This window comes from Lepus europaeus, chromosome 12 (assembly GCF_033115175.1).
Source record: "Lepus europaeus isolate LE1 chromosome 12, mLepTim1.pri, whole genome shotgun sequence".
In the NCBI taxonomy this organism is placed as follows: Eukaryota; Metazoa; Chordata; class Mammalia; order Lagomorpha; family Leporidae; genus Lepus; species Lepus europaeus.
Window position 1 is genome coordinate 72,374,261 of NC_084838.1, and position 60,948 is coordinate 72,435,208.

Genomic DNA, 60,948 nt, shown 5'->3' on the forward strand with positions numbered 1-60,948 from the left:
TAGAAGGCACCATGCAGCTGTAAGCGCTGACTCCCACACAATAGAGGTTCTTACATAAAAACACAGCAGCTCTCTGATTGTGCTAGAAGAAAAGATCTTTGAGACCTTGATTGACAGGTTCTACCAGTTGCAACAAAGACTTCCCATTGAGTCACGTGATCTTGACATTCTTAGCCATGAGCTGTCAGCTTTTTTGATCTTATAACCACTATTATTTCATTTCATTTATTTTCTCTTCCCCTACCATGTTTTGGACCCTGGCCATTTCCCCTCCCTTTTGCTTTCCTCTGGGTTTCAGGAATTGTAAATTTCATGTTGCACCAATATGAAAGTGGGCTTTCAGCTTTCTGCAAACACAAAGCCCTTCTCAATCGTAAAGGCACCAGTTGCAGATAGCGAGACATGCCAGATCCTATTCTGTTAAAGTCTAGAATTCTTCAGAGGCTGGCTTATTTCCATGTGAAGTTAATTGCATACTTCAAATCCATCACCGAAATTGGTTCCATTGATGGGAGAACCCTTTTGTGATGAAAAAAAGATTGAGGTTTAGAATCAAGCTGGCTCGAGTTCACAAAGTACCTCTGTCACTCTGTAATTGTGACTTTACCCAGATAATTGGTAAGTAAAAGATAAGCCTCAGTTTCTGCACTGTCAAATGGTGTATTAATGCCAGCCTGGTGATGATTAAATGAGAGACGATATGTGAGGCAGGTGAACACTCAGTCATTCTGCAAACAGTTATTGAGTATTGCTCTGTTCCAGGCATATGTCGAAACAGGAAATTATAAATCAAATATGGCACAGTGCCTGATCTCAAAGAGCTTGCAGTCCACAGTGGAGGGCAGATGTGTTCATCAAGTGCAGAGGAGGCTGGAGGTCGCGATGTAGCTGGTGGCACAGTGACAGAGGAGCCTGCCCTAGGATGATGGCCCCACCAGAGCACAGGCTGGACAAGAAGTGAGGGGAAGAGTGGATTAGGCTGAGGGGAAACCATGCACAAAGCCAACCAGGTAGCTAGAGCATGAACAGTTATCCTGGGGCCGCATGACTGGATGGAATGAAGTGATGGAGGTAGTGACAGGAGAATGCAAAGAAATGCTTAGGAATCCCATAATCAAGGGCCTCGTGCGCTGAGATGGTGAAGTCGGAACTTGATCAGGTCACTTGGCTACACAGCCTGAAAGTGGTAGGTAGACCTAGGGTGGGACCCAGTTATTGAAATCTCGGGGCTGGATGTTCTCCACTCTAGGCTCCTATCGCATGTGGGACTGTGACCAGTGACCTTAACCTCGCTGCCTGCTGCGGTCACCTCTAAAGGTGCAGTCCGGAGGAGAGAGTGTGACGACAAGTATAGTCTTAGTATGCCTTTGTGGGGGGAGGCACAGACAGATCCACTGAGGATGCTGGCCTGAGAATCAGTGGCTTGCCTGGGTAATGTAGTTAGCCCATGAGTTCTAGAGCAGAGAGAGTCTGGGATTAGGTACTGAAAAAAACCCAGGAGAAGGTGCAAAGCCCATCTAAAAGTGAGTGAGGGCTAGGAATGCAGGATGACACCCATGGGGCAAGCAACAGGTAAACAGGTGCAGAGAAGAAAGGCAGGAAGACACATTGCAAAGAGGGAGAGAACCAGGGCCTCCTAGCCAGGGCTGGGAAGCTCAGGGCTCCTTATATGTTTAGTGCTGGCTATGGAGGACACGCACGGGTGCCTTGCCCTCGTTAAAACGCATGAGGTCTGCCCGTGCAGTGTAATGGAAGTAGCTTTGCAGTACACCACACCCATACCCCGTTGAGGGAACATTGGCTTCCTTCTTAGCATGTGTTTTTCTTTCTTATGTCCTGAGGCCCTCCAATGGGACAGTGCCATTTGAACATTTACATTATAAAAATTCTCATGATTGTAATGCAGCCTTCAAATTAATTTGAATAGTCATTTGTTGAAACTGACTGCCCGAGGACATTATACTATCTTGGTTTTCTAAAGAACATCCTTGTCCCAGAAAAACTAGGTGAGATAGCATTTGCATTTAGGGAAATTAGATGGCAGAAGAGGAAAGACAAAGATCCAAGAAGACATCATTCCAGCTGCTTTCTGGGCTTGATGTCAAATCCACTGAAGGAGGTTTTCTGGGATAGGTGTTTGGCATAAGATTCGAGATGCCAGCTGGGATGCACCTGGATTCAAGTCCTGGCTTCACCCAATTCCAGCTTCTTGCAGATGTGCACTGTGGGAGGCAGCCGGTTATGGCCGAAGTCAAGTCCTTGCCACCCACTTGGGAGACCTGGATTGAATTCTTGACTTCTGGCTTTGGACTAGCTCAGCCCTCGCTATTGCAAGCCTATGGGGAGTGAACCAGCAGACAGATCTCTGTATGTCTGCCTCTCTCCACCTTCTGACTAAATAAATTAAATAAATGAAAAATAATGAAAACCCATAAAATGTTTGCAGGTAATGTCATAGTGATACCCCTGTTTCTGTTTGCTTTGCTGGGGTTAGTTTCCAGTCAAGATGTTTGGGTATTAGAACATGGTGTGCTGGCTCTGAACGTGACCAATTCTTCACTCATCTGGCCCCTTTTGCCCAAAGCAGAGAAAATACTTCTTCACTATCACTTTGCACTGTCAATTTGTAATCTTCATTTTGACCTGGAATACCTAATGTGCACCTGTTTGCTTCTCATGTAATTCTACTTAGTCTCCTGAAAACATCAAACCACCCAGAGCTGGCATTGTGGCATAGCAAATAAAGCCAGAGCCTGCAAAGCTAGCTTCCCAAATGAGTGCCAGTTCAAGTCCTGGCTGCTCCACTTCTGATCCAGTTCCCTGCTAATGGCCTGGGAAAGGCAGCAGAAGATGGCCCAAGTGTTTGGGTTCCTGCCACCCACATAAGAAACCTTTAAGAAACTTCTAGCTTCTGGCTTTGACATCACTCAGACCTGGCTGTCGTGACCATCTAAGGAGTGAACCAGCAGCTGGAAGATCTCTGTCTCCATTTCTACCTCTTTCTATTTCTCTCTCTCTCTCTCTGTAATTCTGACTTGCAAATATATAAAAATATCTTAAAAAAATAAGACCAAACAATCCCTGGGCTGAGGCACCTGCTGGGTAGCTGGGGCTGAACTCAACTGAGACGTACTTCTAAGTTGTTGCCAGTTATTGAGCCTCAGATCTGTGCTTTTTGGAGAAAACCTAATGCTCCCATCTGAAACAGCACTGAAGCTTTTCAGGAGCCTTCAGAGCCAAGAAAGGCATGGCTCGTTCTGAAACAATGCAGATTTCAGCAGTGTACTAGGGACTGTAGCACCAGAATTGTTTTAATCATTAAAAATGTAGGAAGCTGTGTTTTTATATGGAGCCAAGCTGCAAAAGTTCTTTTCCAACTTACTACAGAGTTTAAACTTCTTTTAGAATCCACAGTGGTCCTTGAATCCAGTAGAATACTGCCTGTTATCTACTAAGTCATCCTGGGAAACCACCTGGGACTCTAAGCTTCCAAATGGTGTGATGAGAGGGATGCAAACGCTTCTGCTCTTGGGAATGAGACTTACATAGTGAGTTAGGCTAATCCTGGAACCTCGCTCTTCTTCCACCCTCCTGCTTCCTCCTCCTCCTGCTGCTTGCCTGTGCTCAGCTCTTCCTCTGGATGGGGGGAGGGGCTCAGACCGCCTTTCTGAAGGACACTGCATCTTCATCAGGACCATGTCTTCCATCCTTTCACTCATGTGAAGAGCTGCGTCCTTCTTTTTTTTTTTTTTTTTTTTAGTTTAAGATTTATTTTACTTATTTGAAAGGCAGAGTGACAGAGAGAGGGAGAGACAGAGATCTTCCAACTGCTGTTTACTCCCCAAATGGCTGCAGTGGCCAGGGTTAGGCCAGGCTAAAGCCAGGAGCCAGGAACTCCATCCAGGTCCCTCCCTTGCATGGAAGGGGCCGAAGTATTTGGATCATCCTCTTGGAAGCAGAGCAGCTGGGGACTTGAACCCACACTCACACGTGGGATGCCAGCATCACAGGCAGCAACCATATAACCTGCCCCTAGCATTGCATTTTGGAAAAGCCATTCCAGTGTTTTGGAAATGTTCTGATAAGTGTGGAGCAGAAAAATCAGCAAGTGAAATGTACACTGAATGATGGCAGAAGCATCCCATTTTCTTGGCAGAGTATCAGGCATAGAAGTGCTCAAAATAGTTAATGAATGAATAAATGAAGATGAATTAATTAATTAAGCAGTCCCAGAGAGTCAAGGAATTATTGGAAAACCAACTTTCCTGTGGTCTTCCTCCATGGACTGGAGAGGTTTGAAGCACAGAGTGGAGATGGAAGAATGATTTAGGGACAGAGTGTGGAGAAAACTTGGAACATTCAGAAAACAATAAAGAGAAGACCGGGTTTTAAAATGACTTGCATGCTCCAAAGAATTAAAGCAGGTCCTTGAGTAGATGCATGTACAGTGATGTTCATAGCAGCGGTATTCACACAGCCAGAAGAAGGAAAGAACCCAAATGTGCAGCCACAGAGGAAGGGTAAATCACAAGTGTTCTGTGCATGCTATGGGATGTTATAGGCCCATAAAAGGAATGGAGTTCTGATGCAGGCCCATGAATGGGCCTTGAAAACATTACACTTAGTTAGTCAGGCAAGAGAGGACAGTGTGTGAGTCCGTATATCCTAAGTAAACAGAGTAGACAAATTCATGGAGATAGAAAGCAAAATAGAGGTTACTAGGGCTGGGGAGAGAGGCAATCAGGGATTATTATAGAATAGATATAATGTTTCTACTTGGAAGGATAAAAAAGTCTGGAAATGGATGGAAATGGCATTTGTACAACACTGGGAACGTACTTAATGTCACTGACTTGTGCACTTTGGAAGGGTAAATTTTGGAATGGCAAATTTTGTTTTGTATTTATATATTATCACAATTTTTAAAAATGTGGCATTTTGATATGCCCAGAAGGCAAAGGAAATGTCATCGTTTTTCTCTGACTCTTCTCTTTGTCTTGGCACAGAAGACTGGAATTAGACAGAGCTGGCTCAATTCCAGGCCCCACATCATTAGTGGTGTGGCTTTTGGTCAAGTGAGTTTACCTCTCAGAGTTGCAGCTTTCTCCGTCATGGAGTAGAGAGCAGGAAATACCTAACACTGTGATAGGAGGATAAACATTACTGTGTTAGTCACGCACTTAACGCAGGGCCTTGCCCATGCTGGGCATGGTCACTCATGATTCATTCATAAATGTTTCATTCATGATGTCTCTCTTCTCCTCATCCCTAACATCTTCCTGACTTTGTCTTTCTGCCATTCTCTTTTATCTTGGCCATATTTTTTCTTTGATTTTGCACAATGTATTCCTTTGGTCCAGGGCTTAGATATTTGACACATGGTGTTCAGCCTGACTGAACTCAGGCAAGAGCTCCCGTGGAGAAAGGAGTTCCTAGGACAGCTGTATGTTTTGAAGCATCTTTGCAGCCATTTGAACCAGAGCACAGCTTCCTTTTTTGAACCTCTGGCATTGCTGGAATTCAGCCTCCAGTGCGTTTCTTGGAGCATATTTTTATCTTCTTGTACCAACACATAAAGGAACTTCCTCAACCCTATGTGTTTTTGCCTCTGAATCTCTGGAAGCATACTCTCCCTTTTAAAGTTATTATTGTAAAACAAAAAAATCTATGTATGTGTAGTGTGAAAACTTACCAAGTTCTACAACGATTATAATGAAGATCAGTGGTCTCCTCTCTCACCACATTCCCACCCCTGATCCCGACAATCCAGGCACAAGTACTGTTAACTTTAAGGATTCGTATTGCTAATATTCCCTATCATTTTCTAAATGATAACATTTTTAGTCCAATATCTTGGTTTTTGGATCGTTGGACTTGTTGCTATAAAATAAGAAAAGTTTACTCAAAATTTCCCCTGGTGGTATTTAGTGCAATGGTTAAGGTGTTACTTGGGACAACCCATGCCACATCAGAGTGCTTGGGATCAAGCCCTAGCTCTGATTCCTATTCCAGCTTCGTGCCAGTGCACACTCTGGGAAGTAGCACATGGTGGCTGAAGTACCTGAGTCCCTTCCTCCCACACCAGACACCTGGAGTGAGTTCCAGGTTCCTGACTTTGGCCTGGCTCAGCCCTAGGTGTTGGTAGGTATTTGGAAAGCATACCAGTGGATGGACTATTTCTGTTAATGAGTCTCATTATCCTTGCCTTTTAAATACGTGCAATACATTTAAATTTTTACAAATTTCTCCTAGCACCCTGCCTCCATATTCCCCCTCCCTACATCCTTCCATTGCATAACTTTGGATTATATTAATAATTAGTATGTGCATTTTTATAACAATGAAAGTCTTATTCCCAGCTAACTCTAGTGTATTTTTCCTGTTCTTCTTGTACAAATATTTATTATTTCCTTGGAAATAATAATTACCTAACTTTGCATTTGTTTGATAAATCCTTTTAAAACCTTGCAGGTGTGAAAATGTTTATTTTACCTCCTCTCCTATTTGGTTGGTAGTTTGAATATAACATTCTAGATTTAACTAATCTTCATATTATTAAACCATTGTTCCATCTTTTTTTTGTAGTGTCTGGTGCTGTTGAGAAGTTTAACGATACACCGTTGTCTAACCTTTCTTTACTTGTGGTCAGTGTTTCTTTCTGGAAATATTGATGGTATCCACTGTATGCTCAGGGTCTGGATGTGCCGTGAAGCTGTTTATTATGATAGACAATCAGTGGATGCCTTTGTCTCACAGTAAATTCTCATTTCTTGGATAGTCTTCGCTTCATATTCTCTGAACTCTTTGGAACTCTCTGATGGTTGGCCTTCGGAATTAATCCTCTAGTTGTCATGTATTTTGTCTCCTATTTTCTCCCTCTTTGAATTTTGTTCTACTTTTTTTTTTTCAAAAACCCATTTTTATTGGATGCATGATATTCTACTGAATAAAAACCTATCATACTGCTCTTAACCTAGTGGTTCTAAACCCTGGCTGCACATGAGAATCACTTGGAGAGTTAAAAAAAAAAATATGCCTGGGTTCCACACCTAGATATTTGATTGGAAGGTCTGATAAGAGGATTGGGCATATGTTCTATTTTTTTGGATTTTTTTTCAGTTTTATCTTTGAATTATTTTGCCGAGCTTTGTATTTTTGGCAATAGTGTTTTTTTAACTTCCAAGAATTCTTCTTGTTCCTTTTTTTTTTTTTTTAAATAGTGTGCTGTTCTTGTTTTATACAGGCAATGTCTTGTGTCTTAAAACTATGAACTACAGAGATTTTCTTTGCACACTTCCTTCTGTCACTCCATTGGCATGATTTCTTCTGAAGTTGTTGCTTTTCTCTTGGTTCAGTTTAGTTCACTTTTCAGATTGGAAGACTTGTAAAAGTACTAGATGACCTTCTGGCTGTTCAGACTTCAAAGTGAGGGACTAAAATGCTGATGGAAACTCTGTTCTTGAGTAGGCTTGTTGACTGGTGGTTTGTGCTATGCATGCTTTTAGTTTGGGATCTGTTTCTAGAATTCCTAGCATGGTACTTGGTATCACAGATTCTTTTCCCTTGTCATATGAGAACCTCTAATCTCCTGGGGTGTGTATGCAGACAAGAGTGGAAATCTAATGAAAACATTCTGGGCTATAAGAGAATCAGAGCTATGAAACTGGACAATGTTGACCCCCAACTTGATCTTCCAATTCTTTGTCCAAAGTTCTTCTGATTTATTTAGTCTAGTATGTAAACTTGAAAGATTATATCAGGATTAGGGAGAGAGCAATCTGGGTTATAGGGAAAAATGTCAGGACTTTCCTATATGCTATGTGGGTGGGAGGAAGTAGGAATATTTGTTAAAATGGCAAGTTTGGGGAAACTGGAGACAACATGAATGCTCACCAACAGTACAAGGTTAAGGAGATCATGCTACAACGATATCATGACATATAGCTTGTAGAATAATGATTAAGACATACTTATTTTGTAGGAAAATAATCAAAGTATATGGCTAAGTGAAAAGTAAAGGTAATAAATTATGTGTAATATGATTAAATGTTAAAACCCAGCTAACAACCTCCTCACTGTAGAATTTCTATCTATATAATTCTTTCCAGTTGTATGACAAAGGGTGTGTTAATAAGATAAATTAGGGGCTAAAATTCTTTAAAAAATAAGATTAGAAAATTACCTTTTCAAAAAAGTTTTTCCCATTTCATGTGGCTATATGGAAATAGCTTTCCCAATCATTTTGGCTTTTTATTTTCTACTTTAATTAATTAATTAATTGACAGGTAGAGTTACAGAGAGACAGAGACAAAGGTCTTCCTTCCATTGGTTCACTCCCCGAATGGCCGCCATGGCTGGAACTATGCCAATCTGAAGCCAGGAGCCAGGTGCTTTTCCCTGGTCTCCCATGCAGGTGCAGAGGCCCAAGCACTTGGGCCATCCTCCACTGCCCTCCCAGGCCACAGCAGAGAGCTGGACTGGAAGAGGAGCAACCGGGACTAGAACCGGTGGCCATGTGGGATGCCAGCACCACAGGCGGAGGGTTAACCAAGTGAGCCATGGCACCGGCCCCCTTATTTTCTACTTTTAAAAATCAAGGTGGCTTTTGCCATGTCTTTGACCAAGGTTGGAAGTGAAATATAAACCTTGTGACAGGTCCAGTACCTTGCAGCTACTTTCTCTGGAGTGAACTGAGGAAGCACAAGAACCGTGGGGCTGGGAGGCAAATGCCATGGACAGTGAACGTGGACAAATTGTAAACCTCTGTGAGAGAAACAGAAATTTATTAATGGAGGTTCTCAGAAAGAATGCTTCTAGTGTATTTTTATCATTAAGCATAAAATTGGCTATTGATTAAAGATTGCAATAGATATTTATTCATGTAATGAATGTCCTTGTGAATCTGGTTTTTGAAGAGTTTTTATTTAAAATTGCATATTAAATTTTACTGAATGCCTTTTGGACTTTTTATCCTACGATTACTGTAACTTAATGTATTGATATGCCATATTAGATTACTTAATACTATATAACATAGCTTCAGAATTATGGCTTAGTCATGGTGGATTACGCCCTTTATTGTATCTTTGAATTTTACTTGCTAGGAGTTTGTCTGGGGCATTTTCATTTGCATTCATAAATGGCAGTGATCGGTAGGGATGTGTATGTGTGTGATTGTGTATCAATGCACACAAGTTATCATTATCAGATATGGAAGATGATTATCTTAGCTGAAAGCAGAGTATCAAACACATGGGTAAGACTTGATAGAAGTGCAAAAATCATCAGACAATCCACATTTATAATTAGAGATTTCAGCACCCTTCCCTTCCCAGTAACCAGTAGAACAAGCAGACCAAAAATCTGCAAGGATATAGAAAATTTGAAGAGCATCATCAACTATTTTGACCTAATTGGTATTTATGGAACACTCCACTCAGCAACATATACTTTTAAGGTTGTACATGTGACATTTATCAAATTAGACTGCATTCTTGTGTTTGGGTCTACATATCTTGTCAAATTCACCTCTAAGTATTTAGCATTTTTGATGAGGTAAGGTATTGTTAGTTTAAGTTTCAATTTCTAAACTTTGCTAGTTTATAGAAAGACAGTTGATATTTATAAATTGCAATTGCATCCTGTTCCTGCTAAATACTCTTATTAATCTTAGGATTTTCCTTTTCTCAGATTTCATAGGAAAGTTTACTTCTTCCTTTCTAATCTAGATGCATTTGATTTCTCCTTTCTTGCTTTACTATACTGGCTCGAATCCCTACCCCAGAAATGATTTGCGGTGGTAGGAGGAAAGATTCATGTCTTCTTATTGGTGATCTTACAAGGAAATCATTGAGTCCATCACCATTAAGTGTGATGTTTGCTGTAAACATTTGTAAATGCGCTTTGTGAGGTGAAAACAATTTCCTTCCATTTCTATTTTTTATCATGAATAGCTGTTGTATGTTGAATTTTTGTCAAATGTTGTTTCTGTATCTACTGAGAATATCCATTAATATCAGAAAGGCATCTGTTGACGTTCAAGTGATAAACCAACCCTGCATCTTTAGGTTAAACTCCATGTGTCCATGTGTATTATCCTTTTTATAATTTGTTGGATTTGATTTGCTAATTCTTTTTTTAATATTTATTTATTTGAAAGGCAGAGTTACAGAGAGGCAGAGGCAGAGAGAGAGGGAGGGGTCTTCCATCTGCTGGTTCACCCCCCCCCCCCCAATTGGCCACAATGGCCAGAACTGTGCCAATCCAAAGCCAGGAGCCAGGAGCTTCTTCTGAATCTCTCATGTGGGTGCAGGGGCCCAAGCACTTGGACCATCTTCTACTGCTTTCCCAGGCCATAGCAGAGAGCTGGATGGGAAGTGGAGCAGCTGAGACTTGAACCAGCGCCCATATGGGATGCTGGCACTGAAGGTGGTGGCTGTACCCACTATGGCTTTGCACCAGCCCATGATTTGCTAATTCTAAGACTTTTTATGTTTATGCCCATGAGCTATATTGAACAGTTTCCTTGTGATGTGTTTGGTCTTGGTATCACATGTTAGTATCTTGAAATGAGTTGAGAAAGACAATAGCCTCTTCAATTTTCTAGAAGAGATTGGGAAGAAATGATATTTTTGCTTTCTTTTTACTTTTTTGATTTTTAAAGATTTATTTATTTATTTGAGGGGCAGAGAAGGATACAGAGAGAGAGAGAGAGAGAGAGAGAGAGAGAAAGGGGTATTCCACCCAGAGCCCGTCGATCTGAAGCCAGGAGCCAGGAGCTTCTTCCTGGTCTCCCATGTGGGTGCAGGGCCCAAGCACTTGGGCCATCCTCCACTGCACTCCCAGGCCACAGCAGAGAGCTGGACTGGACGTGAAGCAGCTTGGACACGAACCGGCACCCATATGGATGGCATACCACAGTGCCAGCCCTGGTATTTTTGTTTTCCTAAATGTTGGACTGAATTGGCCTGCCAGGTCTTTGGAGAGCCTTGAAGGCCAGACTCAAGGGCTTGAACTTTGCTCAGCAACCCCCAAGGCGTTCCTCACAATCAAATGATGACGTCAGCAAAGTGTGTATTGGGAAGATGAATGTGGCAGCAGTGGCAGGAGACGTGGAGGCAGTGGGAGGAGGGGAACACTGAAGCAAACATTATATTCTCATTTCCCAGGTTCTGGAGATACAGCTTCAGTGTGGTTTCTCACAGGCTTGGGGTTGTTCCCTGCACAGAAGGGAGAGTGACCCGCTTTGATGAAAACCGTGAACAGTCCGCGAGCAGCTTTCCCCCTTGATGGAGAGGCTAGGAGGGGGCTGCACACATCATCCCTGAAAACCCTCCTGTTGCCTGGGGTTTCTGATTCAGCCAGACACATGCCGGCTGGCTTGCCACTTGCTGTTGAAGTGCCAGCACCAGGCAGATCGCAGCATTTTTAAGTGGCAGGATTTTTTTCAAAGACTATTTTAGATTTCTTTACAGGTTTAGAGTCATAAAGGAACACAAATCTGAGGGATGTGTTCATAGCACAGCTCTGGGAAACTGCTGCCACCCCGCAACATGGGAGATGTGTCATTTTGTACAAGGACAGCCTCCTGTTCTGGACATGGCCTCCAGCATACTTCATTCTGTACTGTTTATTATTTTTCAAGAACAATATTGCAATTTGATCCATCTGATTGCGAGGGCTACTAGCAGTGAGTTTCACTTCATTGCATCAGCTTTCGGGACAGGGTAGGTCAGTGCCAGCTCCAAAGCTTAGTAACTCCAACCATACAAGCAGTGACATAGATCTGTTTTCAGAGCGACACTGTACTGTATTGTACAAGTCTCTTCCAGCTTATGAAAGTATTTCCCAAAATAGAAGTCTTATGCGAGCATCCCTCACCATAGCCTTGTATACTGTGAGTCACTGTTAATCTATCAGTAAAGCGTGCACATCTTCTGCCTGTAATGAGGTGGTGTTGGGAGGGAAGCACAGTCGACATCTCTGGGAGATTTAGAGGATTAGAGAATGGCTGGCACTTGGCGTGAGCATGAATGACTTGGCATTGTCAATATGGGTGGTGTTATTTTAAACACAGAACATCCTGCACAGTGATTTCATTGTAAGGCAAAAGTCCGTGATGTCAGACTTGAATAAAATTTCTTCCCGGGAAGTGAACCTGCAAAATGTACACATGGCAAATGTCTTCCATTCAGACAACCCTGAACAACAACAAGAACCTCGCATTTGGATAGCACACATCTGTTACCCCATCTGGTCTTCTTAACAGCTCTGTGAAGTGACTAAGTCAAATTTTATCATTGGCTCATTTTACAGAGGAAGGAATGGAGGCTGGGAGATAGAAGAGAATTTACCAGGCTTATAACACCAGTGAGTGGCAAAACTGAGATTGGAATTGAAATCCTTTAACTGTGGCTCTGAGGCTTGACCACGCTGGCACACTGTCCCTTAGAGTAAAAGTCCATAGGGGTGATGAAGAGTCACTAGTTTGCAGAATGAAAGTACGCAAACCTGGTGTATGACACAAGGCAAGCCAGTATTACATCCCTGTAATACTTGCAAATGTGGCAACTCCTTAGAGAAAAGACTGTTTTGTTTTGCTTTTAAGTAAGATATTCTATAAATGGCATTTCAGAGAATTTATTAGTAGGTTCTTAGCCAAAAGGAAACAATTTTTAAAAATGAGAAGTTATTTAAATGAACAAATCAGAGATTTTTAACCTGAGAGGTGAACATCTTTAGAAGCCATAGGTAGACATCAGGAGATACGGGGACCTCTGAACTAAAATGTGCAATTTTTTCAGTACCGTCATCCCTTGGTGGATTGGTCCCAGGACTTCCTGTGGATTCCAAAATCTGCCTGTGCTCAATTCCTTTACATGAAATGGCTTCATATTCGCATGCAACCTATGTATAACATCTTGTATAATTTAAATCATCTCTAGAGTACAGGCTGAGCACCCCAACCCTAAAATCCAAGACCTGAAATGCTCCAAAATTGAAAACTTTCTCAGCACTGACCTCATACCACAAGTGGGAAATTCTATACCATGAAACGGTTTTGTGCACAAAATTATGAAAAATATCTTATAAAGTTAACTTTAGGTTAAGTGCATTAGGCTTTAGACACATGAAACTAAGTGAATTGCATGCTTAGGCTTGGTTCCGTCTCAAAGATATTTCATTTTGTACAAGCAAACATTCAAAAACCAAAAAACTCTGAAATCTGGAAACCTCTAGTCCCAAGCATTATAAGGGATACTCAGCCTGTACTTACAGCATCTAATATGATACAAACGCTACATAAATGGTTGTTGTACTGTATTGGTCTGGGAATCATGACAAGGAAAACAGTCTGCATATGTACTATAAAGATGCAATTAAATCAAAGTTAGCAAGCAGCTGTTGCCCTCGCGTCCTCAGCCGCAGAATCTTTGCACGTGAAGGGCTATTTTTCCTAGGAAGGTCCTTTGGTTTCATCAGACTTTTAAGGGAGGTCTGTTTCTCGAGGAACTGTCACTCTGGTGGGCACAAAAACAATTCATCCTGTCTGACAGAGGCAGCCCACGAAGATTTCTCTGCTTGTCACCTTCACTGGGTACCTCCTATGGTTTGCATGCTACTTGTCCCCAAGGGTTGTGTGCTGAAGGCTTAGTTCTCAGTGTGGTGGCCTGGACAGTGTTGGAATCGTGAAGAGGTGGGGCTGAGTAAGAGGACATTGGGCCAGTGGGGGTGCTGCTCTCCCAAGGGCTCGTCGCTGCTCTGCTGCAGTGCCTGGGGTTCTTGCAAGAGTGGATTCTTGCACTTTCTGGGCTGTGGTTGCGGGCATTCAGGCTGGTGCAGTATTTCACACACTGCTGGAGGCTTTCCTGTACCGCGGCCTCTAACAGAACTAGACGGTCCTGAAATCCTGGCCTTTCTGCCAACAAGCTTGCGAAGGCACTGGAATCTTCCTGTGGCAGGTGCCCCGCCAGACTTCGAGAACCTCGAGTTCTTACGAGGCTGGCTAACGTGAAAACTGTGCCGGCAGGGCCCGTGGTGGTTCCACGTGTGCGAAGTGTGTCTGTGACGGGATCAAGCATGCTTTCCTTGTCAAGGAGCAGAAAACTGGCGTGAGAGTCTTGATTGTACAAGCCTGGAGTCAGAAAGCTAAATGAAAAAAATCAAGTGTGTTTTTTAGGAATTAAAATAAAGTCAAAAGAATAAAACAACTTAGAAAAGAGCGGATGTGTGGCTCCTTCCGCAGGCAGCCTGTCCCTTTCTCCTTTTCCACTCCTTGGAGCTTCGAGGCTCCCAAACTGAGCTACAGTAACCTCTCCTCTTTATGAAGTACCCAGCCTCGGGTATTTTGCTACAGCAACAGAAAACGGACTAAACCAAAGGTACTTCCCAAAGTTGGTAGAAAAGTAGGTTTAAATGATGTATTAATTTTGATTTTTTTAAAATCCTTCTAGAAGCTTTTTGTAATACACATTTCTATGTACTGTCTGAAGCTGTCTTACAGGGTTCATCGAGCGCAGCTTTGCTTTGTTACTTAGCCATTAACCATAGCAGGGACTTCAACTCCCTCGTCTCTGTGTGCTTCAGAGTATTGCGATCCTGCTGTACAGGCAGCAGATACAGTAGCTCGGTACATCACAGGCTCCTCCAAGCTGCCTCCAGATCCTCTGATAGCAAGGCTGAGAACTCAGGAAGGGTTTTAGGGCCAGGCCCTATTGGAGCCAGGCTTGATGAGGGTACTTAGCCGCAAATCAATTCTAAACACAAAACAAGGACCAGGGATGGCCGTCCAGTTAAGGGTAACTCAAAGCAGTCCCCTCTCCCCACTGTGTAGCAACCCGGATGAGTGTTGGCCCATTTGCTGCTACCTCAGCTGCTTGTATGTTTGTTTATTCCAAAGACAGTTTTGTGGGCTGTAAGTGCATTCTGTCAGAGTTCCTCATTAGGATCACCAGGAAGGTTCTAAAAATGCCATTAAGCAGCATGAAAAGTTGCTGTGTTCCCTGATGGGAGAATCCAACAGCTTTTGCTGTTTTGAAAGATTAAATCTACTCTCACGGGTGTAAGACTTGCTGCAGTGCTCCGTGTGCAAAACCTGCAGGGTGCTCCCTGAACAGAAATCCACAGAAGGACCTGAGCCTTGGGTGAGGTGCGAGAACATCATTGGAATTAGCAAATAACCTTTTAGGGGAATTCTCTAGACCATGCTCACTTTGGAAGCATTAAGCATTTACAAAATAATCTATGGCTTGCACTTCTGGGATAAAGTTAGTTGAGCCTTCAGTATCTGGGTGTTTACAGTGAGTCCAGCTTCATGCTATGACTGGAAGCTTGTATTTCAATTCTTTCCGGAAGCTACATACATAAGTAGGGAATCTCAATATAACAAATATTGAACTGTAAAATTATATGCTGGGTTAGATAAGAGACATATGACCTAAATCAACACAATACGGAAGGCTTCCAGGAGGAGGTGACACCTGAGCCAAGACTTGGCAGACAACAAGAGGCAGGTGTGGGAAGATGAAAAGGGCGTTCCAAGCAGAAGGAAGAGCATGAGTACAGCACCCCATCGTGTAGGGAACAGTGGCATGGGGGATAGCAGGGAGAAGGGTCACAAACTGGGGTATCACCAAAGCAGCAGGTGTGGCCTACACAACTTCTGGGTGGAGGAGGACCAGGCAGCAGAGCTCAGACCTGCACCAAAGGACCTTGGTCTTCATTCTCTAGGCAACATAACGTCAGCTAAGATAGGGAATGGTACGATCACGCTTGGGCTTTGGAAAGGTGATTCCATAGTTTGGAACCTTCTGAGCTCTAACAGATCATTGCTGTCATCTGTGTACACTGGCTGGCAGCGTGCTAGGTGTGTATCATTTCAATGTCGTGTGAGCCCATCTAGTGTAATAACTCTGGGCATCCCCTGGAGTCACTCTGCCCCTCCAGCTGCAGCTAATCCGGGCTTGCACTTTCATTCCCCATCCTGCAGAAAGCCCACTGTCCCAGCCCAAGGGGTCTGACAACCCCGGGGTGCCTCTGCTCTTGGACCCCAAGTTCTTGCAGTGACTGAGTTCAGTTAAGGGGCTTCTCTTTGAGCCCCTTTCGCGTGCTGCTGGGCCAGTCCTGTCTAGGGCTCCTTTGGTTGATGTTCATTAAAGTTGGTAGCGTGTGCCACAGGCTGTTACAGAAAATTCCGGGAGGTTGAAGGGGTTTACAGTACAGGAAATGTAAGCCATCCACAGTTGCATATTAGCTGTTCCTGTTGTGGCCACCATGAGCCCCAAACTTGGACAGCACAGCGCAGAGCTCCGTTCACTTCTGTCCCTCACTGCTTCACTGAGACCCCCCTCCCCCACTGTGACCTGGTTGCTTTCCTCATAGATGTACACTCCGTCAGCCATCCGCAGCCCCTCCCCAAACTTGGCTCACCATCTCCTTTGCCACATCCAGAGATGTTCCTTCCTTCATCGCCAAACAGAAATCTTATTCCCTAGGGGACACTCCCAGCCCTGCTGCAGGGCAAAGGAAGCCACGGTTAGTTTTGGTTTTGAATAATTTTTTTTCACTGCCGGTTTCCTGGCTTGCTTGGAGAACGAGAGTGCATACAAGCTGGTATACTGCGTGCTGGTGAAGTGGCAATGTTAATGAGCCCCCTGGAATCTTATCAGTCTGGGAATGGAGACAGATCTCAGAGTGCTGGGAACACGGTGCCTGCTGCGTGGCACGTAGTCCCGACTCTCAGCATAGCTCTTCCTGGAGCTTATCGGATGCTGAGATACACGAGGTTGGCTTCCGTTTCTGAATGTGGGCCCACAGGCTGTGTGTTCCTGCGTGGGTTCTGGTCTATGACATGCATGGCTGTAGGTCAGGGGCTCACCTCATTTCTTAACACGTTGGACAAATGCTCTCCTCTCCTCCAGGTTTAGGTCTTGTTTTCCAAAACAGAATCCTGTCCTGATTGCTGAATGAAAGGTTCACAAGCTGTTGTTGAATTCCTACGGTGATTAGGGAAGCGCGGTTGCTGCGGGGACAACTGGAGGCACTGCCTGCTGCAAAGGCGCCCTTCCTGGGAAACTCTGCACAGTTATTTTCTGCGTTCTCCTCTGGGAACTGTCACCTCCTCTGTCAGACAAGTCTTCAACTCGCTAACCTTGGGTCTCTTTGAACTCAAATACCAGGATTTTAAAATTCTGTAGGCGAAGTAGTTTTGATCGTTGTCCAGTGCCTTTAGGGAGCAGGTGGGTGAAGGGAAATAGAAAGCATTTGGATTGAAAATACTAGATCCCCTGCAAAGCGATCACATTGAAAAAGATGGCCGTCCCTAGAAAATGCGGCTCCAGAGAGCATTCACGAAGAGCTGGTGCAGAACCCCATAGCAGCACGACCCTGCCAGGTGTGCTCCTACAGAGGCTCCACCAGCCATGGGAAGGGGAGGCTGCGAAAGATCTGCCTTTGAAAGGTTGAAGCCCTTGCACCCTTGTGCCCTGGGATTGATGCTGCAAGCTCTGCTTTTCCTTGTGTGGGGAGAAGCAAGGCTGTCCTCCTAGGTTCTGCACAAACAGGCTGAGTCTTGCCGCCCAGGGGTAGTGCTGTACCTATCATCATGGGAGCAGCCCAACTCGTAGCCAGCAGGTGGAGGGCACAGCGGACAAAGGAGTCTGCAAGACTCTGCTGGCAGGGGAGCAGGCCATCTGGCACGCCGAATTCTCTATTCCAGAGAGACGGCCTGTGCACATGCTCTCCTGTCAGATGTGCTGCAAGTGCCAGCCCGTCAGCCCAGCCCAAGCCACACTTCCACCTGGGGTGCTCCCATCATCTCCTAACTTATCGCCCTGTTTCACTCCTGCCTCCTTACAGTCTTCAAAACAGAGCAGCCAATGTGAATCTTTTATCTGTACACATATTTGTGTGTGTGTATGTATGTGTGTACATATATATATAAAATTTAAAGATTATATATAATTATATATATATATATATATATATATATATATAAAGACTTATTTATTTAGAGTTACGAAGAGAGAAATCTTTCATACACCTGATCACCCTCCAAATGGCCACAACAACCAGGGCTGAGCCAGGCCCAAGCCAGGAACCAGGAGCTTCATCTTGGTCTCCCACATGGATGCAGGGACCCAAGCACTTGGGCCATCTTCCACTACTTTCCCAGGCCATTAACAGGGAGCTGGATGGGAAGTGGAGCAGCAGGCACACGGACCAGCACCCATATGGGATGCTGGTGTTGCAGGCACCGGCTTTACCTGCTACACCAGAACGAACCTTTTAAAATTGGATGCCACTGTGCTTCCACAAGCCCTCTAGCACTGTCCAACCCACTCAAACTCCCGAGGCTCAGTCACAGCCCTGGAGAGTGGTATTGTTTAATACTTGCTGTCTCTCCCTCCCCACTCTGCCTGTGCCACCTCCAGCTACAAAGCCCCCTTGTTTTTTCCAAAGGAACCAAGCATGCTCTTCCGCCATGTTGTATTCCCTTGGCAGGCTCACCCTGTATTTCCTTGGGTTCTCTACTCAAGTCACCTCCTAGAGGTCTTCCCTGACCACTTCATCTGAAATAGCACACTCTACCATGCCTCGTCCCTTACTGCTTTGCTTTCCCTCATAGCCCTACCATTGCCTGGCATATTATACTGTTGAGTACCCGACTCCAAACTAGAATGAGCACCACAAAAGAAAAGGCTTTGGCCTCTCCTGTTCTCTCAGGTTCCCCAGGACCCAGAACAGTGATTGGAGCTGAGTAAATGAATGAGCGCAAGACAATGCAGATGGGGTGTGTGTGTGTATGGGTACAGGTAACTTAGGAAGCATCTGTCCGTGTGTCCTTGGTCAGGTTCACTAAAACTCAAGAAACTCGGCCGGCGCCGTGGCTCAACAGGCTAATCCTCCGCCTTGCGGCGCCGGCACACCGGGTTCTAGTCCCGGTCAGGGCACCGATCCTGTCCCGGTTGCCCCTCTTCCAGGCCAGCTCTCTGCTGTGGCCAGGGAGTGCAGTGGAGGATGGCCCCAAGTGCTTGGGGCCCTGCACCCCATGGGAGACCAGGAGAAGCACCTGGCTCCTGCCATCGGAACAGCGCGGTGCGCCGGCTGCAGCGCGCTACCGCGGCGGCCATTGGAGGGTGAACCAACGGCAAAGGAAGACCTTTCTCTCTGTCTCTCTCTCTCTCTCACTGTCCACTCTGCCTGTCAAAAAAAAAACAAAAAAAACAAAAAAAAAAAACTCAAGAAACTCTTGCATGTTCCCCAAACTGGTGTTCCACCTAGGACATGTCAATCAGAGACTCATCATAGAAGCTCTTAGGAAGGCGAAGTCTTCTGAGACCCACAGAGGAATGCCAACTGCTATCTAGTCGTCTACGCCATCCTCCAGCATGACCAAGTCCTTCCTAGGGAACCAGGCCAGAAGGGGAATCGGCACCCAGCTTTGGAGAACTAATCTGAGCCTGTCTCATATGTAAACGGGTGAATCTAAGAACATACAAACAGCAGCTAAGAGATGAAAACGCACCTCTGCCCTCTGAATCAGAGAATGCAGCACTCGGTAGACCTTCAGACCCACAATTTAGCATTCTTCAATGCTTCCTAGATGATGAGCCAATTACATTTGCTGAGCACAATAAACCCAAAGAGCTTGCTAAGTTCACCTTCTTGAGGGGTGCAGAGTCTAACCTGTCTTTCCCGCTGATTAAAAAGCCCTCTTTGGCTAATTGGTGACCGGAAGCCAATCACCTGTGCTGTTTAATCAGCAGAAGGTCACACACAGGAGGCTTCTACAAAGCTAATGGGTGCAGGACGATTAATCTCCTTGATGCTTTGGACTTTAAAAGATTACCAAATGCTAACATTTCAAGGGCAAATTTAACAAGGCGTACTTGCAAATGGGATTTTAATGCGTGGCTATAGACCAAAATCAGATCCCTAAATGAACAAAAGTCAAGGATTTTAACTTTTCTGAAAAAAGGAATCATGGTGATTGTTGGTGCTAGCAGAAAAACAGCAGTTGTTCCTCGAGTGAACCACTTTATTTTTCAGTTGTTATTTATTTTATTTGAATGGCAGAGAGACAGAAGGAGAGACACCTTCTCATCTGCTGGTTCACTGTCCAGATGCCCACCACAGCCAGGGCTAAGTTAGGAGCCCAGAACTCTGTGTCTCCCACATGTATGACAGAGGCCCAAGTACTTGACCCATCCTCTGCTGTGCCCAGGGTGCACATCAGTAGGAAGCTGGATTAGAAGCAGAGCAGAGCTCAGATACGGGATGTGGGTGTCCGAAGCGGTGACTGTGCCACCCTGTGGTGCCACATGCCCGCCCTGGGAGGTGCCTCCCTGTGGAGGTGACTGCTGAGATTTTCAGAAGAGGACAGAGACTTACAGGCTACGTGACTCAGCCGTGGCCACAGCTGGCTAAGTAGAACAGCAAAACTTACATCTGGGTCACTGCAAAGCCAGGAAGCTCAGCCTCTCCAACAAAACTCAACGGCCCAATCCATAAGGACCCAATTGCTAAACTTTGAGATTTTTCTCAATATATTTTCCTTCCTTGATTTTCTTAATACTCTTTTGGATCACCTGAATCAAACTCAACACTTAGCATCCAATGTAATCCAAATAATCAGAGACCATTGCTTAGGGAAGTTTCAGTTGGAGTATTCTGAAGGCTCACAAGGATGCAACCTTATATAAATGTATCTCAGCTCGGACCTTTTATGTGCTGATGAGGGGAAAGCATCAACAGGATTTGACAGGTCTGTCTAGGCCTGTCTTGTCCCGCAGCCTCCAGCACCCCGCCTTAGCCAGATACTGCCTGTTCTCAATTGTGCACAGGCTGGAAGACGTGCACAAACAGTCCTTGATAGCAGCAGCCTTCGGTTTTGTTTCCTTCCGAGGAGGGGTAGGGAAAGGGGAGTGGAGAGGGTCACACACTGCCGAGGGTGAGGCGTTGTCTTGCTATGGAAGGCAGAAGATGGGGGAGGTGCTCGTTCCTTTGGCCTGAGGAATCCAGAGCCCGGGGTCCTTATCATTTCCCAAAAAGGCGGTGACTGGGTCTCCCTTGACTCAGAGGAGGCGGCGGATTTGAGTGAAAAGATTCCATGAAAAGTTTCTAGAAGGAAAGGCTCACACCAGTAATTTCAAAAATAAACTTTTTATTTAAGTTACATGTACAGTTTGTTAATAAAAGGGAAAATGTTTATGTACAGGTCAGCAGGACTGAATGTATCCCCACGTGTGCCTTTTGAATCCCGAAGCCCCTGAGCCTGACCATTTGGTTGTATGCACCTGACTCCCGAGGCGTTACATGCTCCTAAATCACATTTTAGTTTTAAGTGACATTTAGAGAGGGCAAGATAGTTTTCTGAAAGCCAGTTATATTGTTCAAACAAGACTTCTTCCCTTGTGCGTGTGTGAAAATTGAAAAATACCCAGGGCTCAGGGTAGAGCCTAGAATACCTAAGTTCCAATCCCAGAGCAACAGCATCATAACTCAGTAGACAAGGCACAGTTCTTCCTGTCATCATGGCCATGTCCCTCCCTTTAGGAGAGCCTTAAAACTTAAGAATCACCGTGTTACAGCTTGTTTTCCCCAATATCTTATGAAGAGGAATGATGCTACCTGTCTACAAACTCCTCAAGGGAATCTTTGTTATTTGCAATCTAATAGTATAGTTTGACTTCACTTGGATGGCCAAGGAAAACCGGGACTACCTAGCGTCTTGAAAGTGTGGCAGGGAACTGAGTTGCTCTGTGCTGACCTGCTGTGGTGGTGCTAGCCTGAGATTCGCTTCCATACCTCCCTGTATAGGAAGGGGTGTCTCAGACACTGTGAAGTATCGCAGTCAGTGGTAGAAGGGCTCAGCGAACACAGGATGTGACACCCAGCCTAGCCTTCACACAGCACTGCCTCCTCTTCTGGGGGAGGGGAGGGCAGTACTAACACATGGGATTTGGAATCAGTTATTGTTTGCAGCCTCAGTTGTTACATCTGTAAAACGGAGATGATACTTACCTGTTAGGGTTCTCGTTAAGATCCACTACAGGACATGAGAGAATTTATCGGGCATGCCATTGAGTACATGGTAAGAAGATAAGGGAGATTTAAAGTGCTTTGCAACCCTCCAGAGACTCTGCAGTCCCCCAAATATCTGTCTCAAGGTGACACAGAGAGATGGCAAAAGCTGAGGCGCATCCCTACCACACCGGCTATACTTCTAAGGCGTCACCCATATCATGCTTAAGCCTTCTTCATTTCATAATCTGATGGCACTCCAGAAATTGCAGCTTTGATCTCCTTAGGGAGAGAGAACTCGGTGAGGCTCGAAGGCACCTTACACTCAACGGGAGGCGAGTTCCTGTAACTCACGGGGATGTCTCAGCCTGTCTCGCTCCGGCCTCAGTGTCCGTGGGTAGAATTGTCAGGCCTGGTTCCCTTGTTTCTTAGGAAGGCCAGGCCCCAAAATGCTACACCATGGAGAGATGGGCCACTACGTTAATGCGGGTCTCAGTAGTAGCTTGTCTAAGGACCCCTGAGTCTCTCATCCGGGCCTTCCTGCTAACTTGTGGTCGGCCTTTCACGTGTGAAGGGAGCTGTAAATGAGGTGTATGCAAAGGCGAGTGACGATCCTTCCCATGAAGTTATCTGACCTGGAAACTTCCAGGCTGACTTGGAGGGAAATCTAAAAATTGGTCCTTATTTCATTGTCACCCTCCTTGCACCTGCATGTGGAAATAATTACCCCAAAAGCTTTTCTATTTTTCTGTATTCCTGAACTCCTACAGTCCAGGTCTATGAGGTGACAGAAGCAGAGAGAGCAGCATGAAAAAAAAAATTCTCCTTTTTCCCAAAGACTCAGTGGGAAACACTTGGTGATGAAGCTGAAGGACTCAAGGTCAGGGTCAAAAATGGCAGCTTGCACTCTCTGCCCTTGAACCTGAGTCAGCAGAAGCATCTGTGCTTTCTGCAGGCTTCATCACCATGAGGAGGAAAGAGGATAGCTTTTGTTTGGGCTCCAAATTGTCTCACTGAATAACATCTTCGTGGGTAACAGTCCTGGGATAAAAGCTTCAGTTAGACCCCTTTTGCAAGAGGAAACCCCACCAGACTCTGGTGGCTTGCAGTAAGGATAGCTCAAAGGCAGGCTTTAGATAGGTCTCCCGTTTCCCCAGTGCCGGGAACCGAGGCGGCAGTGCTGGGTCTGCCCTGTGCTTTCAGGGTGAGAGCCTGCCTTCTCGTCTTTCACGAGGGCCGTCTGACAGCTAATGCCATCAGAAAAGCAACAGAAGCAGGTCCCCAAGTTAAAGGCTCACGCTTCTTGGTTGGGTGTTCATCAATACTCAAAGATTTAACATTGATACTAACCTTTCAAGCAGTTCTAAGAATGCTTTTAGGGAGCCAGTTGAACACCTGGGACTAACTTTTTGCCAAGCAGATAGCTTGCAGAACCCACCTACAAATGTACAACCCAGGAACGTGGCTGGATTTCTTTACCAGACTACCAGTCTGTTTATTCCTCTCTCATCAGTCCTCTGCAGCAATCCCTAATGCTCCTGGAGAGCCCACTTGCAGTCACTTTGTTAACAGGCTCATTCAGCTCTAAATATCCCCGTTAGTCCTTGCTGAGCTCTGTACTCTACCTCTTAACTCTCTCTGCAACATTAAACTCTCGGGACACAGCAGACTCACTCCAGCGCATTTCACCCAGCATTCTTTACGTTCTTGTTTGGGTAATAAAGCCCAGGCGGTGGTCCCTCGGGAACGATATTGCTGAGCCAAGCGGACAGCACTCTGGCTGGATAAATACTCTTATCTCAGTAGACGCATCGGGTTCGTTTGTTTCTCCGAGTGAGTTTGTAGCTCTTAAGGCAGGTGCAATGCATTCTACCTTGGCTTCTTACTGGGGAAAACAAGATTCCAAAAGGAGATGCTGTAGACTCTTTGGGGATTGGAAATTAGTACCCAGAATCTGTAAGAACACACTAGGGACTGGTACCCAGAATACAATGATGGCAAATATTGCTTTACTGGTAGACATGTGACTGTGGGCCAGATGGTTGATGGACACCGTATGATCCTTATCGTGGCGGCAAGTGCTGGTGTCTAACCTAACAGGGCATCTCGTATTATTTCAATTTAAAAAAGCCAACAGTGATTTTTGTACCACAGCAGGGCAACAAATGGCCTACAGAGTCTTAGATCTGGCGAATGCCGTGTCACTTACCAAGTGCACACTTGAGTCTCTGTGTGTTGGCAGACTGTACTGAGTGGGTTCACTGTTTAGTGTGACTGTTTGTAGCATAAGAGACAGGTGAAAGCAGGCAGTCCTACCTTGATGATTACAGCCTCTTCCTTCTCTACTCTCGACCTCCATACCTTCTGTGGACAAAGCAAACAAGGCCTAAAGTTTATCCTTTCTCTTTGACCCATTGTCCTCAATCACCAGGGGCATCCATCAGACAAGATGACAGAAACAACTTGCCCTTCATTTAGAGTTACTGGGCTCCTTCTCTTGGTCAGGAGCAAACTTTCAACTGCCTTACATTCCATACGCAAGTGAATTCTGAGTCATCCACCAACCCACTTAACTACTCAAAACATCTTTTTATTACCTGGCTACTGCATCAGTCCCAGGGGAATCACCAACCTTCCGTGGTGCATCCCACCTCCTTTGCTTCCAGGGATCCTGAGGTTTTACAGGAAGGGAGGGATGGTCCAGACAGATAGAAAACTCACTCAACTACCCACACCACTTTTTCTTCTATTCCAACTCCTTTTCTATTCTTCACATTCAAAGTTCCAGAAACTGTCCACAGAAGGAATCCATCATTTATCTCAGCCCAAAAATAGAGGAGCTCATACAGTGTTTCCCAAACCTTAGTTATTTAGAAACCTCAGTATGACCTGAAAATACAGATTCCTGGGTGCCACCCCCAGGGTTTCTGATTCGGGTCTGGGAAGAGGCCTGCACACTTAGGTTTTCCAACAAGCTCTCAGGTGATGCATGCTGCTGTGCCTTGGAGTACACTGAGAACCACTGCCTCAGATGGCACCAGAATGCTGCCACCTGCTATCCTCCCTAGCCACCTTCCTGGTAAGCTAGTCTAGACATTCCGAAGGACAAACCCTCTTCCCATGCCTCAGAAGGCACTTGTCCTTGACCTGCATGTAATGACAGAACATGGAACACACAGACTTAAGCACGAAGAAGTAGAATTCATAGAAATCAGAGCATATATTTCCACATTAGGAAACATGTTAATAAAGAAAGGAATTCTCTCCCACGCAAGAGGAATTCTAGATACAGACTAAACTAAACTTTCGCAAAATAAGACCCTGGAGCTTTTTTATCACAACCAAACGTCAACTGGTACCTCGTTCTTTTGTTAGTACTTGGTTGTAAGAGAAACTAGCCCAATGACGGGTTTATACAATGTCAGGAGTGACAGCTCATACATGGAGAGAGAACATTCCATACTATTCAGGCCGTTCGAGGACTTCACCCTATAGGAATAGGCACAAACCATGGTTACGCTGCTTGGTTTAATCTTTGAGCACTTGAAAAGAAGAAATATACAGTAGTTTGAACACTCAGTCTTTGTAAACCTCCTTTTGAGGTCAAAGAGTTCATTTATACGTACAAAATTAGTTTACAAATTTTTTTTGGCAATTTCATCTTAGTAACCCGTTTTATCCTATTGCCATTGTCCCAACCATTGAAAAAGTTTACAATAATTTACATAGAAATATTTTCAAAGTGCTTAAGAATAGTGATTGTTCTCTGGAGTATTTACAGGTGGCCTATACACTGTATGTACAGTGGTGTACACTATAGCACAAGTTTCATTGCTGGAATATGGCTTTCTAGGGAAAGTGCATATTTGGCCAGAGGCGGCAATACTGTCTAGAAATTCATAGATTACAGATACTTGGTAACCATATCCAAAGCTGAAGTAGCATGTGGGCAAGAATATTTACAAAAGTAATATAAAAACGGTCAAGTACACAAGCTTGATCCACGCAAAGATATCTTGACGTTCTTCCAGATGGCAGGAAGAGACTTCAGCTGCTGGCCCGGTTACCGTTCCGGAGGGGGGTGTTACTGGGTTAGACCTCAGAGGTCACGACTCGTCTCAGAAGTCAAGCTAGATCATCATCTGTGCTTACAACTGATATCTGCAGAAAAGAGAAAGTACGGGATGAGCCTAGTGACTACTAACTAGTGGCAGCCCCGGTCTCTGCAAGGGACTTTGCTTTTGAGTCGGTCATTCAACAATCCGGAGTACTTAGAAGGTGTGTCAGAAACAAAATAGTATTAATTGCATCGTTCAGGCATTTAAGTTGAATTCAGTCATAGAGGCTGAACAACTGCAGCCTAAAAATCTGAAATCCAAAAGGCTCCAAAATATGAAACATTTGAAACACTGACATGATACCACAAGTAGAAAATTCTACATCTGACTTCATGTGATGGTGCACAGTCCAAACACACTAAAAATATCAGATGAGATGATCTTCAGGCTGTGTGTATAAGACATATATATTATATATATAATATATATATATATATATAAAACATAGTGAATTTCATCTTAGACTTGGGTCCTATCCCTAAGCAATCTAATTTTTTGTATTTCTCTCTATATATGTCTGTATGACTGTATGTGTATATATACAAATATTCCCAAATAGAAAAAAAAAAAACAACATTCAAAATTTGGAACACCTTGGATAAGAGGTATTCAGCTCATACCTATTTAGTAGAGAAAAGAGCATGCCTGATTCTGACTGCTCTACTTAGGGATCGTAAGTCTTGGAGAAAAATGTGAAAACACACGTGTGCCATGAACTAACCACTGTCCCAGGTTTCAGAGGGTTTCAGAGATGAGGGCTTAGCACTTGTCTTGTCTGGCCTGTTTCCTAGCGATGGCCAAATACTCATTTGCTTTTCATCAGAAGAAGTGATTAACTGTGGCTGACACAAAGCTCTGCTCGGCGGGATGGGAGCTTTCTGAGTAAAGCATTGAGTAATTTTGGCTAAGTGAATGTTAGTACACTGCCTTTAATACAGCTCCCCTATATGTGATATGCTAATTTAATTAAAATTAAATTAGACAAGAGTAGGCAACAGATTTCCCAGTTCAAAAGGGAGCTTCTTGGTTCATGCTGATATTTACATGTCATTTCAATAACCACAAATATCTCAAATAGTATGTGAGCACCTGACCTATTTTTTTTTAAAGATTTATTTATTTGAAAGGCAAAGTGACAGGGACAGAGAGAGACAGAGAGACCTTCCATCTGCTGGTTCATGTCCCAAATGGCCACAACAGCTGGGGTTGGGCCAGGCCAAAGCTAGGTGCCAGGAACTCCATCCTGATCTTTCATATGAGTGGAAGGCATCCAAGCACTTAGGCCACCTTTCACTGCTTTCCCAGGCACGTTTACAGGGAGCCGGATTGGAAACAGAGCAGCTGGGACTCAAATGGGGATTCCCGATACGTGATGCCAGTGTCGCAGGCAGCAGCTCAACCCACTGCACCACACCACCAGCCCTGCCATGGCCTATCTGTCATTCTGTGTGGGCTGGATGCTTATCAGTGCGCTGACCTGTGTGGGCTAGACTGTCCACAATTCAGGAGGCAGATGAAGTGTGTGGTAATGCCGAGATCCCAAGGGCTCTTTCCAGCCTGGTTAGCCACAGCTCAGGTTAGTGGTTCCCTCTCCCACAGCTCTACTTCAAGCCAAGGCATGCAAAGACAGAAAGTGGACTTACTGCTGGGTACGTGTGTCCAACAGAAGCACTGTGTCTGCCGATGTCAATGGAGAGGTCCTCTTCCGTGGTCTTCAAGTACACAGGATTGTCAAAGTTCATGCTTTTCATGTTCTTGTGTTGCCAGTTCCGCCACATCAAGTAGCCACCCACTGCTGCCATCACTAAGAGCACTGAGAGAGGTCAGAGGTGACTGAGTGGGGTCTAGTTTGAGAACATGCAAAACAGGGCAATGTGCAGCAATCCACAATAACTGACATTAATAAGGCTCCATGTTTTATGATGTTAGGATAACGGGAAGTTGAAGTTGGGATATCAGTAGGTCAGGAGGTCGAACTAAGTGGTGCTGCCTGAATTAAAATGGCAGAAGCTTCTGGAGAATTATTCAGGTTTGGTGTGTAGCTGAGCGCCTGCAAATTTACAGGTCTGATAATAGCCTTAGAGGTCCTTAGCCCTGGGTTGGAAATTGGTGGTGGAGACCTAATATTTGACTGCCTTCCGGGGTACACAGGGAGGTCTCGCAGGGAGACAAGGACTTGCACCAAGCACTCTGACATGGGATGCAGGCATCCCCGGTGCACCAGACACCCACCACAGCATTATACATATCTTAAAGGGGACAGTACTCTGGTTAAACCGACTTACTATGAGAGGGGATAAGCCAGGCTAACAACTCTCAAGGAGAAAGCAGGAGGCACCATTCATGTGAACACTGATTCCTACCAGATACTGAGCTAAGGCCAGCACTGAAGAGGAAGGCATGGACCCTTGATGGAGTGTACCATATTGGGGAGGGAGGGAGTGTAACTGAGTGTCACAAGGGCTGCTGCAGTGTAGGGCATTGTGCAGAATTGGAAATATCCATCTAGCATCGAAGCAGCTGATCAGACAGGGATGTAGAGGGGATCTACTCACAGAGAGGAAGGATGGCCCAGGCAGCGGAAGTCCCTTTTGGGGGAACACTGACTTCAGAGACTGCCGTGGTCACATTGATCTCTACAGGGGAATATAAGGAATCGGTTTACAATGACCTAAATTCAGACTTAGTAATTTTACTCATCCTTAGAGAGCCTCACACCTTGTACCCAGTATCAATGTTCAGCATCTATTAAAATTGTATACCAGGACAAACTCTAGCACGGAAGCACTTTGGTCACATACTGGAATAGCCATTCACTAACAATCATCTCGCACAAACCTTAATAAGTCAGGTCAGGCTAAGATATGCAGGTTCTGAGTCTTCGGAGTTTAAATATAGGTTATCAGTCAGGGGCAGAACTAAGAGTTAAGGCCGCATTAATTTTAAGCTATAGATACAAAGAGTGTGGCTGTTAGTTGAGATTAACAGTTTGCAGTACTGAACCCAATACCTCCAGGAACTAGTCCACTAGTTGGTGAAATTTCTGTAGTGTTGGTATCTTTTGTTTCACTGTAAGTCACAGTAGTTGCAGTACCTGAATTACAAAAACCAAGAACCTGGTTAATGCCAAGGTTCCAGAGTGGCTAACTGTTCAGTTCAGACAAGCCATGCAAAAGGTTATTTTCAAACCAGGGGAAATACACAAACCACTGCTGAACTAAGTTACATGGTGGGTGTATCAAAACTGAGAGATACGGCAGTCTCATGCCAAAACAGAGATACATCAAACTTGGGGCAGAACAGTCAGCATTTGGAATTTGACAGTTCAAAAAGGTGCACAGCCACACTTAATGATCCCCCTAAATATCGAGGCTCCTGGGAGTTACTAGAAATGTTGTCAGGATGCCCTGGTAAACCAGGCATACCAGACTGTCTTGCAACTACTGTCTCTGTCAAGTGAACTAGTCCCTGCCATGGACCCAGAATGAAGCGAAAGAAAACCTGACCACGTGAGTTCCTTGATCAGAACAAGAAAACTTAATTCGCCATTGAATCAAAAGCTAAGAACATAAAACTCAAATAAGCTGGTGTCCTCCACTGAGGCCATGAAGTTTGTTGTCCCTATGTTCCTGAAGCATAATTCACTCTATCTTCTTTGCAGGAAAATCTGAACACTGTTTAATTATCTGTAAGTTGGCTAGCTAACTGCTTTTTCAGGACTAAATTGGTACCAATACATATGACGAATATTGACACTTTGGTCATCTATAAACTTATCTAATGTTGAAGTGGGATAAAAGTGAGTTCTGAAGTATTTGACATGAACAGATGACATGCAACAGTAACAGATACGTTCTCAAATCTATTTTAAATTTTAGTTAAAACAGAATTCTTAAATTTCATAGCTAGCGTCTTATCACATTGCCTGCTGTATGTCTTGCTTGTGATTAAAACAAAAAAGTCCTTACTTTGGCATTCTCGGCCATTTTCCTCTAGGTGGTACCCATTGGGACAGGAACAGGTATACTTTGGAGAGTGTTCATTAATCTGTGGAGCTGGCAGGCATAGGTATTCACACCCTCCATTCTCCATGTCTTCTTCACACCAGTTTTTACCTAGTCAAAAAAAGTCCTTAAGAATAGGTATCCAACAGCACTGTAGATAGAACCTTGCTCTAGGTGTAGCAAACTTGAATCTTTCCTTATGTCCCAAGGAATTCAGACCTGTCTATTCTGCCATAACGTCAATGCAGTTCTTGACTACTGAAGAGCAGGAAGCATGTGCTAGGGACACCAGGTTCAGAGACGGTGCTTAGAGGCAGACTACAACTTCTGCCTACAGCAAATGCATGCAGGGGAGTGTCATTATTGGTCAAGGCTTACAGGGAAGGTTCAAAAGAGAGAAACTCAGTTCCCTTGGCTTTGTCTCGCCTTGCTTCTATGAAGCAGAAGCAGACTCAGTTACAGAGAAATATAAGAAGACTGCTTGGACCAGTCAGGCAACTTGAGCGTGGCACAATATGACAAGGTGTTACCAAGAATCTGCGCAATCCTATATAAGCTGTGTCACAGGGAGAGGTAAACATTAGGGGTGAATGGTGTTCCACCCTAGTGTTCACATGCTAAAGTGCTATTACAAAGGAACTAAGAGTGTCACCTTATTTGGAGGCAGGGTAGTTACAGAGGAGATCAAGTTGAAATAAGCCCCTTAGGATGTGCCCTAATCCAAAATGACTTGCGTCCTCTCAAGAAGAGAACTGGACACAAGCAACTATAGAGGGAAGACGATGCAAGCAGACATAGGGAGCACCTGGCCACCTACAAACCCAATAAAAGCTGTGACACTCAGGGCTGGGAGGAAGATCACATCTGAAGTTGTAAAGCCCTTTGGGTTAAGACATAAGTGAAAGATGCCAGAGCCCAGGTGTGGCATGTCTGAGGAGGGGTACAGGAGGCAACGATTCCCTGTTGAAGTTGAGTTGCTACTTCTGAGTCATGCTGTGCCCTTACGGTGGTCATCCAGGACAGGGCTCCTGCAGGTTACCTGATGGCTGCACAAGTTCATGATACACAATGATGTCTTGGGCATCATTAAGGTTGTTGACTAGAGTGGCCAGTTCTGATCCAGTGAACTTATTGGCACCATAGACTGCTTCGTTTTCCCCATCTATCCAGTAGACACGATCCTAAAACAGAACCCCCCCAATTAGCACGTACACTTAAGATGAAGTCATTATCTAAGATGATTGCTATTCACTGGCCAGTAGAGGACTGTGTTTTTGGGTATGGATCTTGGACATTAGATGTAAAGCTGTAAGAGGAGTAAGTCCGGGCTCCTTGAAGTGCTTCAAGCAATTCATACGTCTAGTTTCTCCCAGGTTTTACGTGTAAACAGTTTTTCAGGTCATTTTCCCTTTCCCTAGCCTTCTTCCCCCACATCCATTCTTTCTCCTCAAAATGTGCAACATGTTGGCAAAGTCAAAGGTATACAGTTAGATGTGAGACACACATCTTACCTCGAAAATTGTTAGTGCCAGAGGATGAGCTAGGAACTCCAGAGACTTGAGTACTATCCTGCGGTCTTGGCCATTTAAGTCCACACTCGATAACATGTGCAACTTGGAGTCCAGCCAGTAGAGGCGGCTTTTGATGAGGTCTAGGTAGGAAAAGAATTGACACTGTATGATAAGCCATTATAGCTCTGACTTCCATTTAAAATACCTAAGGCAATAGAATATTCTACTTTCACGTTCATGGTTCCTTCTCTAGCAAAAGTTGTCAATGAGCCAGGGTAGGGAGGGGAGGGTCCCCATGAACCCTGGGAAGCAGTCTGAACTTACATTCAATTGGGGGGAACTGATGGTAAATAAGATTCGCAGAGTAACTGACTTTAGACATGTCAGCTGACAGGAAGTAGTAGAAGTGGGTTATTTGTTGTTCTCCCCAAATAAACCAGAAGAAAAGTGTTAGAGGAAATGCTAAGGCACCTGTGCCTAAGGTATTTAGTATGAGTCTCCTAAGACTGAATTTGAACACATATTAAGCCCCTATGGACAACAGGCCAGTAATGATGGAGCATGTAACTTGTTAACTGTTCTACTTGTGTTATTCACTTGCTCTCACTCACAGTTACCACTACACAGGGGTATATCCAAAAGTTCATGAAAAATGCATATTATGAAAGAAACCATGCAGGATTTCAATTTTCTTTGCACCAAAATACTTACCTTTTCATAGTTTTTTCCATGAACTTTTAGAATTACCCTTATGGAAGGAACCAGAAGAATTGTCTGTGGAGTCCAGAACTAACTCTGGAGATGAATGAAGATAGCGGAAGTGGCAAGAGAGAAGGAAGCACTTACGTACCCAGTGTTATTCCATTGGGCCATTGGATGTCCACTGTCACCAGTGGGCGTCTATCAAATCCATTCATTCCTGCTTTTTCTATTTTAGCTGGTTCACCCCAGTCTGACCAGTAAACAAATCTAGAAAGAATTCGATCAGAAATAATAAGCCTTAGTGGTTTAAAAGGAATAAAGTTGTAGCTCGCAAGAAAAGCCTAAAGAATGAGCAGAAAGTTCTAGGGACTGAATGTCTGTAGAGACAAATATGTAACACTAAAGGATCTAAGTTATGTTCTGGGTAAATAAAATTTAACACTAAGAATCTATAAGCTCACTAGTAACTGTATTCATCAGTATCAGTTTGACATAAAAATTTCAGCTCAAGGTCATAAGGCATTATGTTGTTTCCTTTTTTAAAGGCCAATTCTTTACAAGGCTTGAGAGATGACTACGCTCTAAGGAGTATAGTAAGGGCTGCCTGCCTGTACTCTACCGAGGCTTCATGGGGGCCACCTGGGATGACTGTAGCCTTGGTCAACTCCCTCACCTGCCTTTCCCTGTTACTTAGTAGCAATTTAGGGACACCCTTCAGTGAAATGTTTCTAGAAAGGTCTGTTGGTGTTAATGGGACTTTCAGACAATGTGTACTTTTAAGTGAAATTGTTGAATAGTTTTTTCAAAATCCCTACTCTTTATGCTGCGATTCAGGTTTGAATGTGCAGAGTTAACCCAGCCAGGTGTTCAGACAAAAATATCACTTGCATGGAAGCTGGGTGGGCATAAGGGTCCAGATATGGCTTTTGGTGCACATCAATCCAGAAATGTTGTTTCTTGAATGTCAACCAGCAGTCAGACATAAGGGAGTCAGACAAGCAGGACCTGTCATATAGATGAGGCTGTCCCAGGGTCACTCAACTGTGGCACTACTGCCTTTGTGGGGCAGGGACTGAGAAGTCTTGAGGTTTTAGGAATAATTCATATACGAGGAAAGCCCCTGACCTACACAGATAACATCCTAAGGGCTAAGGGACAGAAAACAAAAATACAAACCCAGACAGTGGGTCCACGGCTATGGAGGCGGGCTCTCGCAAGTCAGAGTTAAACAGGAACTTCCTCTTGGCTCCGTCTAGGGTGGCTACTGAAATAGTCCTAGAAGCCGCATCAGTCCAGTAGATGGTCTTGTACACCCAATCAACAGCAATGGCTGCAGGATTATAGACATTGTCGATCATTTTTACATGTCTACCAACCTTGTCATCAATTGAGGCACTGAAACAGAATAGGTCACAAAAAATTTAAGAGTGTGTCACCATTAGAGCCAAGAGAACGGACATTTTGCTTGCAAAATGGTCAATGACTTTGTGTAGAAAGGATATTAGAATACCATAGCTCATCACACATGTTTTTTAACCATGCTGCTTACTGATGCTAAGCTAGTAATATCACAGGGTATCTAGTCGCTGATAAATATTCTATACTCAGGCACAACAAAATTCTAAGTGAAGCTATTTGTTTCAGTAACAACACATCTGAGTCTCAATAGTTCCTATTAAGAAGAAGCATTCAACCCCATTTCTACTTGTAGTAACAGTGGAAAGTTCTCAACTAACTCTAGAGAAATGGGAGAAAATGAGGAATGACGATCTGTTAGGGCGTGATGGCTGTAGCCAGATTTTACTTCGTCAACAGTGGTTAGTTTCTAATTAGGAACTGAGAGAAATTTAAGATGGAAGAATCTGCATTAGATTTCATATTCCCAGGTACTTAGTTGCTAGCTTGGAGCCACAGCCAAGAGAGACTGCTCCAAACCTTCCCATAGGGCAAATGCCCAAGACTTATGCCAAGACAGCAAGAACGGAAGTGCAAGTTACCTGAAGATGGCCTTCTGGCTGACGTCCGCCCAGAACAGTTTCTGAGCAGCAATATCAGCATCAAGAGCCACGGTGTTTCGCAGCTGCTCAACCAGTTGGATGTATTCTTTTCTCTCTAAGCCAATCTTGCGGATGTCTCTTCTATTAGTGAAGATCAGACTTGGCTCTTTGCCTGCAAGACAGGAGTCAGGTTTACTTAGGTTGGCTGCAAGAAGGGAAGGTCCTTCTAAGTCACCTCCTCTCAGCAGAGGAGCACTTCAGAAATAAAGGCAGTGCTGAACACACAGCGCTACCCATCCTGGAGTTCCTGCCCTGGGACTTGCAAGGGCTTCCCACTCTTTGGGAATGCAGTCCCCAGGTTAGCGCGTTCCACAGCCAGGTGGCTGATGAGCAAGTTACGTAAATTGCACTCATGGAAACAGAAAGTCTGAAACTCTCCCAAGTATTCATATGCAAAAGGAAGGACCAAGACAGGCAAGTGTTTGGGGCTCAGTCTGCTTTATAACCTGTACTACTGCACCAGGAGGTCAGTAGCCCTGCTCTCAAATACTATTTGATTATTGTAGTCACTGGCTGTACCTTTTATAAGCACTTACTCATAAAGGTACCAGTGCAACACCAGTCCAAGTCCATTTACCTACTGCCTTGCACACGCCAGTGGCAAGATCCATTTGATAGCCACGACTACATTCACACTTGTAACCGCCTTTTAAGTTGATACAAATTTGACTGCAGATTCCCGGATTTTGGCATTCGTCAATATCTAGGAGGGAAATTACAATTAGTCTTGCTGTTCCTATACCTTACTAGATACAGACTGCCCTTTCCCAACACACTGCTGGGGTCAGCTTCTCTTCTTGCACTCACCTCCGCAGGTTTTCCTATCTATGAGTTCAAACCCAGCCGCACAGTCACATTCGTAGCCTATAATCTGGTCCTTGCAGATATGGGAACATCCGCCATTATTGACCAAGCATTCGTTTACATCTGGAACAAAAATGCAGTGAAGTCATGTGCCAAGGTATTCCCAGTCAACATCTGTCTTATTCACATTTCAAATCCATATTGTTTGGGATAACTTACCTAGCTGGTCTGATCAAACCCCCACGTTTTCTAAGACTTAACCATTTGTTCTACAGATAAGCATTTCAGGACTGGGGAAGGCATACACCCAATCTCTTTGGCAAATGAGCAGTTTGTAAAGCAGTGTTCAAGTTTCTCTGAGGTTGACTAGTTAGCTTTAAGGAAGGTCAGTAATGAACTAGTTTGCAACTCCCTGCGTTTTTAAGCCATAAAATCTTATTCTTAAACCTAATGATTGCAGGTTAATTCACTCAACATTTGACCAGGCATCCCACAGGCTCCCAACATGGGGTGCGCTGGATCACATCCAAGGGCCCAGCTCCCCGGCCTGGGCAGCCCTTCACTTACGGCATTCTTTCAGGGGCTCATCACTCCAGTCCCTGCAGTCCTGCTCCTGGTTACACACTTTGTTGATATCTATGCATTCCCCACTTCTGCACTTGAACTTGCCAGGGCCCAGGCACTGGTTGACTACAAAGAGAAACACAGAGGCAAACTGTCTTAGTGGGTCTGATGGGAGGAGCTGCCCCTTTCCTGAACGACGAGAAGAGACTCACCGTTCTTGCAGTTGACTTCATCTGAACCATCGACACAGTCTCGGATACCGTTACACTGCCTGCTGCCATGGATGCAGCTACCATCCTCACATTCAAATTGGTCAGGTCGGCAGGTTCGAGAAGCTACAACAGGAGGGAATACCACGGGGTGAAGCCAGCCACGCCATCTCCCGTTGACACGTGGAAGACAACCGAACGAGCCATGCTGATTAACAAAGCTACTTACGACAGTTGACCTCATCACTACCATCCTTGCAGTCTGGGTCGCCGTCGCATCTCCACTTCTTGTGGATGCATTCGCCAGAGCCACACTGGATCTCGCTGGCAGGGCACTTGGTGTGGATCACGGGCTGGCGGCCACACTGCTCCAGGGATTCATCGGACTGGTCGGAGCAGTCTGCGTCGTCGTCGCACACCCAGCTGATGGGGATGCATGAGGAGGTGCTGCACTGGAACTCGTGGGCGCCGCAGGTGGGCGGGGCACAGTCAAGCTCATCACTGCCATCACTGCAGTCGTCCTGCCCATTGCACACAAAGTTCCTGGAGATGCAGCGGCCACTGGAGCAAGTGAACTCGTCAGAGCTACACGTTACGTTGCCTAGCAAGAGAGAGGAGGTCCCATGGAAAACACATCAAGACTGGTCCCTGCAAGACTCTTAGCCCCAAATCCAATCTACCAATTTTTGATCATTACTCTTATCTTCCTAGTTTAACTTAAAAGCTAAAGTGGAGTGATATGAAGAACAAGTTCTTGGAATGTTAGCAAACAGCCTCACTGTATTTAAAAAAAAAAAAAAAAAGCAGGCACATTGTAAATAAGTTAAAACCGGAAATATTGAACCAAGAAAAGAGTTGAAGACTTGATGAGAACCACAATTGACTCATAAAGGGACAGTGATCCATAACAAATAATAACGAGAATTCATTTTGGAAGGCAGAGACTGTGCTATCCCTATTATTAGCATACTGCTGGTTAGGTCAGATTGGCCCACTAGCTGAGAGTATCATGTGCATTAGGTATACAGGTGAGATAATATGAAGGTACTTCAAAAAGTACATGGAAATGGAAGTAAGAAATGTTTACCATGGTGTGAATTGTTTGAAATCCATGCATAAGCTTTTCATAATATATACTGTCCATGAACTTTTGAAGATCCCTCAAAAACAAGCATTAGGACACTATCAACAAAAAGAAGCAAGCCACATGCCACCATACATGGCTCTTCCTTTTTGGTCCTTTAAACGAAGATCAGAAATAAACACTTAAACACTCAGCATTTTTCAAAAGTCACTCCTAGGGCTAAAATCACAATCCAGCAACCAGGTATGCTCATAACGATAAGCTAGTCATACTAGCCAGTTTGTACTCTAAGTCCTGCCATACTATTAAGGTCACAATATGGTGGCAATTAGGATGGAGACCAGGACTCTCTTGGGAAGCAAAGACTAGATTTACATGGGAAACACTTGGCAGCTCCAGGGCTTGCCAATCCATAAAGCTCAACTCTAGGACTGAACACTAAAACTCATTAGACTAGGTGCAGTGGTATTGACCTCAAAGGAGGTGACTTCTATGTCCAAGACTGGTGTTTCACCTGTAAAGTTCCTGAGCTCCCTCGTATCCTACTGTGTCAGGAGGCCCACGCTTGTCACACTTGGGAGCTGTAGATTTTAGAGGCCCTATAAAAAGGGCGGTAGCTTGAAAGAGCATTGAAAGCAATGTTTGTTCAACCTAGAGATTTTCCCAGGGCCTCACCTTTGACATGTAACACTTTATTATAGATTTTCCAGGAAGAGAAACATGAAAGAATAGGAAACAGAGTTAGCTTTCTGTGACAGGAGACAAAGGTTGGGTAGGCTTTTCTTGGGGGTAGTTCCCAGCAAGATGTTAATTCCTGCTTCTGTGCCAATTGAACTTTTGGAAATTTTACAACATTGGGGGATAAGAAAAGCTTGTTTGATACTCAAGTAATTTATTGCAATGTGCCAGTCTAGTTTGGATTATGAATACCTTCTAGTTTTATTGAGCCAACCTGAGGAAGGCCCATGAATTACTGTCCTAACAGAGATGAAAGCCTACACGAGTGCTGCTTCACTGGGCTACTTCTACATATAAATGCCTTGATGGACTTACCTTCTTCTTTTTATTTGCCTAAAAGAAACACCAAGCAATGGTCAGTCACTACGTGAGCATCTTTCAGAGTTTTTGAGCTGTTATGAGGACAGGTCATTGAGCAGATAGTGAAGGTACTGAAAAGTGAGTCAAGGCAACTGTGTCTTCATGCTGAAGTCGGCTTCCCCTGCCCGCCTTTCTGGGGGGAAAAGGGTCTTTGGGAAATGCCATTCAACACTGATCTTCTTACCACAGTTTTCTTCATCTTCTCCACTGTCACAATCACTTTCACCATCACATCTCCAGGACACTGGGATGCACTGAGTAGAACGGGCGCCACAGCTGATTTCATTTATGCGGCATGTTCTCATATCTGTTGATGATATACAGTCTCAAAAGAGCCTCAAAACTGGTGACTCCCTGTGCTGCCTGGAGGTGGTAACACCTGTAGCTCAGTGGCCTGGACCCTGATGAGATCTGCCTCGGTACTCCAGGCCTGGGGAGATCGCTCAGCAGCTCCACTCTTTAGAAGCCTTGCCAATCTATGCCACCTGGCAGTGCACCCAAGAGCCTTGAGCATGTCACCCCTTCAAGGTTCCATGGTGTGCTCAGTTCTGGCTTTTGTTTTACTTGGCACAGTAAAGTTTGCTGGCTGGCCTGCTCCTGGACCATTATTTATCTGTTGGATATCAAGTGGCCATATGCAGACATTATCACCTAACCCCAAATTCTTTAAAGGCCAGCTGATCTAACACTTATGAAATCTTCCACTGCCTGAATTCCTTTATAAGCCTCCCTCATCGTGTCCTAATGTTTACATCTTGCAGAGCAGGGACATGCCCTAATTCTCAACTTCACCAGATCATTCTCCACTAAAACTTGAGGCTGAATCTTTTATAGACTCTCTCTTGAATTCACAGGTCTTTAACTCACCTGACTTGACTAATGGTACAACTACACCCTGACTTCTTACCTAGAAAATCGAAAGTAACACCCTTGTCGTCTTTCCTGCTTTATTTTCATTTATAATTACATTCTGGATCAAAACTTTTTTCATGGTACCCCTCCTCTTTAAGGACTTCAACAATCCTCCAGAGACTGCCTCAAAAAGAACTCTAAGACTTTCTTTAGGTTGACATGCAAATGACCTCAACTTACATGATCCCAAACCATGATCCTTAATGGCCTCATAGACTTTTGACTGTAGATTCGCCCAAGGACAGAAACATTCATATGTATACCTATTGTTTTAGTAGGTTGCATGCTTGTTAAAATCACCAAATCACCCTATTATTAGACACTTTACCTATTCAGTAATAGCTTTCTCATACAATGGGAAGCTTTGCTTCTAAAAGCTTATATTTGTCCCATAGGGAACCTTCACAATTTGACTTAGCTTCCAGGACCAGACTACCATCTGCTCAGAGTCATTATTACCCAACATTTGAAATCTATGCACCTAGTCAAGGAGTTCTTAATCAGATCTGCTGGCTTCAGTCTTAAATATCCAATATTGAAGCTACCCAAGAGAATGTCAGTCTTGTTAGACCACGGAGAACATTCTTTAAAGGAGACTAATCAACTGTTAATAACTCGACTGACCTTGGAGTCAATTGGCCTAAACCTTAAGGCAGGCAAAGGAAAACCAACACCAGGTAGTAAATACAACAGTGCTTAGAAAAATGAGACACACAACGACGACTTGGAAAAGTTGAAGTCCAAAGCAAGTCACACTCACGGCACTGCTCTGGGCTTTCATCAGAACCATCTTCACAGTCAGGATCCCCGTCGCACTGCCACCGATTGGGAATACACTGGCCATTGTTGCACACGAAGTCCGACTCAGCACATGTCTTCTTTACTACAAAAGTTTATTTAGAGGATTAAACTTGAAGTCACCCACACAAGAGACCTACTCCCTTCACATCAGAGCTAACACTACATTTTAGTGTGTTGTCCTCCATCACTAAAGATGAGTTGATGGTTATACAACTGGCAAAATCCAGGACAACTTGGGAGAAAAAAAACATTCTTTTTGTTCCAGAGGAGGAAACCATTCATTTGAGAGACTTGAAGGATACTGAAGTCAAGCCAAGACCAAGGTGGCCCCATCAGACAAAGATGGGCCATTATTTTACAGCCTCGGGATACCCGACAATCAACTTCTTTTTTTTTTTTTTAAATGTTGAGAGATTAAGTAACAGTTGAATTCTCTTTCTGAATTTCTTCCAGGTCACTCAAGTACTTTCTAAGTTTTATAGTCCATTTTCCTTTGCTATAACAGATAATTCATAAAGTTTATTTTGGCTCTCAAGGCTGAAGGCTGAGATGTATGAGTGCATGGTGCCAGCATCTACTGAGCTTCTGGTGAGGGCTCTGTGCTGTGCCATGCCATGGTGGTAAAGTGGAATGGAAAGCAGTGGTATATGGAAGAGATAAAACAATCTGCTCTCACAGTAGCTAACCTGATCCTTAGTGCTTCTCAGGAATCTAATCCTTCTTAAATATTCCACTGCCTCTCAGCACCATCACACGGGAAGTCATATTTCAACATGAGTTTCAGAGGGGACAAACCATGTTCCAACCACAGCAGTAAAAGAGCCAAACATCCCAACCCCTGGCGAGGTTATAGTGTCCTGTTTGTTATGGACTGAATGTTTCTTTCCACCCCAAGTTCACATGTTGAAATCCTAGCTCTCGGTGTGATGGGATTAGATGCAGGGGTTTTGAGAAGGGGGAAGCCCTCATGAACAGGATTAGCGCCTTTATGAAAAGAACATGAGGGCTGGCTTGCTTGCTTTCTGTTCTGCACCATGTGAGGCCATCTATGAACTAGGAAGAGAGTCCTCAGCAGACATCTGCTGGCACCTTGATCTTGGACTTCCCCACCTCTAGAACTATGGGAAATAAATTTCTGGTGTTTAAGTTATTCAGTCTCTTGTACTTTTGTTACGGCAAGGTAAACTCATGAAGACCCTATTCTAAGGGCAACTGAACATATCCATTTAATATAGCTACAGAAGAGCAAATTCCAGTACCAAGTAGGGCTGCCCCCAGCAGTGTGCTGAGGCACAGGAAGGCACCCAGTAGGAAAGGAAGGTGACTTAAAGGCAGGTGTAAAGAGATAGGTGTACTTAGAATTCAAGGCCGATGACATCTGAGCCCTTCCAGCCAAAGGGTTGGCTAACATCAGCCAGCTGAAAAGTACTGAAGCTGCCAGGGCTAACATCCATAACTCTAGCATTAAAACAGCCTAAGGCAAGGTATTCATTCCACTGCTAATTCTTCCTGGGGCAGGCCTTTCCCCTACACTTATGGTTATAATACAACAAATTACACTGTCCAAATTGGGACAGTGTCAGTAGGAAGGGCACACTATTAATTATACCAGGAAGATAAGCACAGGCCAAGACTTTATGAAGCATACCAGGTGGCTTGGTCACCCTACCCACAAAGAAATCACCGAGCTGGAAGAGTTTGCCAAAGTAGCCACCCAGGCTTTCCTAGGCTTATCTTTGTCAGACCATCTTCCTTACCCGTGTGCCTGTCCTTCCCACCTGAATTTCCTCTGAAAATACTCTCACACAGATACTGAGTGACAGCAATTCGGTTACAAGTGTACAATTTGCTGAAGACTTACAAAGTTAGGGATTTAACCTGGGAAGAACTCTATGGTGTAGCTGAAAATAGTGAAGAGATTGTGATGATAGTCAGGGTCCAGAACTCAAGATGACACTGACGAAGTCGGATGATTCACAAGGCATTATTCATTTCCTTAAATTGCGTAGCCAAGGAAACAAGAAAGGCCACATTTGCTCTTAGAATCACCCAAATGTTCAGACCCCAGTGTGAATGGATTCAGTGCTGTCTAAACCCTGTGTTCTGGGAGTGCGGAGGAAGAGGCCAGAGGTTAGCTGCTTTAATTGAAGTCTTTGGTATTCTTCAGAAGTTGCAAAGACAGAGTATGGGAACGAATTATAAGGAGACTGCATGATGTTACATAGCAGAAAATGTCACGAGAATGTGAAAGAATGGCCGTAAAACAAGTGAGCCAAGCAAATTAGGACAGACAAAACTCGGGAGTTCATCTCTCATCTGCAGAGAAACTGGGAGGGTAAAAAAATGGGTAAAAATCTGGATGTGCCACTGAGGGAGAGAACTGCCAGTGACATACTGAAGACATCCAAGTTACAGAACAAGCAGCTCAGCCTCACACTTAGGAAAGAATGAGTTATTGGGACCAATAGACATACACAGCTTATGGGATCTAAGTCAAGTTGATGTGCTTTCGAGAAGGAGCGGGGGGCGGCGCTGTGGCACAGTAGGCTAAGCCCCAGCCTGCAGCCACAGCATCCCACATGGCCGCCAGTTTGTGTCCCTGCTGCTCCACTTCCGATCCAGCTCTCTGCTGTGGCCTGGGAAAGCCGCGGAAGATGGCCCCTGCACCCGTGTGGGAGACCCTGAGGAAGCTCCTGGCTTCAGATCGGTCCAGCTCTGGCTGTTGCAGCCATTTGGGGAGTGAAAGAATGGAGGGAAAATCTTTCTGTCTCTCCCTCTCTCTGACTGTAACTCTGCCTTTCAAATACATAAAATCTTAAAAGAAGGGGCCCAGTGAAAACTGTAAGCAGATTCCATATCAAAGGGTTAGGAAAAATAGGAGGTGGCTTTGGAGGTTTTCAGCAATTGTGTAGCTTTTGTTTCATAGAGGGGACACCCCAGAATCCGCACTCAGAGCTTCCCTGAGTGATGCTTGCACTTCCCCGTCTCCCCTCACTTCTGGGAGGCAGCAATGTGACTAGAAGGGGTCTTTTGAACCTCATGGGCAATAGGTACTATGAAAAATGAAACATGGATGTCAGATTCTTTTGCACCATAATAAACATATCTTTTAATTCCGTTTTCCACAAATATTCTACAGCACACTTACCTATCTGGCTTTCCCCACTTTGAATGACTGACTTAATATAGTGCATGCCCACCTCCTCCTCTTTTAAAACTCCCCTATCATGTGACCAGCAGAGGGTGTCTGGGCAAAGGCTACCCCAGAAGAAGTCAGTGATGACCCAGGACATTTTCTACTGACTTGGTTTGATGATAAAAGAAGAGAAGAGTTAACAGGAATGAGGACCTTCCAGTGAAACCCTGAGTGAGAGAACCACATCACCTAGGTAACCCAGAAATAGCATGGAACTCAATGTCTTGTGGAATAGATTAAAATCTTGGTGTTAAAAATGTAAATGATGGAAAAGTATTGCACACGAGAACTATTCTTGGTCCTGAGGCTAGAAATAAGTTTCTTCCCCGAGACTGTGGAATGGGTTTTTTATGATTCCGAAAGAGCTCCTGATCTGCATATCGGCATGGAAACAAACATGGTATGGCTCAGAGACATGAGGCATTGTAATGATGCGTGACGTATGTAAGGGCAGAGAAGATGGCCGGTGACGAAACCTACATTTCGCTCCTGCTTGGCCTCCGTAGTTCTAGTTTCTATAGTTGAATATCTGCATTTAACATCTTTCAAAAAGTCATGACAGTGCTAGCACCGATCGTCCCACACAACACTGTGGCAGGATTTGTACAACAAAGGACAAAAGGGTCATAGGCAAACTTCAGCACGTATTCCAGGTACCTAAATGTGACCTTGACATGAGGCTACAGAGACTGCAGACACAGGCGTTTCTTGCAGGGATCTTTTGACAGATGCTGATCAATGGCGATGAGGTTAGATTCCTATTCTCTTGGGAAGACACTGTCTTCCGCCCTGCTTAATGCTTTAGAATTAGCCACTATTGTAGGCAGAGAACTATACAAAGAATCCTTATCTGACCTTTGATCTGTGCTGGCTTGTCGTTTCCATGTCAGGGGTTAATCAACCCTCTGAAACTGTAGGGGGTTTTGTGGTATCCATGCTTTCTTTGATTTCTGGGATCAGAACCATTTGAGAATTAAAAAAAAAAAAAAGTCACTTCTAAGCAGTCCTCTGTGTGCCTCTATTTCTGGTCCTCCCCAACCCTTCCCCCAGCTTCCTAGACCACACGTTTGCCTGATCTAAGATAAACCAGGTCCTGTCATTTGAAAGGAACTCTGCCTGCAACATTGCACGCTCAAGTCGATAACCCCGCGTCAAACATCCAATGATATCCCTCTGGACCAGGAAGTAGAGATTCTTTGGACTCTGGGTCACAGTGTTTCTTAGGAGTGGAGTTTATTTGCAGAATCTCGGAACATTTGCAGAAACCAAGATAACATCATCGTATTTCAGTAGAATGTGTAAGTGCAAGGCAGGTGGCAAGTGAGATCAGCACACTCTGCACTCACCACAGTTCTTTTCATCGCTGCCATCGGCACAGTCTTCATCGCCATCGCATTTCCACAGCTGAGTAATGCAGCGGCCATTGGTGCACTGGAATTGGGAAGCTTCGCACTTGGTTTTTCTCCCTAGAATCAGGAAGGAACACTTAGCAAAGTAAACACAAGAGGGTGACGGGTTAGAGAGCCAAGTTACTCCAGCCCCGTGGGGAGCGACCCTCTCGGAGGGCCGGCTACAGACTTGGCAGGCTGGGGGCCGGAGCTGGGAGGGTCTCGAGGCAGCAACTGACAGTCACTGAGCGCCTGGCTGGGCACTTGCTATGGCTAGACACTAGATTTCCCGTCCTCTTTGGCAGGGAGGGATAGCCAAGAGTCTGAGTTCTGGCTTATGGAATGGAAATAGCAATGGTAATATACAAGTTCTAGGAAGCAGAGTTGCATTAACGAGACCTTGGTCATGATGGACGGCATAGGCATCTGTGGCACCATGGGGTTATAACGGAGCTGAAAGATTCCTAGTGCCTCGGGAAATAGCTGAAGATCAGGTAGGAGTGAAGCAAACTGCATGAGAAAAAAAAGAACCCCCAAGAGAACTCACGGCGAAGGGTTAGCAGAAACTTCTGCAGGCCTCAGTAAGTTCCTTAAAACATTAAAAATGTGGCCCCGAATCCATTGCTGAAGAGCAGCATTCACGGTACAATATCAGTTTGTATGCACATCTATGAAAACAGACACTAAGCAAACCACCATGGACACGGTTGTGAAAAGCACAACACCTGCTCCAGAACCGCGTCCGGCAGGCCATCCAGGATGTGAAGGCCTCGTTAGCATAGGCGATGGCTCCCTGCCTGTGCTTTCTCCTGAGATCCTGCTGATAGCACAGATGTGGACATAGGAGATAGCGGGATGCATGATCCTGTCTCTGTAGAGGCAGAGGCCCAGTGTGTGTGTGTGCGTGTGCGTGTGTGTGTGTCTGTGTGTGAATTGTTAAACAGAGTTTTAAAAAGTAACAATGGTTAGAAATAGAATATAATTTATAAAATAAGGCTAGAAAGTAGAAAATCTTTTTGTGCAGCTTGACAGTGTTTTTGTGTTTCAAGCCAAGTTTTTATTAGTGTCAAAAGGCCAAAAAAATTGTAAGGCTTATAAGGCAAGAAGTTACTATCAGTGAAAGTTCATTTACTAGCAGTTTTTTTTAAATATACAAATTGAGGGTACCCTAGATGTGCAGTGGGTGAAGTCTACAGTAGCCTACATACAGGAGTTCATGTTGAGCGCCTGCTGAATCCCCCAGGGACACTTCTTGTCCTGCAAGCTCCCTGGATGGAAAGTGCCCTATACAAGTGGACTGTATTTTCTATTTTTTTTTTTTTTTGACAGGCAGAGTCGACAGTGAGAGAGAGAGACAGAGAGAAAGGTCTTCCTTTGCCATTGGTTCACCCTCCAATGGCCGGCGCACCGCGCTGATCCGATGGCAGGAGCCAGGTGCTTCTCCTGGTCTTCCATGCGGGTTCAGGGCCCAAGGACTTGGGCCATCCTCCACTGCACGCCCGGGCCACAGCAGAGAGCTGGCCTGGAAGAGGGGCAACTGGGACAGAATCCGGCGCCCCGACCGGGACTAGAACCCAGTGTGCTGGCGCTGCAAGGCAGAGGATTAGCCTATTGAGCCGTGGCGCCGGCTGTGTATTTTCTATTTATATATTGCATTTTTACTGCACTTTTTATTTCTAGGGATGTTTACAAACCACTGTTAAAACTGCCTGCAGTGTTTAGTATGGAAACTGCCCAACTTTGTAGCCTAGTAACAGCAGGCTGTCCCATGCAGCCAAGGTGTGTAATAGGCTATACCATCTAGGTTCATGTAAGTATACTCTATGATGTTCACACAATGGCAAAATCACCAAATGACTCACTTCTCAGAACATATCCCCATCACTAAGCAATGCCATGACTGTACTGTTAAAAAACACAGAAGCCTCATTTCTTTCCTTTTATTTTGTCTGAAATTAGGCGTGGTGGCTGGAAGAATGATCTCAGGTCAGGGGAGCCAAGATAGAAGGAACCCAGATTGCACTCTGTCCAAAGGGGCATTACATCTACCCAGGGACTCCGCTCTCATTTGTTTCAGCCTCTTGTGTTGCAATAATCACACAGCCAAATCCTAGTCCCTTACTGGGTTTCTTATCCACATCCCTACTATTATTCATGAATAATGTTCCCATTACAAGCAAAAGAGATGAAGAACGGGCAGCAAGGCGAGGATACAAACTGCGGTTGAACACACGGTTCCACATCTTAGAAACTGACGTCTAGTTGGAAAACCACATTTGCATGACAGCTCCAAGAAAAATTAAAAGTGTCAAGCAAGTATAGATAGTTAAGAGGCAAAGGGAGATCACTTCTAATTTCGTGCTAGACACACAGACCTGGCTTTCGCCGGTTTTCCCAGGCTCAGTGTTTGGAGATTTAAGTCACACAACAGTATGAACTAAGACTTGTTAAGCAGGACACTCAGTTTTGTGCCTGGCACAGCTACTGGGCAGGTATCTCTTATCATTCACAGTGATGTCCCTTTGGAGGGTGCGATTTCTTCGAGATACGAGACAAATGACACAGATGTGGCTGCTCAAAGCAAATGTACACAAGTTCTCAAGAAAGCCAGTAGACTCTTACAGTTGGGGTTGATTACACAGAGGTTTGTAGGCAGAAGTCTTGCCATTTCCTGCCACCTTTCAGCCTCTGCAGCTGTGGCCTGCTGGCGTAAGCAGGGATAATAGAGAGACTAGCACAGACTGGGACGCTTGTGTTGTGTGCACAATACTGCAGTTGGTCTCCCTTACATCGGCTCCTCCCTGCTGTCTGGAAGCATTCTGTGCCTTGTGACTAACTCCCAGCGAGATTCTGAGTTGGTCTGAATCAGGATTACCACACAGATGTGATCACCTTCTGAGGTACTATATAGATACCGTTTGCAAAACCCTACCTACCATTCTCCTCCCCAAAGACTAGCCAAGCTAGGACCCAGCTACAAAGCAGTATGGCTTAAGGGCACTTTCTATCTATGTTCCATAATATTTATTCAATCTACATGTAAGATACCAGGAATTTGGAATGGAGAACAAGAGGAAGGTAGTGATGGCTGTTAGGAAGCAGCACCTGTTTGTCTTTATACAAGGGGACTTCAAGTTTTGTAGAAAATGCAATTTTGAAATAAGGGTTTTCTTTTTTTTTCTTTTTGCAAAAAGCATTTGAAATCCATGCATATAGGGGGGTCTTCAAAAAGTTGTTGTGGCCGGCGCCGTGGCCCAACAGGCTAATCCTCTGCCTTGCGGCGCTGGCACACCGGGTTCTAGTCCTGGTCGGGGCGCCAGATTCTATCCCCGTTGCCCCTCTTCCAGGCCAGCTCTCTGCTATGGCCCGGGAGTGCAGTGGAGGATGGCCCAAGTGCTTGGGCCCTGCACCCGCATGGGAGACCAGGAGAAGCACCTGGCTCCTGCCATCGGATCAGCACGGTGCACTGGCCGCAGTGCGCCGGCCACAGCGGCCATTGGAGGGTGAACCAATGGCAAAGGAAGACCTTTCTCTCTCTCACTGTCCACTCTGCCTGTCAAAAAAAAAAAAAAAAGTTGTTGCAAAATGCATGCTATGAAAAACTGCAAGGATTTCAGTCTTTTGTGTGTGTGCCAAACTACGATAACTAACGTATTTACTAGAGAGACAGAGAAAGCATTTTCCCATCTGCTGGTTTACTCCCCAAATGCCTGCAATGGCCAGGACAGGGCCCGGCTGAAGTCAGGAGCCAGGAACTCAGCGGAGATCCTGCCACCTCAGGGGCAGGAACCCAATTAGTTGAGCCATCCCCCTTGTCTCCCAGGGCCTGTAGTAACAGGAAGCTGGAGCGAGATATTCCACCCAGGCACTCTGACACGGGATACAGGTGTCTTAACCACTAGGCTAAAGGCTTCCCCTTGGACTGCTGACAGGAGGCACCTGCCTGTCTCTTCCCCTCTGCTCCATTGCCTCTGTCTTCTTAACATGCAAGTACTGTGCATGTTCTCCATGCTGGGGGTGCACGTTTCCAGAGGCTGTTTGCTGAGTTCAGTTTCCTCAATGCCTTTGAGGTCAACTGGAGTGATAAGAATCTACTCTGAGCACTAAAACAGAAATATAAAGTCAGAGAGCATGGCTATGAATATGCTTGGGAAGAGAACTGGGGCTGCAGCAGGGATCCATGGAGGGCTGAAAGGCAATGGAGAGTTGATTTTAGTTACCAAAGGTCGAGTCACCGTGAGACAAAAACACTGAGTTCATTTCTACATAGTCAAACACAGAACCTTATCAGCATACTCAGATGTAAAAGCTGATGTCAAAGGGTGATTTTGTACTTCAGCATTATGCACCTGGAATATCTCCCTAAAAATGAAGTTTTTGGTTGTTTCATTTGACAGACAAAAGAGGCACAAGACAAGACAGCTCCTGAATCCACTGGCTTATTGCCCAGATGTGTGCAATATCCGGGATTGGACTGGGCTGAGCTGAAGCTGGGAATTTAGAATTCAATCCAGGCTTCCCATGTGGTTGGCTGGGACCCAAGTACCTGAGCCATCACCTGCTGCCTTCTGGGGTCTGCATTAGCAGAAAGCTGGGTTAGGAGCCCAAACTCAAACCCAAGGACTCTGATGTGGGATGCAGGTGTCCCAACTGGCATCCTAACTGCTAGGCCAAATACCTGTCGCCAGATGAATTTGAAGATACAGAGCTTATAGACACCATAGCTGGCTTGGGATTCAAATGTGAATACAATACCCTAAGGCAGGCAGTCCACTGTTAACTGAATTTAGTAGCACTATGCAAGCTACCAACAGTGACAAAACAAACAATATTGAAATCCCAGCAGCTCTGCAGCAAGAGTATATACTGAGCAGGCTCAGGACAGGGATTAGCATTTTCTTAGTGTTAATTCCACTACCCTAAGGCACAAAGAGGTTCCCTTTCTACCTTTTCTTATCCAAGATGTGTCCATCTCACCTACCTTTTGCCTGACGGTCATGATGCTGCTTCACCTTCACACCCACACCCCCCTACCTCGAGTTGTTTCCCACTCAGCTGGCATTAGGAGTCCAGTGTGCTACTAAAATGGCCCTCCCAGCTGAAGAGAGCAGTGGGCTCAGGGAAGGGTGGGAAGGCTTGACGGCTCTATGAAGGACCCTCTCAAGAGAGGCCGCTAAGGACCTGAAGCTTTACGGCTATGCCTCATAGCTCCCTAAGCACTTTGTTTTGAGGCAGAAAGTACTCCCTAGTACTGGTTAGCGCTCAGTCACCTGACTGGAAGGCTCCCAAGTTACAAAAGTGTTCTCCCTTTCCAACGGTGGTACTCGGCTGGGACCGCCACTGTAGAGAGGTCCCATGAAGCAGAAAGCACCCAAGGAGTTAAGAAGCTTTGCGTTTCCAAAGCTTCGGGGATTACAGGACTGTGAACTTGTAGTCTTTCTATCAGCGATGTTAAGTCTCAAGTTCAGTATTATACTTTCATAAAGGGAACAGGCTGAACTTAAAGTCATCTGCACCCTAAGTTCTTTTCATTCTTTGACGCCAATCATTGTCTCAAAGAAACAGAAGTGCCTAGTGAAAAGTTGGAGTAAAATTCAGTTGTTCCTCAAAGCCACAGGGTCTTGTGGGAACTGCCTCAGCGGTGAGGGAGTGGTTGAAGTGGGGGAAAGGCTCTGAAGGCAGGGGCTCTTGGAGGGGGGTGCGGAGGAGCCACACTTCTGCTTCGATTAAGCTAATTTTATTTTGAATGTTGAAATCCTGCATACTAGTATGAAAATGGTTCTTCTGCCTTAAGAAATGAAATGGTCATCGCTTCTTGGCCTTTTGGCTAAGATCAAGTGTAGAAACGAAATGGTCTAGGTTTCCATCTAGTTCTAATACTTAGAATGAATGTCTCTGTCCCTTTGGGTCAAGGGCACTGGAAGTCATTTGCACCTATTCATGGCAACTTGAAGTTGTAATGAATGAACTCCCCGAGGTGTGCATGCATCGCTCACTTTGTCCACTTTTATCGATGAAATCAGACTGCAAACTTACATCAAGGCACCCGTGTCCCAGGAGCCTTGCTTACCTAAACAGTAAATGCTGCTACCCACACACGTTCGTAGTTTACTGGCTCCCAGAAACTCAGGGTTTTTAATGCATAGAGAGGTCAGCCTGCCGTTGTCTAACTGTCCCTGCAAGGGTTAACATGGAAGAATACTATGTAAGCTTCAGCTAAGGAATGCAGCAAAGACCTCAGAGTGAAGACCAAGACTTCAGGATGAGCTCCAAACTTCCCTGGAAGACTCTGAGTGGCATCTTGGCAGAAGCGCTACAGCACAGATGCCCATGGAGAGCCTGTCTGGGTATCAGACCCAGCACGCCCTTCAGTCTGCATGGACCGGCTCTTGCTGCTACGCTGCTGGGGCCACCAGGACCAGGCCTTCACCTGTCTCAGGACTGGAGTATAAGGGTGGTTGGTATCTGCTGGAATTTCTGCAGTTCATTTGTTTTGGCACTCCTGGGGCCATTTATTTTTAGTCTAGTCCTCTTCTTCTGTTTGCTCCTTTAATGCCAATCGTTCTATTCATAGACTAAAACTTCTTTTAGGACAAGGGAGATTTCTGAGTCAGCAAAGACATTTTCCTACAGGGAAGAGAGTTTATATGAGGCAAAAGACCACAAGGGAGTGCTAAGGAAGAAGTTCCAAGTTGTCAAGTGCAAAGGCTGGGCTCTGGCCTGAAAGTCTGTCTCTGAAGCATTAGGAACCAGTTAGGGAGCAACTAAACGCTGTTAGACATTGGGTTAATCCTTCCATTTGAGACAAGCAAATTTCATAGTTCAACTGTCAGTTCAATTTATGTTTTACTGAGATCATCTCAACTATCATGGAGAAACAATGGAATGCTTTTTGTTGTCGGCCAAGCACTGCTTTAAGATTTCATGTCTCCTAGCTCATTTAACTTTTAGTGCTACACTGTTTGCATTTTTGCTCTGCTGTCACAGGCTAGGAAACCTGTTTGAGAAGGGAAGTATAGACATATTCCCAAGATCACCATGGGATCTTGGTGCCCAGACCTGGGACTTGAGCCCAGGCAGTCCGGTTCCAGATACTGTACTGTACTGAGCATGCGACTAAACTACAACATTCAACTCCAGAACTATGTACTTCTAGAATATTCTGTGGACTTGAAATTTAGCAAATGGAACCACCTTAAACTAATCTAGAATTCTGGGAATCAAATTCTGTCAAGATGATGCTCTCATAATACACCCTTAGTGTTGAGATGGAGCCCTCTCTCCCATCTCCATCCCACTTTTTGGAAAATGCTGCTTGCATTTCCCTAACAAGTCTTTTGGGAAAAAAAAGACTACAGCTCTTGGTTTTCTGTCTGGGACACATTGGTCAAGTCAGAGCAAAGGCTTTCTACCTGATTTATCTTAGAAATCACTGCCTTCTGTGAGTGGTTTTCAAGGTCTCCTTTGCATCCAGAATCTCCTGAGAGGCTAGTTAACATATAGAATTGCTAGGACCATCCCAGGGATTCTGATTCAGGAGGTGGAACGTGGACCTTAGCTTGCTTTTCAGATGCAATACTGTTGACACTATTGGTCTCAGACCATATGCATACTTGAAAAAGTTTGTGGAAAATGAAATTAAAAGGTAACTTTATTCTGGTGCAAAAAAATCATGAAATTTATGGTTTTTTCATGAAACTTACTTAGCAACAACATTTTTGGAGACTCTGTAATTTGAGAACCATCGCACTAAGGTTAAGCAGCCGCAGATTCTACTCATAATGGAAATAGCCTTTTCATATTCAAGGTTGTAATACTGTGCATACAACTAACCCCCATAAGCCCTCATGCCCATCACTGGAAGAACACAGGAGATAAACGCCAATATTTTACAACAGACATGTTGATGACAGCCTGGCTGAAGCTCCTGAGCCCCTTATGTCAGTAAAATTTGGCTGCCTTTACAGAAGGGTATGCTACAGAGGTTCTTCTAGCATCCATCTGCCCCTCCCTGTGTGCCGGAATTTTCATTGAGTAGATCACTTCCTCTACCTCAGCGGTCCAGAAATGAGCCCAGACTCTTCTCCCCTGACCTTTGGCCAAGAAGTGCTGGCCATGTTCTGGCCTTCCTCTCTCACTCGATCTAAGTTTACATCTCCTGCTGCTTTACCTCCAGGCTGCTAGACTCTCTCTCTAAATCAAGATGGTGATCCAAGCAACCGCAAATGGCCTCAAGTGCCAAGGACAGGGGCATCTCCTGGCTTCCCACTGCCTCTAGGACTGAGCTCAATTTCTCCAGACTTTTCCCTGCTGGTCATCACCCACGTCCTCAGGCTGTCCCGTCTGTACTGACAGCTCCAAGGGGCCCTGCTTCCTTCCCTCTGCCTTTACCTGTCCTCATGCCTGCTCTGTCTCTTAGCCATTGGCCACTGCTGTTCACTTAGCCACCAGGACGGCTCAGATGCCATCTCCCAAACGAGCCCTCCATGAGTTTCTTGGCAGAACCGGGTGTTTTACCAAGGTGCCCTGTGCCTATCCTATGGGTGTCGTGCACTGGGACCTGAGCACACACTTACCTGTTTCCACCTTTCCTCACCGAGATGCCCTAAGGCAGGGCCCGATATTTATCTTTGTAATGAACTACAGGTGCCTGACACCCACACATTCTCCAGGTGCCCACGCTAGCACTCGTGGAAGCAAGAGTTGATTTATTAGGTCACTAACAAAGCCGGCCTGAACTCTAGACTTTTGTCCAGGCATTCTTCTCAGCATTTCTGAACTGAAGTCCAAGAGAGACCAGTTGTTTGATTGACCAGAATACTTCAAAAGACTCTGGGTTCAAAGGCTCCCCGTCCTGTATGCCCCAGGGAGGTATTTTCACCTCGTCTTTGTGGCGCTTTCTCATTTAAGAACAGCGCATTCAAAACACATGTATCCATCAGAATGCGTGTGTCAGGGTGGGTGTGTTGGCCCCGTTTCCATGCAGGGAGAGAGGTTCCGACCTGGAGGCGAAGGCAGCAGCGGAGTGGGAGGTCAGGAGTGCGCTGTGTCACGCCCAGATTTTACTCCTGACGTCTCCATGGTTTTTGGTAGTGTTGGCAGCGATGCATGGCTGCTTGAATCATACCACCTTTGCAGGAGCTCTGCAGACATGGAATAGTTTCTGGCTTTGTCATAGTGAAGCCTACGTTCCTGGTGCTTTTCAGGGAAATTCATAAGCTGTAACCCAGGGGGCATGTGGGAACACCAGCGATTTTCCTCTGCTGTCTGCCTCTTTTATGATTCCGTCTTGCACACCGCATCTGCTCCCTCCAATTCAGAGCACCCATCCCAGCCTGTCTATGGAACACTGACTCCTCCACCAGACTATCCACTACAAAGGAAGGGGGCAACCCTGGCTTCATTGTGTCCCCCAAGACTGGCACCCTGTGGCATATGCTAGGTGCTCCATAGATGGCCATCAAGTGGTTTCAAGCAGATGAACCCCGAAGACTGGCATCAGCCTACAGCCTGCTTAGGGAGCCTACAGGTCAGTTAACAACTCAGATCTTTTTTTTTTTTTTTTTTGACAGGCAGAGTGTACAGTGAGAGAGAGACAGAGAGAAAGGTCTTCCTTTTTCCGTTGGTTCACCCCAGCGCGTTGATCCGAAGCCAGGAGCCAGGTGCTTCTCCTGGTCTCCCATGGGGTGCAGGGCCCAAGGACTTGGGCCATCCTCCACTGCCTTCCCGGGCCATAGCAGAGAGCTGGCCTGGAAGAGGGGCAACCGGGACAGAATCCGGCGCCCCAACCGGGACTAGAACCTGGGGTGCCGGCGCCGCAGGCGGAGGATTAGCCTAGTGAGCCACGGTGCCGGCCAACCACTCAGATCTTGGGAAAGCGTTCTGAAGCAAGCTAATGATGAAGAGCATGTGTTGGGACTCCCGCATTCTGAATCAGTGTGAGTTTGAGGCCCTGCTGCTCCTCTTCTGATCCAGCTCCCTGCTGATGTGCTTGAGAAACAACAGATGATGGCTCAAGTACTTGGGTCCCTGCCACCCACATGGGAGGTCTGGATGGAGTTCCTGGCTCCTGGCTTTAGCCTGGCCCAGTCCTAGCTGTTGTGGGCTTTTAGTGAGTGAACAGCAGATGGAAAATACCTTTCTCTCCTTCTCTCTCCTTGTCACTCTGCCTTTCAAAAAAATAAATCTTTTTTTTTTAAAAAAAAAATCCTGGCCGGCGCCGCGGCTCACTAGGTTAATCCTCCGCCTAGCGGCGCCGGCACACTGGGTTCTAGTCCCGGTCGGGGCACCGATCCTGTCCCGGTTGCCCCTCTTCCAGGCCAGCTCTCTGCTGTGGCCTGGGAGTGCAGTGGAGGATGGCCCAAGTCCTTGGGCCCTGCACCCCATGGGAGACCAGGATACAAACCTGGCTCCTGCCATCAGATCAGCACGGTGCGCCGGCCACAGCGCGCTACCGCGGCGGCCATTGGAGAGTGAACCAACGGCAAAAGGAAGACCTTTCTCTCTGTCTCTCTCTCACTGTCCACTCTGCCTGTCAAAAATTTAAAAAAAAAAAAATCCTGAAGATGAGAGGCAGTTTGTAAAAGAGGAACTCCATTTATAGTCTTTCAGGGGAAATACAAGGGTTAGAACCTGTGCAGGGAGTGGCAAATGTAGGCTACCACCGAGACTTTATCATCTCCCTTGCTTGGCAAACCTGAGGCCTCACACTGCCAACACTGTGTCTGGATACATAGGAGCGTGCTTCAGAAAGTTCATGGAAAAAAAGGATTAAAACAAAGTTTTATTTTGGCGCAAAAAAATTTTGAAATGCATGCATAGTTTCTTTTCCCACAATACACATTTTCCATGAACATTTAGAAGACCATTGCTAAGGCTACTAGCCACCATGGCCAACCCAGATGCCCCACGTTGGTGGCAAGGTCAGCCACTCTAGCCAGTGACCCCATGTCTCAGGTTCTTTCCCCAGTGTTATCACTTAACTACAGACATACTCCCTCGTCCACTCATACAGCAAAATCTATAGTACAAAGTAGGCAAAGGTTATCTAAACAGCCATCACGACACTTCTAGTACAATTTCCACCCCTGCTCACACACCACCTAGCACTATAGACTCTCTCCACCTGCTCACACAGCATTCTCTTCCTGAATTTACAGCCTCGTAGTAATGGGCAGAACCAGCTTTCTTGGGAAACTTCACACAAAGGAGAAAGCTGTTATGTTTAAGGTCTCATCTGCTATCTCATTTATTCCTGCGTTGCCACTGACTCTTCGACTCGTGGGTTTTAGCAGTGTTGGAGATTTTGTTGCGAGCCAATAGAGGAGCTTAGCAAAGAGACACTGGCTGAGAGTGAAAAATGCACAGAGAACAGTTGAGATGATTTTCACTTATGGAGCAAGAGCCTCCTAGAACTAATGATCCTGTGTTTGTGAATCCCAGAAAGGCTGTCAGTCCTCAGATCCCCTGGTCAAACACTCCGAAGCCGAGGGGACACTTGTCCCTGGACCCCTTTCTTCTCAACAATGGCGTCTCCCCAGAACCTCAGCAGGAGGTATATTTGGACTGTTTGCCCTGGAAGTAGTCTGTCGCACTGTTACCTAAGTACTCTCTTGAGAGTCCCTGAAACTAGAAGGGAATGAACCTGAACCTTGCAGTTTTGAAGCCAGCAGCTCAGCACGTGGAGAGCGGGGGTGGGCGTCTCCCAGGAGAAGCACTCCCAAGGGAGGTCTGGGCAGGGTGCACACCATCCCAGACCTGAGGGTAGCCCTTTTGTGCTCGGCACTGTGAAGCTGACTTTGAAAGGAAGGTCAGTATCCAAAGCGGATTTAATCAGGACTTAACTAGGTAACGGCTTCATCTCGATCACTCTACTCTTCCCTCGCATGAGACCTTTATTCACATTTTGTAAAAAAGCAGGAGAGGGCCTAGACATTTCATATGAATTATCTATCTTTCCGTGCTGTATGCCAAGTCTTCTGGATCAAAACCTGAAGCCACAGAGCTGGGTACTACCTGTTCCCTTGTTCCTAAGGCCGTCTTCTGCTCTAGCACTTCCTAGTTAGTCTTAACGCTTTGATATCCTTGCTGGACCAGAAGAGGCTTGGAACTGCTTTCCACCTCTTTTAGAGCTTTAATAAAATACTCTTATGAAGTCAAGTTTAGGGTTAGTCAATTTCGAAAAAAAAAATGCAGACATACTTCCATTATGGCTCGCTTCCTTTGGGGACAGAGGCTGTTACCTTGGCTAGCAATGCTTAGCCTTTAAATCTGAGGTTTGTGATACTAAAGGCTTAACACATGGCAACTCTGCTGACTCTGGCCTTTCACACATGCTCTGGGTATGTGGGCACTCAAGCAATGAAAACAAAGAATCAAAATGACCCAGGTGAAGAGGGCAAGAGGGTGACCCAGGAAACAAAGCTCCTAGAGACTTCAAGAAACTGTCCCTTCCCCCTAAGGGCTTGGCTGGCGTTCTTCCTTTAAAGAGTGCCTATGTACGTGCCCAGTGTTGGTTTACATGAGGATGGCCATCATCATCATGTGTCTTCTTGGTGCTACCTGGAAAAGCCAGGAATGGTTTCTATTTGTCTTCCAGCGTTTTACCCCAGGTCTGTCAGTACTGCCAGCAACACTAAGCCTGCCCCATATCAAGAGCAGAGTGTTGATACCCTTGCTAGTTGGTGGGCCTAGCCCAATAGCTTTCACAAAACCTGCCTTGTTCTAGACTGGCCTTAAAGAATACATGGTACTCCAGCTCTTCATCTTGACCACAAAGCTTGGAGGAAACTACCCGAGACCCCTCCCAGGGATCTGACAAAGGGCTATCCAGACTTGTCGAGCTAGCCTCACTTTTGTTCCTTGCCAGAGTCTTCGTGCACACCTGCTCTGTCCTAGAGAATTTTGGAGCAGCACCGTGAGTGGGGTGGTGTAGAGAAGGGGTAAGTGTAGAAGACCAGGGCAAGAATGTCAGCCCAATGGGAATCTGAACGTAGAACAGGAGCCAAGAGCTGGCCTTGTGGCATAGTGGGTAAAGCCGCCGCCTGCGATATCAGCATCCATGTGGGTGCCAGTGTGTGTTCTTGGCTGCTCCATTTCCAATCCAGCTCCCTGCTAATGGCCTGGGAAAGCATTGGAGAATGGCCCAAGTGTTGGGCCCCTGCCACCCATGTGGGAGACCTGGGAGAAGCTCCTGGCTCCTGGTTTCTCCAAGGCCCAGCCCTGGCCATTGCAGCTACCTGGAGAATGAACCAGAAGATGGAAGATCTCGCTTTTTCCCTCTCTTCCCTTACTCTCTCATGCTCTCTGTTTCTCCTTTCTCTCTATAACTCTCACTTTCAAACAAATCTTTAAAAACAAAAGCCCCAGGAGCCAGTCTGGAATGGCTGTGGGTCAACATCTGCCTCAGGAAACTCCAGATTCCCTCCAGCGGGGAAAAGACCCACCTCTCACACTTCAGAGAAGTTCAAGTTCACACGAGTGTCTGTTTCAGGACGTGTCCCAAAGTTGACATGTGACTAAGGGAAGCACGGGGATCCTCCCCTGCTCTTCATCCAAGGTGCGCCTCCACCTTGGACTGACTCATTGCAACAGTGAGCTGCATTCCTGGCATTCTGCTGGGGAAAGTTAGTCTCCAACGGAGATGTATTGCACCTTTAAAATTCCAAGAATATGAAGGTGCACGCCACAAAAATGCGCCTTCTCCCACCTTCCCAGGTAATTAGCAGCACCTCCTGGTCACCCTGGGTGTTCTGAAAGGTTACCAAAAGAGCAGAATGCAGGTCATGGCACTATTTTGAGAATACGCTTAATAAGTTAGCATCACTCACTCATTAATGGCTAAGGTTAGCCTCTGGCAAGGCTCCTTAAGTGGGGCTTTTCTTGGCCTGGACTGGGTAGCACACCGGTTTCTGTGTTCACTTTGCACGTTGAGGCCTTTCCCTCTGTCCCAGAAGCCGAATCCTTGAGAGAGAACGGCCGGTTGGAGCCTGTGAGCTCCTCACTTTCCCTAACAGATAGCATTTCGCAGGCTGCTAAATTACTAGTCCACGGAGCCATGTGACCAAGCTCAGCGCGACCGTGCCGCCGGACCAATCGCAGAGGGCAGGGAAGCCCGTCCCAGCTTCACACGCTCTGCATGGGACAGTCGGAAGGCAGGCGCATTTGGAGCGTTCACAACCCCACGTAGTGCCCAGGAGGCTGCCCGGGATCACACTTTTGCAAAGTTCAGGCTCCCTTCGCACACGTGACTTCAGGCCCCCGGGCCTCCCTTGGGGGGTGGGGAGCCACCCGAGTCGGGGGCTGTGGCGTTGGGATCCAGAGCTGTCCCACTTCCCAGCGCTGGGAATCAGCTCACCCGGGGTCGTGTCTTCAGATCGCTGCCCAACCCGCTCGGAGGGGCTTCCAGTTGCCTGCCCAGGGAAGTTGTGAGGTCCCAAGTGGGCGAGGGAACCCAGGCCCGGGGCGGCAGCCCCAGGGGACCCGACCGTTGTCACCCCCCAGCCCCCCCATTCGCCCTGGCTCACAGCCACAGCCACGCACCAGCCCCTGCGCTACTCTTTGATCTATTGTTCAGAATGGAGGCTAATTACAGCCGCTAGATTGAGACTCAGGTACCCTGGAGGAAGCGTCACTGGGAACGAGGGTCTGCAAACTAACCTGATTAAGTCTGGGTTCCCTCCCCAGCGCCGTGTAGCTACAGGGGAGACGCGAGAGGCTTGAGGGCGGGCAGGGGAGGGGGACAAGCACCCAGAGGGGAGTTCTGGTTGAAGCTACACTCTTCTCAGCACGCCAGACAGACGGCCCAGGGCCTGGGGAGTCGCAGTTCGGGTGCACAGGCTGCGCACTTGCCGCGGCTCAGCAGAGCCTCCCGGCTGCCGCCCACCGAACGTGCGCCTGCTCACGGCCGCAGGACGACTCCCTGCTCCGGCCGGCACCTGGCACCCCGCGCCCCTCCAGGCGCCCCCCTTCCTCCACCGTCCGCTCCCACCCAACTGAAGTCCGAGGGGCGCGCCCCCGGCTGCCGTGCACCACTCCAGCCAGCCCTCTGCCTCCTTAACACTCTGCCCGACAGGGCAGGCAGAACCATTGTTCAATGTCTCGGAAGCCCACGTTCTCCAGCCCTTGTCAAGGCGGGGTGGTGGTGAAAAAACGATGCATAACAACGGCTTTGGGGGACAGCGGGCAGCAGAATACAGACTATTTCAGGTGACGCTTCGGGACACCCCAATCCCTCCTGTCCCCCGACACTCCGCAACCGGCCCCCGCAGCCGCGGCGCTGACAGTCGGCTCGGAGGCGCCGCCAGGGTGGGGAGCGAGAGAAGGCGAGCAGAGGCAAGAAGCGCTTCCGAGAAGGGGGTGGGCAAGAGGAGCCTGGCGCCCCAGGCCCCCCGCCCCCCCCCCCCCCCGCCGCGGCGCCAGGCCTCCTGCGGAGGGGGCGTCCCTACTCACCGGTTGCAGTGGCGCCGCTCTCCCGGAGCGCCCAGCACAGCGCGAGCAGCAGCCAGAGCGCCCGGCGCGCGGACGTGCCCATGGTGCCCGCCTAGATGGTGCCGCCGCCGCTCGCTCCGCACAACAAGTTACCAGCCCTTCGGAGAGGAGGAAGGCGTGGGGGCGGGGAGGGGCAGGGGAGGAGGAGGGGGAAGGAGTTAGCAGGGGAGAGGGCGCTGGGAAGCAGAGGGCAGCCCTCCCCGACAACTTGCACGGCCGCCTGCCCACCAGCCAGCCCACCCACCCACCCTCCCACCTCCCCGGGGCTGCAGCGGCAGTGCAAGCCGAGCCTGCGGGCAGCAAATAATGCAGGCGCTGCAGAGGAGGGGAGGGCAGGGGAGGGGGGGAGGGGGAGGGGTGGGGAGCCGAGAGCAGAGGAGCAGGCTGGAGAGCGAGGAGCCGGCGGTGCAGCACCCACACTGGCGGCGGCTGGAGCGCGGGGTGAGCGGCAGGGAGGGGGCGGGAGGGGGAGTGGTCAGCGGGGGGGCGGGGGCCGCGGCGGCTCCGGCCCTCCCTCCCCTAGACGTGCTCCTCTTACACGCCCCGGGGCAACCGGTGGCTGCGCCCGGAGTGTGAGCGTGTGCGCTGGCGTGAGTGGCCGTGGCCGTGGCCGCCGCCGCCGCTCGGACTGCTCCCGCGGCCCGGCTGCTCGGCGCGTCCGCCCGGGGCTCACGGGGGCCCGGGGCGGCCGCTGGTTGGCTCGCGCGCCGCCCTCGCCTCCAATCCCCGGTGCCTGTCCTAATTTCCTGATCCAGGGAACCTGCCGCCGCCGCAGCCTTGCGCTCCCTACGGTCGTTACCGTAGGCTCCCGGCCGCCGGCGGCAGCGCCTAGCGCTGGTGCAGCCGCTGCGGCCGGCTCGCGGGGCCGGCAGCTGGGGGGCCGCCGGCATATCCATGGCTGCCGCCCGCGCCCCCCACAGAGGCTGGTAGGTAGCATCTTCCTCCGGCCTCCTTTCTCCGCCCGGAAAGTGGCGAACTGGAGGGGCTC

At 46.4% G+C, this 60,948-nt stretch overlaps 1 protein-coding gene across 2 annotated transcripts; it reads right to left on the reverse strand.

Moving 5' to 3' along the window:
• Positions 1-25,224: 25,224 nt before the first annotated feature.
• VLDLR (very low density lipoprotein receptor) lies at positions 25,225-60,161 on the reverse strand. Of its 2 annotated transcripts, XM_062208341.1 has the most exons (19): positions 59,922-60,161; positions 44,430-44,549; positions 39,847-39,969; positions 38,359-38,481; positions 36,222-36,593; positions 35,996-36,118; positions 35,787-35,909; positions 35,223-35,342; positions 34,993-35,118; positions 34,356-34,527; positions 33,535-33,753; positions 32,507-32,625; positions 31,657-31,796; positions 31,185-31,326; positions 30,110-30,256; positions 29,152-29,235; positions 28,697-28,777; positions 27,785-27,954; positions 25,225-26,184 (listed from the first exon to the last, which is right to left on the reverse strand). In XM_062208341.1, the coding sequence occupies exons 1-19, from the start codon at positions 60,001-60,003 to the stop codon at positions 26,149-26,151; spliced, it is 2,622 nt and encodes an 873-aa protein (XP_062064325.1). In that variant the 5' UTR covers positions 60,004-60,161; the 3' UTR covers positions 25,225-26,148. The 2 variants fall into 2 exon arrangements, with proteins under 2 accessions (XP_062064325.1, XP_062064326.1); XM_062208342.1 differs by lacking the exon at positions 29,152-29,235.
• Between the last annotated feature and the right edge of the window lie 787 nt (positions 60,162-60,948).

Coding starts and splice junctions, on each gene's coding strand:
- VLDLR (XM_062208341.1), bottom strand. CDS start 60,003: ATGGGCACGTCCGCGCGCCGGGCGCTCTGGCTGCTGCTCGCGCTGTGC. Junction 36,119..36,221: donor TAGTGATGAGGTCAACTGTC/GTAAGTAGCTTT, acceptor CTCCTGTTGTAG/CTTCTCGAACCTGCCGACCT. Junction 30,257..31,184: donor TGAACTTGTGCAGCCATCAG/GTAACCTGCAGG, acceptor TTTTTTGACTAG/GTAAAAACTGGTGTGAAGAA.